The sequence below is a fragment of the Pinus tabuliformis genome, chromosome 1_1, assembly GCF_031772625.1.
Source record: "Pinus tabuliformis cultivar Carrire ecotype Pingquan chromosome 1_1, CPIR1, whole genome shotgun sequence".
NCBI classification, from domain to species: Eukaryota; Viridiplantae; Streptophyta; class Pinopsida; order Pinales; family Pinaceae; genus Pinus; species Pinus tabuliformis.
Genome location: NC_142297.1, coordinates 348,586,237 through 348,658,325, shown reverse-complemented (window position 1 = coordinate 348,658,325; position 72,089 = coordinate 348,586,237). Strand labels below are relative to the sequence as shown.

Below are 72,089 nucleotides of genomic sequence, written 5' to 3'. Positions count from 1 at the left end.
ATGGGAGCAAAGCAGAGGAAAGTCTGCTTTAAAGCAGAAAAACAGATTTAAAGTGGATTTAAAGCGGATAAGATGGATACGAGTTACTATTTTTAACAACCATGCACGCTTTTTGGAGAGCTTTCGTTGGAGAAAATCAAGAGAGGATAGGATCGATCCTTCCTAAGACTTGTTATATAAATGTAATGCAATAGGGGTGTAATGGATATCTTATTTGTGAGAAAAATTATGATTGGGCAAGATGTAAACGAGCATGAGCGTGTTTCTAAGGCTGAAAGGCCTTAATTTTGTAACCGCTTTGTGTAATATATAAACCTGGGTTTAGTGTATGTTGCGTATGTTTATGGGCGTTTATTATAATTGAGTAAATTATGTGTTTCGAGCTTGATCTATCATCGATCACCACCAAGAACCGATGGCGATCTAACTAACGTGTATATGTGATATATGATTGTTTGTTGAAGACAGCATGCAGGGCGAAGGAAGATCAAGTGATTGGAATCGATCGAGATAAAGAAGGCGTTCCATACAACGCTAGAAACGAAAGAGAGCGCTTTGGTTTGGCATCATCAAGATGCAGACCCAGATTTTGGTTCTTGTCAGGAAAAGGAACTTTTAGATCACCTTGAGAGCGTGCTTGCAAATGAGCCTGTGGTTGTCAAAAGTGGTCATCATATTGTAGAAGTCAAGCCTCAGGGCATAAGCAAAGGTTTAGTAGTAGAGCGCCTTCTATCAACAATGGTGCAGAGAGGGAAACGACCAGACTTTGTCTTGTGCATTGGAGATGACAGGTCAGATGAGGACATGTTTGAGGGTATCACAAATGATATGTCAGGATCTACACTTTCTCCCATAGCAGAAGTATTTGCATGCACAGTTGGTCAGAACACCAGTAAAGCAAAATACTATCTTGATGATACTGTGGATGTCGTAAGAATGCTCCAGGGTCTAGCCACATCTTCTGATCAGGCAGCATGGAATTTATTTGCATGCGACTGCCGACGTATATAGAGGCCCGTATTATATTTTAAAAATCCATCTATTGCCATGTATTATATTACTATGTGGCCGCGAGGTTTTAGACTTATATCGCATGCTTTTAAGGGATGATCGATATTTAATGAAGACCCACGTTAATAAATTAAAAGGCTTAAAGCAAAAGATGTTTCTGCAGCAAAGACTTTGTGGTCCATAACCCACAGGACAAGATCGATTTATTTCGGAATTGGGATTTTGATTAACCCCAAATCCTCTGGGGATTTTGGGCTGAGTTTTTTTTAATGCCCATGGTGGGTTATGGCCCACAAGGCCTTATCGGAAGCGGTTTAACTTTTAAAACGTGGATCTTCATTAAATATTGAATCATCCCTTATCATAGAAAGCAGTATTTGAATGCTTTCAAACCAATTTCATAACGCCACAGTCCACCGGTGCCTCCTCTGCCAATATCCGACCAAGCTCATACCGTGACTCATACACAGACCTTCCAAAGACAACAGAACAGGGAAGTGAGAAATAAATGTCTTCAAAACACAAGCCTTCCTCTGTTTTTGCGGCATCAAGCACATAATGCTCACACAATCTTTGTCCACGACAACGATCTCACCATGTCTCACCTCATGTTCGTAGCTCGCCTCAATAAGGTCCACCGCGCACGTCTCAGAGGAAAATACCACGGCCCCATTCTTGCACCTCCCATGACCAGGGGTCGAAACCCGTGCGGGTCGCGCACGACCACCAGCTTATCCTCTATTATGAAAATCAGAGAAAAAGCACCCTCCAGTTGCTCCATGGCCTCAACAAGCCGTGAAATAAAAGAATCTGCCTTTGACTGTGCAATAAGATGAAGCACGACTTCAGTATCAGAGCTAGTATTAAAGATTGAGCCCTAGTCCTCAAGCCTGCTTCTGAGCTCCTTATAATTAACAAGATTCCCATTGTGTGCAATGCCAACAGACCTGAACCTGTAGCCCGCCATGAAGGGTTGAACATTTCTCGCCATAGAAATTAACTCATAGATTTAAACTACAAAATCCATAGCTTAACACACAGGAAATCAACAGAATGTATTATTTTGATTATATACAAAAATCGCTTATATCTAAGGCATTGCAGCCTTAGAACAAGCTCTCTCTCGGTTACATCTTGCCCACTCACAAATTCCTCACCAATTACAAATCTATCACACCCCTATCACATTTATATAAGAAATATTGGATCGGATCACTGGAAGGATTCGATCAAATCCACTCCTTGATTTTCTCAACAAAAGCCCTTAAAGCTCTCGGTACATGCATGCATACCCACATGGTAGATTACATTAGTAAGTCTTCAAGACTTATCAATTCTCTCTTTAATTTTTCTTTAACTGCTTTAAAATAGATTTTCCCCTATTTTTCTCCCTTTATTCGGCTTTTCTAGTCCACGTCCTCCTTTTCCGCTTTGGATTCCTTCCTTTCTCTAAGGGTGCTGGATGCTCCTACATCAGACTCCCAAGGCACAAAAATTTATGACCTCCTGGTCATATGCTTCTTCCTGTCCTTAGAAATTCTACCCACTGTTTCAATCCTTCAGTGGAATTGCCTTCACGGTATTCTGTGAGCTGCAACCAAACCTCTGCAGTAACATTCTTCATTTGCTACACGATACCTCACGAAGCCCTCCGCACTCTGTATTTTGGCATCCTTCAGGTTCTCTCTTCTGGAACCATATGAGCACTCCATGCTCTAGGTTTGCTACGATCTTCTCACCTTCGGCTGTCGATCTCTGTGCAATAGTAATACCACAAACTCTCCAGCTTAACCAACTGTACCTCCTTCCGCAGATTCTTCTTTTTCTCTCTCTGGAATCCTTCTCCTCGCAGGAAACTTTCCTTGCTCTGATACCACTTGATGAAAATGAGATCTTGGGGTAAGCCAAAATCCCTTTTCATATATAAATCTCGATCTTGGGACCTGTGGTTTTCTGTCCCAATCCACCACCCATATTGGAAATCAATGCGAGCTTCTCAGTACCACTCCCCATAGTAGCCTGAGATGTCATCTGTTGCTGTTGAGCATAAAGCAGAGCTACTGCTGTGGGTTCTGGCGTCAAGCGAAGAACATGCAACCCAGCCATAGCACAAGCCCTTTCAACACGAGTTTGCTGAACCCGGCTAAAGGAAACAGGCATTGTTAATACAATACATGGCAATATATGGATTTTAAAATATAATATGGGCGCCTCTATATACGTCGGCAGACCCGCCGATCCACCCAACTCCATCGCTTCCACTGCGGCTGAATTGACCAATGATTGTTGACCATGGGAATTCAACGGAACCTGGTTATGTGCCATCGGAGGCAACGAGAAGCTTATTGATGCCGGCTGCGAAGATTGACCCTGGCTTTGGGCAGTAGAACCATAACGCCTAAATTGCTGCCCAAGAAGCGAAAATTTGGATTCGTCATTCTCTCCCTCAGATTTTGTAGAAGTCGATGGTGGCTCCATAACCTGACCTGCCATCATGTTCCTCTAAACACCAGACAAAACACGCCCTCTTCTTAACAGAAAAATAGATTCGGACTAAACAGTAAAACAATATATAGATCGCCATCGATTCCTGGTGGTGATCGATGACCGATCAAGCTCGCAACACATAATCTACTCAATTATAAAACACACACATACGTATACAATTCACATTCGAACATAATTCTATAAATTATATAAAATAGTTACAAAATTAAGGCATTTCAGCCTTAAAAACGAGCTGAAACGCCTTAGCCTGTAACCATTTTGTGTAATATATAAACCTGGGTTTAGTGTATGTTGTGTATGTTTATGGGAGTTTATTATAATTGAGTAAATCTTGATGAAAAGAGATCTTGGGGTAAGCCCAAAATCCCTTTTCATATATAAATCTCGATCTCGGGCCTGTGGGTTATGACCCACAAAGCTGAATGGAAGCGTTTTCATCTTTAAGCCTTTTAATTTATTAACGTGGGTCTTCATTAAATATCAATCATCCCTTAAAAGCATGCGATATATGTCTAGAACCTTGCGGCCACATAGTAATACAATACATGGCAATAGATGGATTTTTAAAATATAATACGGGCATCTATATACATCAGCAGTCGCATGCAAATAAATTCCATGCTGCCTGATCAGAATCTTGAAAGCGGAAATCTCGTTTTGGAGCAAAGTATGCATCATGGAGTTGAAGTTCGAGTCATTCGTGGCATCAAGGATGGCACGAGCCCATCCGGTAAGATATATTTTTATGATGGTCTTTACAAGGTACAACACTCATGGTTACATAAAGGGATGGCTAAAATGTAAATGAAGATCGACATTAATAAATTAAAAGGCTTAAAGCTGAAAATGCTTCCGTTCGGCTTTGTGGGCCATAACCCATAGGCCCGGGATCGAGATTTATATATGAAAAGGGATTTTGGGCTTACCCCAAGATCTCATTTTCATCAAGTGGTATTAGAGCAGAAGAAGATTCTGCGGAAGGAGGTACAGTTGGTTAAGCTAGAGAGTTTGTGGTCTTACTATCGCACAGAGATCGACAGCTGAAGGTGAGAAGATCGCAGCAAACCTAGATTAAGCTGTGCTCATATGGTTCCAAAAGACAGAACCTGAAGTGTTGTTGAGAAAAGTATCCAATACGGAATGACCCTATCCCACTCTAAGGGTGATAGTACCTCAGCAACAATCAAAGCAAAGATATTCAAGATTACTTCTTTATGAGATGTAAGAGAAAGGAGAAAGAGATCCACTAACCGTTGTCTTCCGCTAATGATTGATCCAATCTTCCCTCTTTGCTGCTTGCTCCCAGCTCCTTGCTCTTTCACTGGCCCAGCTACACAAAGATCCTGCAAAAGCACAAGAAAGGGAAACTACAAGAAGCATACATCCATAATTGATTCAAGGATTAGAATAAATCAAATATAAAAGCATCAATACGCCACAGAGACACATGCATATAGAAGAACCTCAAATGCTTTATTAATGGAAGAAGTAAAGTTCTGAGAGTGTTACAACCATAAGAGGCCCAATCCAGCAACACCTCCCAGCAGAAAGAAATCTCCTCTTCACCTCCTTCAAAGCAATCACCCAATAGTTCTATACTCAAACCAACAGCACTTCCTTACATTCACCAGATTCCAGCCTCCTTAGACCTCATGAGAGAGCTCTATATATAGGAGTCTTGGAGAAAGGATGAGTCAGCTTGAGGCTGGCATGAAGCTGACTAGTGTCCTCTCCCACTTCAGTTATTCTTCAGTTCTTGAGTCCACTTGGAGTTTCTTTCTTCCACTTGGAGATCTAGATCCTCTTACTCATCACAAGGTGAATTCCCTGATCCAAGTGTCATTTTGGAAGCTTCCTGGGCATTTGACACCTTGCAGAATGACTGTGCCACTTGGCCAATCTCGCCCAGCGCAGGTAGCCTTCCTTAGAGTTGACATTCAGCGCAGGTACAGAGTGGAGCAGTTGACATTCAGCGCAGATGCTCAGTGGAGCAGTTGACATGATCCAGAATTAGCTTGTTTTTGAGTGTTTTCAGGTGGAGAACTGATTTTCAGTGCTGTGGTTTGCTGACCTTGTTCCTCTAGGGGCAGGAACAACATGTTTAGGGACTTTGGATCCCTTAGATTATCGACATTTCATGCTTCATGCTGTAAGGCACAAAAATGTCTATAACATGAAGGATGCCAAAAGACTAAGCTTCGGAGGAAGCTTGGTGAGGTATCACGTAATAGAGGAGACTATTACTGCAGAGGTTGGTTGCAGCTCACAAAGATCATAAAAGCAGTTCAACTGAAGATATGCAGTGGGTAGAATTGCTAAGGACAAGGAGAAGCATATGACCAGGAGGTCATAAAGTTTTTGTGCCTCGGGAGTCTGATGCAGGAGCATCCAGCACCCTTAGAGAAAGGGAGGAATCCAAATCGGAGAAGGAGGACGTGGACCAGCAAAGCTGAATAAAGGGAGAAAAACAGGGGAAAATCTGTTTTAAAGCAGTTAAAGAAAAATTAAAGAGAGAATTGATAAGTCTCGAAGACTTACTAATGTAATCTACCATGTGCATATGCATGCATGTACCAAGAGCTTTAAGGGCTTTTTTTGAGAAAATCAAGGAGTGGATTTGATCGGATCCTTCCAGTGATCCGATCCAATATTTCTTATATAAATGTGATAGGAGTGTGATAGATTTGTAATTGGTGAGGCATTTGTGAGTGGGAAAGATGTAACCGAGAGCGAGCTTGTTCTAAGGCTGCAATGCCTTAGATGTAAGCGATTTTTTCGTATAATCAAAATAATACATTCCGTTGATTTCCTGCGTGTTAAGCTATGGATTTTGTAGTTTAAATCTATGAGTTAATTTCTGTGGCGAGAAATGTTTAGCCCTTCATGGCGGGCTACAAGTTCGGGTCTGTTGGCGTTGCACACAATGGGATTCTTGTTAATTATAAGGAGCTCAGAAGCAGGCTTGAGGACCAGGGCTCAATCTTTAATACTAGCTCTGATACTGAAGTCGTGCTTCATCCTATTTCACAGTCGAAGGCAGATTCTTTTATTTTGCGGCTTGTTGAGGCCATGGAGCAACTGGAGGGTGATTTTTCTCTGGTTTTCATAACAGAGGATAAGCTGGTGGTCGTGCGCGACCCGCACGGGTTTCGACCCCTGGTCATGGGGAGGCGCAAGAATGGGGCCGTGGTATTTGCCTCTGAGATGTGCGCGGTGGACCTTATTGAGGCAAGCTACGAACGCGAGGTGAGACATGGTGAGATCGTTGTCGTGGATAAAGATGGTGTGAGCAGTATGTGCTTGATGCCGCAAAAGCAGAGGAAGGCTTGTGTTTTTGAACACATTTATTTCTCGCTTCCCAGTTCTGTTGTCTTTGGAAGGTCTGTGTATGAGTCACGGTATGAGTTTGGCCGGATATTGGCAGAGGAGGCACCGGTGGATTGTGGCATTGTGAAATTGGCGTAAGTCAGAATTTGGATCGCTTTAAACAGTTATTGATATCATATCCGTGCACATTGGAGTATAGAGGTTGCATTGGGCCAGATTGGTGGAATTGGGCGACAGTTAAGAGGCATTCAATCCAAATGATTGAGACCACCAATTGATATTATATCAGGACAGGATCGATTTATTTGGGAATTGGGATTTTTGTTAACCCCAAAATCTCACCCCATCATTTTGGTTTCAGAGCAGGGAATGTTTCTTACAAAAACCTATTTTGGCTTGTGAACCTGTAAAAGGGAACCGAGAGCGAGCTTGTTCTAAGGCTGCAATGCATTAGATGTAAGTGATTTTTGTATATAATCAAAATAATACATCCTGTTGATTTCCTGTGTGTTAAGCTATGGATTTTGTAGTTTAAATCTATGAGTTAATTTCTGTGGCGAGAAATGTTCAGCCCTTCATGGAGGGCTACAGGTTCGGGTCTATTGGCATTTCACACAATGGGAATCTTGTTAATTATAAGGAGCTCAGAAGCAGGCTTGAGGATAAGGGCTCAATCTTTAATACTAGCTCTGATACTAAAGTCGTGCTTCATCTTATTGCACAGTCGAAGGCAGATTCTTATATTTTGCGGCTCGTTGAGGCCATGGAGCAACTGGAGGGTGCTTTTTCCCTAGTTTTCATAACAGAGGATAAGCTGGTGGCCATGCGTGACCCTCACGGGTTTCGACCCCTGGTCGGGGGAGGTGCAAGAATGGGGCTGTGTTCTTTGCCTCTAAGACGTGCGCGGTGGACCTTATTGAGGCGAGCTACAAACGCGAGGTGAGACATGGTGAGATCATTGTCATGGACAAAGATGGCGTGAGAAGTATGTGCTTGATGCCACAAAAATAGAGGAGGGCTTGTGTTTTGAAGACATTTATTTCTCGCTTCCCTGTTCTGTTGTCTTTGGAAGGTCTGTGTATGAGTCACGGTATGACTTTGGTCGAATATTGGCAGAGGAGGCACCGATGGACTGTGGCATTATGAAATTGGTTTGAAAGCGTTCAAAGAATTTTTTCTATTATAAGGGATGATTCAATATTTAATGAAGATCCACGTTTTAAAAGTTAAACCACTTCTGATAAGGCCTTGTGGGCCATAACCCATAGGCCCAGGCTCGATATTTTTACATGAAAAGGGATTTTGGGCTTACACCAAGATCTCATTTTCATCAAGTGGTATCAGAGTAGAAGAAGATTCTGTGGAAGGAGGTACAATTGGTTAAGTTGGAGAGTTTGTGGTCTTACTGTCGCACAAATATCGACAGGTGAAGGTGAGAAGATCGCAGCAAACCTAGAGTAAGGTGTGCTCATATGGTTCTAGAAGAGAGAACCTGAACGATGCCAAAAGACTAAGCTCAGGAGGAAGCTTGGTGAGGTATCATGTAGCAGGAGGAGACTGTTACTGCAGAGGTTTGATTGCAGCTCACAGAAGACCATGAAGGTAGTTCCACTTAGGATATGGAGTGGGTAGAATTGCTAAGGACAAGGAGAAGCATATGACCAGGAGGTCATAAAATTTTGTGCCTCGGGAGTATGATGTAGGAGCATGCAGCACCAAAGCAAGCAAACGTGGGCCACAGGAGCCAAGCAGAGGAAAGTCTACTTTAAAGTAGAAAAACAGATTTAAAGTGGATTTAAAGCGGATAAGATGGATACAAGTTACTATTGTTAACAACCATGCACGCTTTTTGGAGAGCTTTCGTTGGAGAAAATTAGGAGAGGATAGGATCGATCCTTCCTAAGACTTCTTATATAAATGTAATGCTATAGGGCTGTAATAGATATCTTATTTGTGAGGTAAATTGTGAGTGGGCAAGATGTAGCCGAGCGTGAGCTCGTTTTTAAGGCTGAAATGCCTTAATTTTTTAACTATTTTATATAATTTATAGAAATCTGTTCAAGTGTGAATTGTATACGTATGTGTGTGTTTTATAATTGAGTAGATTATGTGTTGCGAGCTTGATCGGTCATCGATCACCAACAGGAATCGATGGCGATCTATATATTGTTTTACTGTTTAGTCCGAATCTATTTTTCTGTTAAGAAGAGGGCGTGTTTTGTTTGGTGTTTAGAGGAGCATGATGGCAGGTCAGGTTATGGAGCCACCATCGACTTCTACAAAATCTTAGGGAGAGAATGACAAATTCAAATTTTCGCTTCTTGGGCAGCAATTTAGGCGTTATGGTTCTACTTTCCAAAGCCAGGGTCAATCTTTGTAGCTTGCATCAATAAGGTTCTCGTTGCCTTCGATGGCACATAACCACGTTCCATTGAATTCCCGTGGTCAACAATCTTTGGTCAATTCCAGCCGTAGTGGAAGCCATGGAGTTGGGTGGATCGGCAGGTCTGCCGACATATATAGAGGCGCCCATATTATATTTTAAAATCCATATATTGCCATGTATTGTATTAACAATGCCTGTGGGTATTAAGCCCAAAATCCACTTAAAACATTATAAAACCCCCTTTTTAACCCGTGGTCACATATATATTAATATACGGGAAAACCATAGAATTCCCGCTCCAATTAACACATGCGAATCTCAAATTTTATATGCCCGCCTTTGTAATTATCGGCGGGTCCGGTTATCGGCGGTCGCAATAAACTCTTATCCCCCAATCTCCGATGCGGTGCGGACCCGACACACCTTATGCTCCCTTTTATATGGATTTCGGGTCCGATATATATCGGCGGTTCGCTGTTGGCGAGTTATAACGTAATGGGTCTGCGGACCCGACGACCCATTAAGAAACTCTGTATAATATTTCGGCTCCAGCTGTCGGGCGCACAATTAACAGTCCCAAAGGCCCTTGCAGACCCGATATGGCTTTATATTCTGCTTTATAAGATTTCGGCTCCGGAAGTCGGAGCTTCGTAATGCTTGAAGGCCCTCTCGGACCCGACGCCCTTTATACTGGCTTCTATAATATTTCGGCTCCGGTAATTCGGAGCTTTCACATGACAGTTCTAAAGGCCCTTCTCCGATGCGATATTTGGTTTCGGACCCGATATGGGTCTGGACCAATCTTAATAAGATTTCACATCCGCCCAATGTTCCCGCTTAAGGAAAATATAGAATATCCTCTGTGTAAGCATAATTAATCACGACTTTGTAAAATGACTTCGGAACACTTACGCGCACTGATATGAAGAAGTCGAGCTTCAGTCAAGCATCACTGTGGTACTTCCCTCCTTTAATGGATTCAAGGCTCCCATTCGATTCTTCTGAATCGCTGCAACTTGTCTCAAAAGCTCTCTGTGATTCCTCTTAAGGAATTCCCTCCTCTGTGTCCTGCAGAATTCCTACGAACTCACAATAATTCATACATCATGAAATATTCTTCAACATCATTAACACAAGCAGGAATCAACTCAGAATCTTTATATATATTAATATAAAAGTAGATTTACACTCGAGACTCCTCGGTCTCGTTTACACACACATGCACAGGCACGCAGGCCTAATATTCAATGCCTCCCTCTCTCACAGGCCTGACTTCTCACAAGCCAAATTCTCAATAATGGTGGCTTCCAAATTCTGTTATTTCAGCTATTGTAGCTGCCTTCATAGATGTTGCTAACATTAATGTTGCTTCAACATCCTTCATAGATGTTGCTAACATTGATGTTGCTTCCGCTGCCACCATAGATGTTGCTGCCTCCCAAACTTCCTGTCTCTCTGCAACATTCTTTGGCTCATCACCTGCAAATTCTACCTCAGGTTCAAATTTCTCTCTATTATTCTATATCTGTCTCACGCTCTCAAATCTCCGTCTTATATACATAAAAATGTTAGATCGGAAGGATCGATAAGATCCGATCCTTATTTTCCTCCAACGAAAGCTCTCCAAAAAGCATGCATGGCTATTAACAATAGTAACTCGTATCCATCTTATCCACTTTAAATCCACTTTAAATATGTTTTTTTTCTTTAAAGCAGACTTTCCTCTGCTTTTCTCCCATGGCCCACGTTTGCTTTCTTTGGTGTTGAATACTTCTACATCAGATGCGTCTAAGGAAAACCTTTCCCTTACTGAAGACTACATCATAGCCTCTATCTTCCAACATCACGATCGACACCAAGTTTCTCTTTAATCCTGGTACATACTTGACATTAGTCAAGGTAGGGTGAGCTCCATGCTCCCTCTAAAAAATAACCATGCCTACACTTGTGACACTATACGTTTCATCATTACTGATCATTATGAGTATCTGGAGATCTTTCTCCTCCAACATACTAAACAAACGCTTATCGTCGCTCATGTGGAAAGAAGCTACTCTATCAAGAAACCAACCACTTCCCACTATAGATGAAACCATGCATGTGAAGAGTGTGAAATACAACTCGAACTGTGAAGCAAGTGCCCCACATTTAGATCCTTCCCTGGATCCCTTCTTGCATTTCCTCTGTGGACAATTTGTAGCATAATGGCCCACCTCATGAAAACAAAAGCATCACACTTTCAATTTTTCAACCTTCTTTCCACCATTGGAAGAACTGGATTCAAAAAGAGAAACCTTCTCCTTCCCCTTCTTCGTCTTACTCGCTAAGGCACAGTTCCCTTCATCTTGCGTGGATGAAGAACCATCTCTGGTGCGCCATATGATATCCTCCTGAATCAAATCTGAGCATAGTCATTTCCAATCTGGTAGTTTCTCCCTTCCATTAACCAAGTCCCGGTAGCTATGCCAGCTCTTAGGAAGGCCAAGGAGTGCTAGACTCACCACATCATCATCAACTATCACGACCCCTACACTTGCAAGCTCATCCCTACATGTGATAAGCTTGGTCAGATACATAAAGATCATCTCATCTTTCTCACATTTGATCTTTCAAAGTTTTTCCTTCAATGCCAGCTTTCTCTGATCACTGCTATTCTAATAGAGATATTTCAATGTTTTCCACATTGCAAACAGAGTATCCTTGCCATGGAGGCTTGAGACAATGTGATCTCGAACTTCCTCCAAGAGAATTCTCCTAGCTCTAGCCACACATTTCTTCCGTTCCGCCAGTTGAGTAGGATCAGTAGGCCTAGGGAATTCTTGATCAATGAAGTCCTCAAGGCCATTATCTTCCAATACTGCCTCCATGTGATCCTTCCAAGCTATATAGTTTGAGATATCATCAAGAGCATACTGAAGCCTCCAACCATAGAATGCCATTGGTGAAATAGATGTGACAAGAACTTCAGATCTATATCCCGAATAATAAACTTTGAATTCCTTCTTGTATATTGTTCTTCCTTGATAACCTGTGCTCTGATACCATGTATAATTTTCTCTACAAAGTAGCTAGCTCACTGATATCATGTAGAAATTTCACCTACAGATCAAACTGATATATGCAATGTACTAAAGCATAATACTAGATCTACATCTACAATAAACTTTGTGGAACCTATTCAACCGTGAGAAACATCAAGCATGAACACATATAAATGATAAGAAGGAATCAATCGCACATAACACAGAATATATCACTGGGGAAAGCACCAACATAAAACCCCAACACTGTATTATCAATCAAGTGGAAATCCTCAACAACATACAAAAAGAATCAGAACTATACTACTCTCTCCATAATCTGACAATGAAGTTATGGAAATCCTAGCCCCTATATATAAAGGCTACACCTTAGGTCCAAGACCCTATTTCCTTGTGTAGTTTTGATTTGAGTTCAATTACAAAAGAACATGTAATTGGCCTAATCATACATGTTGTCACCATAGGTCCAACTATGTAGTCATAGAAGGAAGAAGATTCCTTCCCCATGCAAGGAATACTTACTAGAAATATCCTAGCATCTAATAGTACATTGTCGCTCATTTGATCTCAACTGGGTCTCTATCTGAACTTCCATGCATCTATTATCCATGAGGGAATACTCAGTTATCTAGTTGTCACATGCATGCAAGCATTAACAAACTGAATATAGAAAATTTAACAACTTGTTAAATAATCTAACTAGACTTGACTAAGTTAAACTAAGTAAAATGATCCTCTCAATATAGAACTCATCCTCAATTCCTCAATTAGTGGAGCAAATCAAGGACACATTCCCCAATTAGTGGGGAAATAATTGCATGTTCTCACAAAGACTTTAGTTTGCTTTTCCATAACTAATTAACTCATGGAGAATTAATTAATTAATATTCCAAACTGTTGGTAAGATCAAAATTGAATTTACTTCCTATAGATAGACCAGGGACTGCCATAAATAGGAAGGGACCCAAAAATGTTATTTTTAGAAGCTATTTTTAGCAGTTTCACGTCTCACCCAAGGTGGCCAATGACCTCACTAGCCGAACTACTCTTTTTAGTAAGTTCTATTTTTATATTTCTTGTTCCACATTTTTCAACAAGATGAAGCTAGAATCCATAGTTTTAGTGACAAAATTCTGCTTAGCCTTTGCATTGAACTTGATTACGAATCCATCTATTCGGCTTGTGCAACTCACACCTTATCTTTGATCATTTCTTCCAATTGATCATTATATTATGAGACATCTTATGATCCATTATTTCATATATTCTCTATAGATGAGAGCATCATGGAGATCATGATTCTAGACAATGTGTTGTGGGACAACCATCACCATCATACCTCCTTACCAGATTCCATTGTGGATAAACTCAGTGATGTGTATCTACACAATATTGTCTAGTCCTTTACGAATTATGTTCCTATTCATGAAGTCGATTACGTAAATAATCTCTTGAATATAGAAGATAAAATACCTCTAAATATCTCTATTAAATTGGGTATTGCTAAAAATCTAGACATTGTGCGTCTTTCTCTCCATCTGAGATTGACAGCTATAAAGCTGAATTTCAGGAGTTTCGTGATGTCTTTTCCTGGACCTATGAGGAAATGGAAAGTATCAACCCAGATATAGTGGTGTATGAGATTAAAATGTATGTTGATTCTAAATGAGTCTTGCAGCACCTCCATCTGATCCATCCAAAGAAGGATGTCATGACAAAGAGTGAAGTTGAAAAAATCATTCACGCTGGCTTCATATACCTCATTCCTCTGACTGATTGGGTGTCATGTATTGTCCCTTTCGTGAAGAAAGAGGGGAAACTATGTGTATGCATTGATTATTGAGATGTAAATCGTGCTTATCCAAAGGAAAATTAACCAAACCATTTCATCAACCATATTGTTGATGACAATGTCAGCTGTGAAATATATTCATTCATGGATAGTTTCTTTGGATATAATAAAATCAAAATTTCCCAGTGGATCAACCTAAAACTACATTTATCTATCCCTAGGGCACATTTTCCTACGGAAACTCCCATTTGGTCTAAATAATGTTGGGGCCTGTTTCAACAGGAAATGGATTATGCTTTTCATGATATCTAACACATCGTGCAATCTTATTTGGAAGATCTCCCAGCTCATTCTAAGTATTGGGTTGATCACCCATTACTTCTTAGGGCCATTTTCTTACGGTGTAGACACTATAATATTCTACTAAATCCACATAAATGTGTGTTCTATGTCAGTTCTAGTTGACTTCTTGGTTTTGTTATTTAAAAAAATGGAACTTTTGTTGGTCCTCTAAAAGTACAGTCAATCATTTTCTTTCCTTCACCTTCTTTACTTTTTGAGGTTTAATGACTTCAAGGGAAAGCTAACTTCCTGCGAAGGTTCATCCCTAGTTACACTAAGTTGACCAAAGGATTCACTCACCGACTTAAAAAAGGGGTTTCCTTCCATTGCGACAACACTAATCACAAAGAGCTTGATGCCTTGAAAGATGTACTGGCTCGAACATTTGTCTTATATCCCCCTGATTACCAACTCAATTATTTCCGATATCTCACTACAGCAATTTCTACTATAGAAATGGTATTGGTCCAAGAAGATGATGTAGGTGTTAGGGTCCTATGATTCATAGGATCAAATGATGTTTGAATGTTTTCTTTCAATATATCCAATTGTAAATAATATTGTATATTGCAAATGATTTCCAATATATATATATATATATATATATATATATAAAATAAAAAAGGAAAAGAGAGTATATATAAAAGAATGGAATAGAAAAAGAGGATGAAAAGAAGCCCATAAAAAAAAAAGAAGTGAAAGTGATGCAAATTCAAATGCCACTACTAGATAAATTCTTTGATTTTCTAGAATAAATTTATTGTTGTGTGCAACTTGCTTAAAATGCCACAACCCTGAGTCACTGTTTGGGTCATATAGTGTAATCATGATCAAACAAGTTTTGATTTTTGTTAATTATATTAGAGAATAAATTTATCTAAACTGTGTAATATTGACTAATGATAGTTTGGTACATTAGGTGAATAAATTGATCCAATAGTTTAATTTGGATCTATGTATTGCTAGGTTTAGGTTATAGATAGTTTAGATGATTTTCCCTTTTAAATAAAATAAAACAAGGGTTTGCCCCTCTAAATGCACCCTTGGTTACTCAAAATTACCCAAGTCTAAAGGAAAATGGAGATCAAAGAGGTGGACATAAAAAAAATTAATATTTTGGGTTGTCTTAGGCTTAGTGCCAAATATAAGTTTATCCAAAGTCAGGAGGTCATATTGTAAAGTCAGAAAAGACAAATGTTGTTTTGTCATATTTGGTTAAACCTCACACCCCATCCAGCCATGGATTGTCATAGGAAACTAAATCTACATTTCCCAAGGAATTTCACCCCCCTCCCCCGCACCCACCTTGTCTATCTTTATCATGAAAGGGGGGTTCCAAAAAGGTGGTTTCCCCATCTGGCCCCATGCCTCCGGGTTAGTCCCTCATTCTTTTGCACACCCACTCCCTCACCATACCACATACTGCTCACACCACCTCCTCAAAAAACCACCTCACCACCCCCCCCCAAAAAAAAATCACCTCACCACCATTCCTTCCTGCTAGCATTCCCTGTGCCTATTCTATCACTCCCGCCTTGACACGTATCCCCTGACTGTTAAGCATTTATTACCCACCTTAAATTACCATTAATGTCTTTATTGTACCTTCTCTTGCAATGAACACATTTTCAACTATAAAAACACCAAAATTTCCTGCATTTTTTCCCTTCATTATCTCTGAACTCTACAGGTATTAAACTTCAAAATTTTCTCATTTTTATGACTCGATACGAGCAGAATATTGCCACTGGCCAAATCATCATCATCATTACAAGCAATCTTTGGTTTTTAGGTTTTCTGGCCAATTCCCTATATTCTCCTACCTTTATGTTCCTCACATTTCTAGATATGGCTCTCAAAAGTGAGACTGCCACCAGTGCTGAGAATCCCATGGTCCCTCCCCCCATTGACCTAGATCACCTTCCCCTGGTATTTGAGATTATAATATCTTAGAACCAAGTGCGAATTCAATTTTTTTGAGTTGCACAGTTGGCTCAAAGATCTTCATCTTAACGAAAGGGATGAAATATGCCTGTGGGAACCAAATCTACCACTCTATTTCTTTCCCCAAGAACACTATTTTCAAAAACTCCTGCTCAAATGCAGACCTAACTACATATCAAATCAAAGAGCCATTATAGTCCCCATAGGTGATATTTTGTTTGCAATAACCCCTCTGTCCATTCAACAGATGATGCACATTCCTCAAAATAGTGCCTTCTTTCAGTACAAACCCTAAATTTATTATACCAAAAGCTAGATTTTTCCTTAAGGGATAGAGTTTTTGAGATTTTCCTACCTTAAGATACACAGTTTCCCAAGAAAAAATTTCCCTATCCCTCTTCAATGTTTCCAGAAAGAGCCAAACAAACCATATCAATTCTCTCATATTTATTAGGTTACTATTATGATAAATGGGTAGATGAACCCATCTTAGGTTTTTTGTCAGTATTTTCCACTGAAGATTATCCATTAGTTGTGTTTCATTTCAACCAATTTCTTGCTAATATGATCCATGAAAAGTACCTTAAACTCTAGACTGAAGGATGTTCGTATATGATTTTATTATAAAGCATCTATTTTTATTTTTTCAAGAACACAAATTCCCATTCGCAATGCATAAGCTAAATGAGAAGGGGGAGCCACAATCTGTTATATTTTGGACCTCCATTCTAAGAAGAAATTCATAGGAATATTCTTTCAAAGACTTCAAAGATCATTTTGTGCATCCAACTACTTGCTTGCTGACCAGACAGACAGAACCCAGGGTCAGTCAAGAAATCCAGGAAACCTTACACCTCAATGGGCAATCAAAGACATGTGACTGGTACTTGTACCATAGTTACATTGAAATTAGAGTATATGGGTGGGAATTTACACCTTATAAGCTACACAAAAACCTTCCTATGAGGATTTTTACCTTGGAGTATATTAGGCAAATGTTTAATTTTGATGAAATCCATTTCATTGCAGCCAAGAAAAAGTCGCTATTCAAGAGAAAACACAAGTGGGGAATTTTATTTGTAACATCAGGACGTCAGGGTAGGAAGCATATGAAATTATAAAACAAATTAAATTTCCCCTAAACTTTGCTTGGTCATATGACCCATTTCAAACAATTTCAAAGCTTAGGATGGAGCATAAGACTACACCATATATGCATACTTAGAGACCAAAAATTGAAAGATATATGAAAGAGGATCAATGGGAAGGGAGCACTTTACAAGAGACAGAGGAGAAACCTTTGTAGAGGACCACTTCACATACTCTTGTTCCTTAGGAAACGATAGAGAAAATAACAAGAGAAGAGGACTCACATTTAGTCACAGAGGTCTTAGCCAAGGAGTGCAATATTTACATGAAAAAAGTTAGAAAGAATCCTACAACATTGTTTGCAGAAAAAGAAGAAGAACAAGGACCAACTATAATAGTTATGAAAGGTTTACAACTTCAGTCACATTCAGAGGATATTTTTGCTGGCTCCCCTACTTCATCATTTTCACAGGGAAATCTAGAAAACACTCCAACAATAGAAATTGTCTAGAATGAGAAAGAATTAAATATTTTTGAAATTTCCAAAGAGATCAAGCAAATAAATGAAGCCCTTAAGCAAAAAACCTACACACAGTTTTGGAAGAAAACTTCCACCACTCAGCATAGGCTCATGTCAGAATTTGACATAGAAAAGAGAAGAATTTATATGGAATTCTTCCAAGCACAGGTCCCCCATCCACAATTAGTGGCAGAATACAAGAAAATAACATTTGAGTTTGAGGCAAAAGATGTCCATCCTTTGGACCAGATGGACATGCATATGCAAACTGGAGAGATGGTTTACTCCAAATTCACATGTACAACAATAACTTCTTCCAAATTGTAGGTATCTTTAAGTAACATTGAATCACAACTAAATCTTGAGAATATTTCTTATTTGACTAAGGATAATAGAATAAAATCCTTAGAAGATCTAGTTATTAGAGTAGTGTATTATCCAAGCAATAGAAAGGCAGTGTAATAAATTATCAAAAAGAAAAATGTTGACATTGCTTCTCTGAGAAACCAATTAAAATGGCCAACCACTGAAGATAGTGAAACTAAAGAGATTTGAGAATTGGAAAGTTAGAAAGAAAATATTCTCATGCTCATCATGCAGTAGAATGCTTAGATAATTGAAATGGAAGCAGAAATAGACAAACTCAACAAGGTGAAAGAGCAGAATTCTTAGCTCACTTTGGTACCTCTTTATGCAATGCCTATTGCACCAATACTTCGAACATACATTTCTATGTTAGCTATAGTAGCAAGAGAGGCCAACTCTATAACAACCCCTACTTCAAATACATATTATTGATCAAATTGGCTCAATCAATGGAAAATATGTCAATACAAGAAGAAATCAGAAAGATGTGAGAGGATGTAAAATCATACAGGAATATAACACTAGATATGAGAATTATCTCGTAACATAGTTGCATATATCCCATAGACATACCCAAAGAATGCAACAGATAGAGAAGTAAACTACCAAGGGTAATACCCTAGCCTAGGTTAAGGAGAATATCTGGAAAAGGATAAATGAAGCCATGATGGAAATCTGGCCATCTATGCAAATCATATTTGAGCAAAAGGAATTATTTGAGAAATATAATGAAGTTATTAAACAAATCAAAGAGAATCTTTGTGATAAACCAAGTGACGCTACAACGCTCATTAAGTTCCTCAATTCCAAAAACAAGTACGAGCTAGAAGAACTGGAGATAGAAGATATGGCTAAGAAAATACTAGAGGTAAAAAACGTGCTAACTAAAAGAAACTTAAACATGCAACTGGAAGAAAAATGACAAGTTTTGGACATAGGTGTACAGAGGTTCTTTAGCAAATTGGAAGTGCTCTACAAAAAGAGACTTTCCAGTTTACTAGTGATTAAAGACAAGCTCATCACATGGCCAGATTATAGGCAGAAATTGATGACCATTACTAAAGATGGTACTAAGTTTGCAGGAGTGAAAGGCAGCATAATAGGGAAAACACTTTTAAAATAATTCACATATGATTTAGACATCCATTATGAAATAAAGCACATCTTTATTTCCAAGCCAACATTTTCGAAATTTATTGAAGTGGAAAAGGTGTAAAGAAAGTTACTCAAGATGTCTATCCCTAGTGAACAACGTTGGGATAAATTTTGTGAGTTACTGGAGTGAGAATATGATTCTATTTTTCCAACACAGGCCCAACATCACATCAGAAATTTGATGGCCAGATATCCAGAAATTCCACAAATCTAGGGCCACCAATCTAAGAAGTTTTAATTTTCCTATATTTTGTAACAAATAGATAGAATTGGTTTTAGAAATTCCTAAAATACATCTTGATCAGGTTTGACAGGATATTCTTTAATAAATTTTTATAAATTCTTCATCATTTGAAGTAAGAGAGGTTTATTTTTTCATTCCAGAAAGATACTGTACTTTTTCATTTAATGGGATGAATAGTAATAAAAGGGAAATTCTTCACAGGATTCATGTGCTGGACTATTTGGTGAAGTGCTTCTCTCACTATCTATGTGTTTATTTCTTTGTTCCATACTTATGTGTTCTTAAATCTGAATTATTTTACAAAATGTTGATGAACATAATTTTTTTGAAAGATACAGTCTGTTTCTAGTTGTGGATAATTCAAATGTTTTATTTTGATATTAAGTTAAGGAATTCTTAACTACTATTTTTCTTAATTGAACCTGTTTTTTTTCTTCTATTACATTTCATTTAAAGCTAAAATATCCACTTAGTTCAACTACCTTGCCATGTTAAACTCCTTTAAAAATATCAGGCAAATCCATGTTATTTTTGTAGACTCCATAACCTAATGGAAGTATCAGGGATTTAATCAGCCAAAGCAACTTTAAAAAATCAAACTCTAAACTCCCATAACTAGCCTAAAATTAGAAATACAACAAAGAGAAATATGAGAAAGAGATCCCTCTCTGAAGCTGGCAGGGCTAGATCCTAGCTTCCAAAAGCTATTTTGTAGTTACCTCTGTGGCTTCTTTCACAACCTAAAATTACAGAGTGCTAACATTTTGGCGACCATACTGGGGAAGAACAATCCATAATTTCATTTTTTACAAAATTAACTTCCCTCGCTCATAAAACTTGATTTGAAGAAAACATAATGATCCAAATTTTAGAAATCAAGGATTAGAGGTTGTAAACTATGTAAATAATCGAGTGGTGTCTCTTACATTTAATATTTGGCTCCAAAAATAATTTACACCAAATTTCATCCTAATCCAAAACCTCCCAAAAGTTTAGATGATCCTAAAAAGTTAGTAAGGAAAATAAATTTAGTTGAAAGTCAAGGAAGTGATAGCCCCCTTTCTAGGTAAAATTCTCTTATAGAAAAGTTTGTTAACATACAAGATATCTAGTTTGACTTACAATTTGAACATAGTGTATTTAGGACCAAATCTGAAAGTTTTGTTTATCAAATTGTAATTTATAAATTTGTACTCCAACCCTATAAATCTATAGGTACATCTGTTGAACTAGATTTTGATCAGAAAACCCTCCAAAAAGTTAATAAGTTACAAGATCGTACTTGATGAAGTTGTACATCAAGCCTATATTCAACAATCTGTTGAACTTTTGGCTCTCGCTATTGCAACATCTTCTCTTTCTTCCCAATATGTTCATCCTACATCAATTAGTCCCACCCCGTTTGTAATCTCCACCACTTGTCCAATAGTATCACAGACATCAACCCAACCTATCCTAAGAACTCTTATATCTATACCTCCCATAAGACACCTATGATTCAACCCATCATGGTTGCTCGTTGTGCTCCCTTGGTCTTACCTAGGCAGTCGCATCCTATGTCCCAAGATTATCAAACCCAATTTCCTGATTTTGTTGCCACTCGTGCTTTCACTGCAAAACAACATATAGATAAAATAAGTGATTTATTTGATCTTTAGGATATGCATGAAAATGATGTAAAGATGAGAATTTTTGTTGAGAGTTTGGGTGGAGAGGTAAGAAAATAGTAAAAAAAAATCACAACAACTGGTATAGTTGATATTGATTTCTTTCATCAAACTTTCTTAAATAGGTGGGAACCAAAACTAGTCCTCTTCAAATTCTAAATGAATATAAAAACCTAAAGATAGGACCTAGTGATATTGTCAAACAATATTGTGACAGGTTTAATAAAGTTTATAATGCAATTTGACCTGCTATTATACTTCCCCGGGTCTTGGCCCTTATACATTTCCTTGAAGGATTTGATGTGGTTATGGCCTATTAGCTAAGAGAAAGATACCCTACTACCTTAGAGTAAATGAAAATTAATTCCCTTAAATTCGAAGCTAATTTATTAGCCAAAAAAGAAAAACTAGAAGATGAAAGAATGGTTTATCTCCAAGAGGAACCTTCCTCTTCTTCTCCATCTTATTATAAAATAGATAGTCTACATAGAACCATGGAGAATATGATGGACAGGATAAGTATAGCTAATAGGGATCCTCCTCAAGAAAACCAACCTGCTCCCCAAATTAGAAATCGTAATTTTAGGAAACCAACCCCCCCAGATCAAACAAAGCCACCAAAAAGGTACAGATCAGCAAGTTAGACCTCCATTTCAAGAGAATTATATAGACAAGGAGGAAGAAATTGATGAAGATGTGAATTATACACAAATCGAATTAACTAGAGTAAATGACAATGATTCTACATTTCTTACTCAAGAGGAACAAGACCTTTTCCTACTATCACATGATGAAATAGATCTTGAGGATTCAGAAGAGTATAAAAAACGTTTGAAAATGAAATTATGGAAGTCATAAGCAATATAATATAAGGAGTAGTAAAACACCTCATATTCCCAATAAAAAAGTAGTTGATACATCTAAAAAGAATAACCTTAACATCCTTGCTAAAAAGAGTGTTGAAGCTCCAACCCAAAAAATATCTAATATTGTATTCAAACCAACTCAAACTGATAATCCCTCCACTAGTTACCAAAACGATATTTTCAAAAAGGTCTTGGTTGAAAAAAAGGATGCCATCAATTTAAACAAAACTCAAACATCATTCAGTATAAAACATGAATTGGCAAAGATTAAAATATCCATTCCTATAACAAAAGTTATGAACAAAATTGCATACAGATCACAAGTAAGGAAAGCCTTAAGTACAGGAGAAGATATAAATATAGTCAGTCTATCTGATGATCCACCAGAAACATTATTTGGGCTTAAACATTCATGATAAAATTTTACATAACCCAATGCTGGACTTAGGGGCCTCTCACAATCTCATGGCTAAGGTTATCATGGAAAAATTGGGACTAGATATCACTAGACGATATAAGGATCTGTATTTGTTTGATTCAAATAAAGTAAAATTCCTTGGGCTTATTAAGGATTTGTGTGTCAACTTAGTGCAAATACCATCCAAGAGATTGGTAATGGACATAGTTGTTGCTGTCCTACCCTTTAAATATGGCATGTTATTGTCTCACTCATGGAGAGCTAGACTCTGAGGAACCCTCCAAATTGATATGACCTATGCTACAATTCTAGCGTTTGCTCAAAACAAGAGACTATACAGGGGAAAACCAATGAAATTTATGGTTAGTAGTCAGGATAAAGCCCATAATTATCCCTTATATTCACTCCATTCAGATCTTCATTATTTTATTTTTTGTAATGATGAAAATATACATGAACAAATTCCAAATGCAAAAACTAAGTTGTGTCAAATTGCAAAATGCAAAACAGATATTAGAGAAAGCGATAACCACGATGAACCTTTATGGAATTTAGGTTTTGATGGGATTGTTAGTAAAGGAGGATAAGGGTTAGGCATATGGGTTTCATGTTCACAAACTCATCATTTAGAAGGACATTCATATAAACTAAATTTTCAATGTACTAACAACATAGCTGAGTATGAAGCCTTGATTTTTGGGTTGCAAATTTTAAAGAGGCTAGGTTCCAAAAGAATTTCAATTCATGGAGATTCCAAATTAATAATAAAACAGGTTAAAGGGGAATACTATGCCAAACACCCAAGGTTAAGGGGCTATAGGATTTTTGTTTTGGATTTTTTGGAATCTTTCATTGAGTATAGTCTGTCTGTGGTCACTAGAGATCAAAATATCCTAGCTAATGGTCTTGCTACTTCATTTAGTACTTGTAAAATGCCATATCGTCCTAGTCACATGAATATACAGTTGAAGTAGAAAACATACCTACTATACTAGACACTACTAGATATTAGCATGTTTTGTGAAAGAATGTAGAGGTCGAAAGTTTTTTAAAATAAAAATATGAGTTTGAGTGTGATAATATAGACAAAGAAGTTGACTTAGAAGATAGTGTACATAAACATGTGACTAAGATATGAAAGAAACATATCAAGAAAAAGAAGAATCAGAAATTTTACAGTTGAAAGATAATGTTTTTCCTAGAGGATAAGCCCACTTAGAGGATTTATTTTAATTTAATGACGTAGCCAAAAATCCTAAAATTGAACTTATTGGAGGTGAAGTTGAAGAATGTAACATTGGAACTCAACAAGAACCCAAGATTATCAAGTAGTGGACTTTAAATTTGAAGATTAAATGGGTGGATTTATAGTTATATATCTTGATGATATCACTTTTCCTTTAAAACAGATGAGGAACATTTACTTCACCTAAGGAGGGTATTAAAAAATGTAGGAGATTTGGCATTTCCGTGAACCCAAAAAAACGTTGTTTGGTTTAAAAGAAGGAAAAATACTTGGAAATATCGTTTCAAAGGAGGGAATAAAATAATATCCTAACATAATTGAAGCTATATTAAAAAAAAAACCCCTTAGAAATGTAAAGGAAGTTCAATGCTTCATTGGGAAAATCAATTTTTTGAGGAGATTTATTCATAATCTAGTAGAGCTTCTAAGAAATATAACAAACATATTGAGAAAATATATAGAATTAAAGTGGAAGATTGAAGCTAAACAATCATTTGATAAATTAAAACAAGCTTTAACCTAGGCTCTTGTGCTGATTATCATTGATTTTACAAAATCTTTTCTCATTTTCTCATTTTCCTCTTAGCATACTATTGCTACAATTTTCTTACACAAAAATAATGAAGGACATGGAAATCCTATTGCTTTCTTTAGTAAAGCCTTGAGATATGTTGCATTAACATACAATATCATGGAAAAAAAGCTTTTTCTTCGGTAAAAGCTATAAATTTTTTTAGAGTTCATATCCTCCACTCACATATAATTGCATTCATTCCAAATCACGTTGTAAAAGACATACTAACTCAATATGATCCTGATGGGAAAAGAGATAAATGGATTTCCATTATCTTCGAATATGAAATTGAAATAAAACCTACCAAACTCATTAAAGGTCAGGGGTTAGCTAAATTGATGGTTGAATCTAATTACATGCTTTGGATATAAATTATCGAGCTATACTCAATGAATTAGAAGAGCAGGTGACTCAACAAGTAGCAGAAGCTTTTGCTACATCTCCCCGGTATGAAGACCTTATTTTTGTCCTACATCATTTGCAATCTCCTCCCGGTCTGACCAAAATGAAAGCTAGATTTCTTAAACTCAAAGCCTTGAAATTTTTAATTTTAGAAAATAATTTGTACTGGAAAGATACTGGTGGAGTTTTACTAATTTACTTGTTGAATGATGAGGCAGATAAAGTGATGTAGGAATTTCATGAAGGAGATTGTGGTGGACACCTATACTGGAAGTCCACTGCCAACAATTCCTAAGAGCATGTGTTTATTTGCCAAACTTATTTTCTAATGTCAAAAATAAATTCACCTCATGTCATAAATTCCATATATTTGAAGGTAAACGAAAAATATTGCCTTTACCCTTAAAGCGCATATCAACTGAAACTCCTTTTCAACAATGGGGTGTGGATTTCATAGGAGAAATTCACTCTTCAACTTTGATTGAACATAAGTGGATTCTTATAGCCACGAATTATTTTACCAAATGGATTGAATCTATACCTACTAGGCAAGCCTCTGATGCAGTAATCGTTAAATTCCTAGAGAATAATATTCTTTCAAGATTTGGATGTCCTAGGAAACTCATTACAGATAATGCTACAACATTCAAATCTAAGAGGATGGTGGAATTTTACATCAAATATCAAATAACTTTGGCACACCCTACAACCTATTACCCTCATGGAAATGGACTAGAAATGTCTCCCAAAAAAACCGAGTTAATATTATCAAAAAATTGTTGTAGGATAACAAGAAATCATGGCACAATAAGCTAGTAAATGCATTATGGGTAGACATATTTACTATAAGAAATGAATTGGAATGTTTCCATACCAATTATTTTATGGGATGCATGTTGTTTTTATAACTTCATTAGGGCTTCCTGTTTTGAAAATGATGCAAGAATTGCAGGTTGAACCAAATGACCTACCAAGAAGAATAAATCAAACAATTCAATTGTAGCAATCAAGAGAAGAAGTTCACAATAGGACTCAATTGGTAAAGAAAGTATTACGAACATATATGACAGAAGAAATAAGGCTGAGGATTTTCATATAGGAAACCATGTTTTAAATGGGATTTAAGAAGAGAAGAAAAGGGAAAGTTTACCCGGAATTCAACAATTTATGGATGGGACCTTACATAATCCATGATTAGCAGGGCAATAATGAATTTTTTCTAAAGGATATGGATGGAATAGAGCTACTTGGTGGACCAGTCAATGGAAGGATGATGAAACATTATGTTCTTCTGGAGTAGAAGCACTTCTCATCATATTCATTGTAGATACCATTTTCTTTGTACTATTATGTTTGAGGTAGCTCATGTCAGAATGTTGAATCTCGTGGAGAAAGCTGTGAGCTTTTAATCATGATTGCCACCATAACTAAAACAAAAAAATTAGATGCAGTAAAACACTAAAGAAGAGGATTCAAGTCTACTATTCTACCATGCTTGATACCTCACAAGGAGAGTGCCATCCCTATCTGGAGCCACTGTTAGAGTCCTACGATTCATAGGATCAAATGATGATTGAATTTTTTCTTTCATTATATCCAATTGTAAATAGAATTGTATATTGCAAATTATTTCCAAAAAGATATATAAATACAAAATAAAAAATGAAAAGATGGTATATATAAAAAGATGGAATAGGAAAAAAAAGGATGAAAAGAACCCCATAAAAAAAATAACTGAATGTGATGAAAATTCAAATGGGACTACTAGATAAATGTTTTGATTTTCTAGAAGAAATTGATTGTTGTGTGCATCTTGTTTAAAATTCCACAACCTTGAGTCATTGTTTGTGTCATACAATGTAATCATGATCAAACAAGTTTCAATTTCTGTTAATTAGATTAGAGAATAAAATTAGCTAAACTATGTAATCTTGGCTAGTGATAGTTACGTAGATTAGATGAATAAATTTTTCCAATAGTGTAATCTAGATCAATGAATTTATAGGGTTAGGTTATAGTTAGATGAGATGATTTTCCATTTTAAAGAAAATAAAACAAGGGTTGGCCCCTCTAAACACACCCTTGGTTAGTCAAAATTACCTATTTTAGTGCAAAATGGAGATCAAAGAGGTGGACACAAAACAAATTAATATTTCGAGTCATATTAAGATTGGCGTGAAACATAAGTTTATCCAAAGTTAGAGTTAATATTATAAATTTTTAGAAGACAAAATTCATTTTCTCATATTTGGTTAAACGCTGTTGTTGTTGGGAAAAGTATCCAATACGGAATGCCCCTATCCCACTCTAAGAGGTGATAGTGCCTTAGCAACAAACAGGTAAACTTATTCGAGTATTCTTCTTTATGGAATGCAAGCAAGGAAGAAGGATCTAACTAACTTGTATCTTCCGCTAGTTTGTCGATCCAAATCACTCCTCTCTTCGGTAACTCCCAGCTTCTTGCTCCTTCACCAGCCCAGCTTCACTGAATTCCTGCAAGATCACAAGAAAGAGAAACTACAAAAAGATACAGATATACATTCATAAAAAGCTCAAGATCAGATTAAGCTAAACATGTAAGCATAACAAAACATTATTGGTATACAACATGTAGGAGAAACTCAAATATTTTATTGATAAGATAATAAAGTCTGAGAGGAGATACAACCAAGTGAGTTCCGATCCAGCATCTACCTCCCAGCGATGGAATCCCTTCCTCTCCTCCAACAAAGCATAAATCACCCAATGTGCTAATGTCAATCTCAAACCAACAGAAATTCTCTGCAAAGTACAAAATTCCAGCCTCCTGAACCTCTGGGTGAGAGATCCATATATATATGTGAGCAGAGAGGATGAGTCAGCTCATGTTTTGACTTGTGGCTTCTCTCTGTCAGTTCTTGCTTCCACTTGGAGGTTGAGAACCTCTTACTCATCACTAGTCGAATCCATTGAGGCAAGTGTCATTGGAGAAGATTCTGGAAGCTTCCAGGGTCTTTCCACCTCGTTGAATGAACTTGCCATTTGTCATTTCCCACTCAGCGCACCCTGGTAGTGCTTCTACCCGCGTTGCAGTGCACCTAGCCAGTGTAATCTCTGCATTTCAGCGCAGAAAGCTAGTGGAGCCTCTGAATTGATCCTGAATTTACTGTTTCTGAGTGGTTTTTGGTGGAGAACTTCTGGGAGAAGCTGTCTTTGGTTGAACTTGTTCCTTTAGGGGTAGGAACAACTCATTTAGGGACTTTGGATCCCTTGGATTATGGAGATTTCATGCTCAATGCTGTAAGGCACAAAAATGTCTATAACTATTTCCCCCTAAAGTATGAGGCCATTTATCGGGTGAAATGCTTTATTAGGAGGATCCGAAGTTCTTCCAATGTTGGGAGGAGACCTGTAATAAGATACAATACAATAGATTATTTTTTTTCATACTGCTTTCATGATCTAGCTGAGGCGGGCATTCCCATGCTCAGCTTTATAAATTCATTTTTCTGTACATAGAACAGACAATCGTCTGATGGTAGACTGATGATTTCGATGGAATCATCATCCTTTCGGTAGGATGATTATCTGCTGTAATGCTGTACATGTCAATGTATTTATTTTTCCTGAATATATCGCAGGCCGGATGGATGAAACTAGATTTGGGGTCTTCAATCTCGTCCGATCTTCACTCTAAGTACAAGTCGATCCATGTGAGAAATGTTCTAAAGTCGAACATGGAAAGACATCCTTTGATTACCGGTCAATGAGGTAAACCGTTAACAAGCGCGAGAGGAATCACCGATAATGATAATGACCCTCAAGGTACTGCAGTACAATTCGCGTGGTGTGAATAAAGGACTTGGCGTCCAACACCATGCAAAATCTTTCGGTCGAAGGTCATTGATGTATACCTGTCGCCGGAAGTGAGAAACTTGCCATTGAGGCATGCAAGCTTCAAAGTACTGAAGGGGTTGTTCCTAGACCAACTTCTTGGATAATGAGCTGATGTCGATAAGAAGCGATCTGTCAAAGGAGGGCCTTAATGTATCCCACATCAGTGACACGGAACGGAGCAAATGATTTTGATGGAGGTGAAAACGATCTGATGATATATGGTTCAGGGTGGCGGTCATGAAAGGATGAAGGATAATGTATGGTAGTGGATGGGACACAGTTGACTTCTCTGGATGACTTCTCTTGAACATATCGGCGACACTTGTGTGATGGATTGGTAGCATTTACCCCAAAGGTGGATGGTATGGCGAGACCATGGCGATGTGATCGGTGAATGAAACAACCCAACCCGACTCAGGCACGAAGTGGAAGTGTCATGTTCAAGAGCGACTTGCTACCAATAAAGTTGTTTGAGTTTCTTCCCAATTTTTCCCCAGTCATTGGTGACTAGTACCTCTTTATTTTTGTCAAGCTTGAGGAGGATAACATATGCTTGTTCTATAATTTTTCCTTTGGGCAAACCCATCGCTATGTTTTAACGAGCCTAGCGATAGTGAAACTCGTTCTCGTCTAAAGACAAGTTTGTCGCTATTTAATGCTTTTAACGAGCCTAACGACAAAGATAACTCGGTCCTTTTCATTTTTAGAGAGTCTGAAAAGGTACATAAAGTCAACTCCGAAAGTCCTTTTTCGTCATCTAATCCCTTAAGTCCGAAAAAGTATAAAACAATACAGAAGGGATGAGTTTTCGATAGTTTTAACGAGCCGAACAAAACAAGCGCTCGATCTTTTTGTGCAATAATCCCTCAAGTCCAAAAAGATTAAAATCTAGAGGAGGGATAGCACTTCTGGTCGCTTTAACGAGCTGGAAGGCCAAAACCCGGCAATCTTTTCATATTTACGAGTCAGGTAAAAAGAGCTTAAAGAAGACTCGTCTTTTGAGGAACGAGTGATAAAATGGGTTAGCAGTTGATTCCAGGTAAGAGTTGGAATTTTCCAATCACGGCAGTGTCACAAGGATGGCTAGTGAAATCACTCATCGTAGCTATTCCTCAAAATGGGTAAACAATCATATGGAGGTGAACGATCGGCCAATAGAAAAGTGGAGGTGACAGTGCAAACATGACCAAGGCTTTAATGGCTGATAATGTTACATTCACGGTGGTTATTTACCAGAAGATAGTTCATTTTTTAACGAGCTTCAACGCGGAAGAACACTGCTCAGTCTTATGTTTATTTTTTAACGAGCATGAACTATGTGCTAAAACTGCTCCATCTTATCTTTATTTTTTAACGAGCATGAACTATGTGCTAAAACTGTTCGATGATGATTTTGCATGCCCCCAGCATAATAACGCAAATCAAGGTGCATGCATATTGGTCACTATTTAAGCATAGTAATGCTTGAGGTACAACCCATTACGGGGTTGCGCCAGTGGAATTCCGTCATAATCCATTAACTTGTAGGCTCCTTTTTCTAACACTCGTTTAACAATATAGGGTCCCATCCATAAAGAATTAAATTTACCTGCTTGGTCGTAAAGCAAGACCAAGTCACCTTCTGAGAAGACACGGGGTTTGACATTTTTGTTGAACTGTGCCTTGACTCGTTTCTTACGGGCTTCGTTAGCCAACGCGGCATCACGACGGGTTTCATCCAATTGGATTAATTCCAAGAAACGGGCCTTTTCTTTTGAAGTTCCGGGGAGGAGATCAATTGCGAGTTTAAGAGACAAGATTTCACACTGGACTGGTAAGACTGCTTCCAGGCCATATACCAGTTGGAAAGGCGTGAACCCGGTCACATTCCTTACCGACGTTCGGTAGGCCCACAAGGCTGAGTACAGGATTAGGTGCCACCTTCTTTTGTGAACTCCGATCATCCTTTGCAACATATGCTTCAGGACTTTGTTGATCGCTTCAACTTGTCCGTTGGCTTGCGGATAATACGGGGTGGAGCTATCGTGAGATATCCCTAGCCTGGCAGCTAATTCAACCATCATGTGATTGTGAAAATGCAATCCATGATCCTTAACTATAGCCTGTGGTACGCCGAATATGGCGACTACATGATTGAAAAAGAAAAGAGTAGTTGTTTCACAAGTGTTATCTAATTTAGGCATCGCCTCGGCCCATTTGGTAAAATAGTCAACGACGACTATAATATACCCATGCCCCACGGTCGAGGTGGGGTTACATGTCCTGAAATCGATGCCCCATTTAGCGAAAGGCCCACTAGAAACTGTTGGCTTTAAAGGTGCGGGTGGTCTTCTGGTTTTTCTATCAAAAATTTGACAAGCATGGCAACTTCTGACTGCGGTTATGCAATCTTTGAACATGGTTGGCCAGAAGTATCCTGCTCGTAAGATTTTTTGTGTTGTAGCATATCCAGATTGATGCCCCCCACACGTGCCTGAATGACACTCATTCAGGGATTTTTCGACCTCCTCATGGGTGAGGCACCTTCTAAGAACTGTATCGACACCACGAAGGTAAAGCGTATCACCGACGATCATGTAGTCTTTTGCTTGGTATCGTATATGTTTCTGTTCTAAGTGAGAGGTGTCAGACCTTAACTTTTGGGTTTGGAGATAAATTATTATATCTCCATACCACTCATTTCTTGTAGATATCAGAAACAAATTCTCCTCCACGATTGATTATTCGAATGTTTCATCGTTGGATGACGATGGAAGATCGCACAATAATTCTGTGAAAACTAGAGCTTTCTTTGATTTGGATTTTACGAATTCCAGATCAAACTCTTGAAGGATTGCTATCCATTTTGAATATTTGCCCCCCAGCAACTGTCGCGACAATATATAAGTCATGGGGTTGCAATTAGACAAAATGGTAGTTTTCCGAAAGAGGACATAGTGTTGAAACCTTTGTATCGCTTGAACAGCCGCAAGCGCATGTTTTTCAACATAAGAATATTTACTTTCTGTATCATTTAAGTTTCTACTTAAATAATATATAGGGTGTTCGATTCCATCGACTTCTTGAACTAAAACCATTGCGATGGTCGTATCTGTTGCAGCTAGATACAGGTTAAAGTCTCTTTGATAATCGGGTGCATACATTAATGATGCTTTTATTAAGGAATCCTTTAAAGCATCAAACGAAGCTTGCGCAACCTGATCCCAGACGAAGGGTACCTCCTTTTTCAAAAGACGTGTATAACCTTTAGCAAGTTTGGCGTAATTTGGAATGAACCTCCTCAGAAAGTTTGCTTTCCCTTGGAGTTTCTGAATCTGAAGCAAATTTGAAGGTGGAGGCAAATTGATGATTGCCTGGACCTTGCAAGGGTCGAGACGAATCCCATCCTTTGAGACTACAAAGCCAAGTAAATGACCAGAACTGACGCAAAATACACATTTGTGCGGATTGAGTCGTATCTTGTAGTGTCGGCAACGTAGAAATATCGCTCTTAAATGCTGCGGACGATCAGTCCGCTTTCGCGAATGAGCCGGAAGGTCGTCAAGTTATGGTTGAACGATGTGTTTGATGTCATGGAAGGAATAATTCATTGCCCTCTGAAACCTCGCCCCTGCGTTCTAAGTGATGTGGCCTATCACTTAGTTATTTTGAGTTAATTTGAGTTAGATGGCATATAGTGAGTTGTGGACTAGTTGTTGGCTAAAATTAGCTATCTAGTGGAGTTAACACTAGTGTCTATTAGTTAACTAGTCTCTAGTTCTAGAATAGAGATAGTCTTGAGTTTAGTTTAATAGTTGACTTTTTGTTAACACAACTTACTCTTAGTTAACTAGTTGAAGCTAATTAAATAGCCCTAGTAGGTCATGCAATTTGAATTTCCGATAAATACTGAATGAAGGCACAAATTGTATTTATTATAGTACATGTTTTTCTGTGTGCAGAGCTTGAGAAGCAAGCAAAAAAATTATCTTGGGAATTATGCAAGGAAATAGGAAAAATTCCTAATTTTTAGGGGAAAATTATGCTAGGAAATAGGAGCTCCTAGCAAGCTTTAATTTCCTAAGTGTTGGGCAAGCCTTGAGATAGAGTTGATGAATATTGTAGGGAGCTTCAAGCTTGAAGTAAATTCTATGTAAAATATCATAGTTCTTAGTTGATTTAATACAAGAAAGAGGGGTTTTTCCCAGTTCGTTTCCCCAGATAAATTATTGTGTTCTATGTGTGATTGTGTTTCTATTCATTGTTTTCTTTATGCATAGTTTTGGTAGATAAATCTTATGTCTTTTGTAATCAGTGTTTTCTCATCAGAAGTTGCATGATTTCAATGATTTTCTACATGGTATCAGAGCTAAAAACAAGATATCCTTGATAAAATTGAAAGCACATTGGAGAGAAGATCAATTAGTGCAGGAATTATACAAGTGCAAGAATCGTGTCATACTATGGTTTGAGGATAAAGCATGCACTAGAAGAAACTTCCAATTTTTGCTAATGGAAGGATAGAATGGAGGTTCTGCTAGATGATAACGGGGTATTGGAATACATCAAGAATGATATTCTTAAACCTGATGCACAACAACTTTATCAATGGAAGAAGGACATTGCCAAAACTAGAAGAATGATCCTCGAAGGAGTTAGAGACCATATTTTTCCAAATTTGCATGGGAAGAAAAATCCATTTCATATGTGGAAGGCCCTAAATAATTTTTTTGAAAGAAGTACTGATGCCAAAAAAACATGCTTTAAAGAAGAAATTGAGGAACATTCAAATGGGAAAGGATGATCCCATTGTTACATATCTATGATACTTTTCTCAAGTAAGGGATGAACTTGGAGGTGTTGGAGAAATAGTTACACCCGTAGAGCTTGTAAGCCTTGCTATTCTTGAGGTTCAGAAATTTTGTCATAGTTTATAGGATGCAATGCATGACAAATATAAGCTCCCTAATTGGGAGAAACTATGGTCAGATCTTGTGTAGGATGAGATAAGGAAGAACAAAAGGGATTGAGTCTCATCTAGAACAAAAAGAGGGAAAATTTTAGGGGCTAATGGTCACAAGTGGGCTAATTTTCCATAGCTTTTCCAAAAAAAAGGATTCATTAATTTCCATTTTTTTTAAAAAGAAATTATAGTATAAAAATATTTTACCTTAAAAATTGTTGAAATTTTATATAGAGGCTGTATAAAATTATTATAAATCATAATATTATTATATTAATACCGTGAAACATTTTATATACGACATATCATGGAGTAGTGAGATTCACCAATGTTTCTAAATGCTAAGATAAATTTCCCTCCTTAGAATTTTCCCCCGAGAAAAGAGGAGGACAACTTTTTCCTAGCTGGAAAAGGGAAGAAAGCCAAGGGCAAGAAGGCCCGAGTAGAAAATGAGTCTAGTCAGAATGGAGGTAAGGAAAAGAATGCTATTAGCAAGACCAAGTGTTTTCATTATCACGAGTTTGAACATTATGCTACAAAATGTTGAAATGAGAAATCCAACAAGCATGTTGCAGCATCAACAAGAGGAGAACTAATCTCTTCTAAATTCAAATTGGATTTCTCTTTGATAGCTTAAATGGAAAGTTTAGTTTGAAACAGTGTGTGGCATATTGATTTAGGGGCTTCATTCCACGTGAGAGGGAACAAATATATCTTCAGAAGTTTGGAGGAGAAAGACATGCAATTCCATATCAAGCTTGGACATGATGGTAGATACTTAACGAAAGGAGTTGGTATAATGAGATTTAATAGGGAGATGAATTTACTTCTTTATCTAAAGAACATGATGTATGTCCCAGGATTGAAGAAAAGCCTTGTCTTAGTAGCAATCATTGAAGAAAAATGGCATGATATTGTATTTAACAAAGGGAAGGCATACCTCAAGGATACTGCTTCATGACAAGTAAAGTAATTAGGGGTCAACATTGAGAGCCTCTACAAATCGAAGGTTAATGGATGTGGAACCTTGAGAAACAAAGAAAAGAGTTCTGATAGTAGAGATGTGGTGGTTGAGTGAGAGCAAGATAGAGCTCTCAAGATGGAGCCTCAACCAATATCTCAGTTTCACTCTAAGTAAGTTTTTAGCTGGGTTGACCAATAGGACAATGATGAGGACCATAGCCCAGGGTGAGTGGAGGTAACCATTTAGTAAGAGACTTCCAATATAGGGAAAGTTCGAGCCAAGTGGGTAGAGGATTTGGTGAAGGGAACTCATAAGACAATTTAGTTCCCTTGCACCAAGAAGCACACACCCAGATGGACAGGGTACATGGCTCTTTCTAGTTTAAAGGGAGTAGCTACAACAAGAGAGAACTTGGTAGAGATGAAGATAGATCCAACTGCATGAGGTTCTTCCAAGGATTCCTTCCTCGGTAAGAGGGAGTGTTGAAAACGTAGCAAGGAATGACTCCTTTGACTTGTGCCTTAGTCAAATATGCTAATTCGAATTCAATATCATAGATTCTTGAGATATTTTTCAGTTAACAGGTGTGATGTGGCCTATCATCGAGTTATTGTCAGTTAAATGAGGTTAGATGGCATACTGTGTGTTGTGGAATAGTTAATGGCTAAAATTATCTATCTAGTGGAGTTAACTCTAGTGTCTATTAGTTAACTGATCTCTAGTTCTAGAATAGTGACAGTCTTGAGTTTAGTTGAACACTTGACTTTTTGTTAACTGAGCTTACTTTTACTAAACTAGTTGTTGTTACTAAAATTAGTCGTAGTAGTTGATGCGATTCAAATTTCCTATTGATATTGAATGGAGGCACACATTATATTTATTATGGTACACAAGTGTTTGTGGGTAGAGTTTGAGAAGAAAGTAGTTGTCAATTGTGCAAGGGAATAAGAGAAATTCGTATTTTTTAGGGGCAAAATTGTGCTAGAAAATAGGAGCTCCTAATAGGAGTTACTTTCCTAATTGTTGGGAAAGCCTTGAGAGAGAGTTGATGAGTATTGCAGGGAATATTGCAGGGAGCTTTAGCCTTGAATTAGATTCTATGTTATAGATCAAATTGCTCAATTGATTTAATACAAGGAAGTGGGGTTTTTCCCAGTTGGGTTCCCTAGATAAATTATTGTGTTTTATTTGTGATTGTGTTTCTATTCATTGCTCTTTTTCCACATAATTTTGGTAGAGAAATCTTGTTTCTTTTGTGATGAGTTTTCTCTCATTAGCAGTTGCAAGGTTTCAAGGATTCCTTACACCTTATCATAATAAAATATATCTAAGTTATCAATCTCAAATACAATAGCTTCTCGTGAGAAAATTAGTGCGCTTCTCCTGAGAAACTTAATAATATCTCACTTGTTTGACTGAAAAACATTAAAAAATCTTATAAAAAATGTTTAATTTAGTAACAAATCATCAAAATTTTGTATATCAATTCATATTTAATTAATAAATACTTTTTTATATTACCATCAAAATATTATAAAACAATATGATTATCACACTAACATGCCAAATAATATATAACAATAACAACAACTACATTCACATAAAATTCTATTGAAAACATTTCTCATCATTAAAATTGTTACGTAATTTTTAACCAGTAGCATAGGTTGAGAGGGATCAAATCTCTCAAAATACAAACATATTTTTAAGTACAAAACTAGCAAAAAAGTTTGCAACTCCAAATATTTGATAAGTCTAGACTCTTGATAAATTTGAAATTAACATAAATCTATCATAGTTATTTACCACACTACTTACATCATTTATAAATTTCACATATTTATAAAAATATTTAGATTTATAATTTTATTAAAATCCTCATGTATTACAATTTTGTTATATATATATATGAGAGATATGTAACTATTAAAATTCTGTACGTTTATTAACCATTTTTCTAACTATGTTTCTTATTTAAATTTTGTAATCCAATATGATTAGATTAAAGTTGTGTACGTTTATTAACCATTTTTCTAACACTTTTTCCTATTTAAATTTTGTAATGTAATATGATTATTTTATATGTATTGTGAATATTAATATTTTATATAACTATTAATTAAGTTTAAATATAAAATTAAAATATCATGATAAATAAAAAATTATTTTATTATTAAAAATAAAATTGTCAAATTGTATTGAGTCTAATTATTATTTTTATTAGATTTTATATTTTTTTAATTAAATCTAAATTATTATTATCTTTTTTATTTAATTATTTATTATACAATAGCTTTTTACATAATAACATATTATAATACTAAATAAACAATAACGCCTTAATACATACAATATTCTATAAATTAATTTCTAATAATGTTAAAAACTAGTTCAATTGATTAGGTTCTCATCCTTAAAAGCCTTCCACTAATGAGAAGTCATAAGGTCAACACTTTTTATCTTCTAAAAGAATATTATTTTTTACCTAATAACCATATTATTGATAATAACTACTTTATTTTATATATAAAGAGATATTTTCAGAATTGTTTTCTATTATTTTTGAAAATGGTATAACATTTGGTAACTTATTTTTTGATTAATAATAACCATAATTATTATTAATTGTTATTTATAAAGAAAATTGTAAGGTTAGATGAGATTTCATTCAACTGCCATGGCCACTTGAGCTATGTAGACAATTGTTATTTATAATTTAAATTAAATGATTTCCATCACTTAAAAATGTATATTATATAAAATAATTTTTTAGTATCATATATAAAATAAATAAACTTTCCCTTAGATTTTTAACTTAAAATACTTTCGAATTTCAATATAATGTATTGTAGATTTTTTGAAAATTAATACTTAAAAATAATTATTATTAATTTCTATTTATTTTAACAAGAAATTTTTAAAAATTTGTATATTTATTTTCTGATCTAAATAGTCTAAAATTTGCAGGGATTCATTAAAATTACAAATTTGATGAATAAATTCTTTACCATCTAAGTACCTCTTGGTTTTTTTAAGGTGTTAAATCTAAATATATAATTTAAAAAACCAATTTTATGTTGTTGCAATTCTAATGCCTCTAATGCCTTTACTGATATCGTGATCGATTCCTACTAAAATCTCACATGTCATCGTGTAAAACAAGATATCAACAACTAACTCTCGTCATTAGCGCTTTTGTACTTTGATTGGGTGCATATAGAGAAAATGGGAAAACAATTTGTAAAAAATAAAAAATGATTTTGATGACAGAGGGAATTTAAGATAGTTGAGAGATTATATGTAATATAAAATAGTTAACATGGAATTTGGTGATGTTAAGATTTTATTAGTTGTTTTGTGAAGAATCATAATATTCTTTTTGGGGTTAAAATCTATTTATTATGTATTATTTTGATATTTTTTTTGCAATTTTAATTATAGGTTTTGGAAAATGTTAAATATTTTTATTTTCGTGTAAATTTAAAATTAAATTTCTAATTTTATGGAAATGTTATATCTAATTTTCGATTGAGTGAACAACTTAGATGGGACATAATCCTCTAGTGGGGTTTTTTTATTTTTATTTTAGGTCTTTGTTAGTGCATAAAAAATTATTTAAAGTAAAATTAAGATTAATTTTGTGATCTGTCTTCCATAGATGAGTGCTCTCACAATGACATTGAGACGGCTTTGCACAATGATGCCATGTGGTTGTATGTCATTTACATAGGCACGGTGGAGGGGGATGAACATATCTCAATAAAGTTAATACAATGCATGGAGTCCAAATAAACATTCACCTAGCAAACTGAAAGAATATACTTTCACCTAGCAAATTCAAAACCATAATTGTAGTAGCAAGTTTCATTATGTGGATATTTACTTGTTGAGAACTTTCCTTGTGTGGAGGAAGCTTATCTATGTTTTAATTTGAAGAAGTTAAATGTGCGAACTTTTGATGAAAGATTTTATTAAAATACTATAAACCTAAATATGAAATATAAATTAAATTAATTTAAGTTTATGACCAAATAAAATTTATTTATTAACTTTTATCAATTGCTAAAAGGAATAAATATTATTATCAAAGAAAAATCAATGTTATTTATGAATGCATGCAGTGGAAGTGTCATTCTTCAGACAACGAAAGCTCTTGGGATTGAAACATTGACTATGACCATATCAAATTCATTTACAAAAGGAACTTATCATGCAATAAATTATTTTGTTGAAGTTGAAAGAAGGATAGCATAATACACTAAACAATGGGTTTGTTTTTTTTTAAACTCCATATTTCATTTTGCAATAGTCAATGCTAAAGTAGTCTTTATAATTAATTTAGTTATACACATGTACATTTTATTTTCTTAAAATAAAGAAAATTTTAAAGAACTCTTATAGACTCTATATACATATTCTCTCTACACATATATAAAATGCTAATGCTATCAATGTTTTAAATATTTATTGAATAATTAAATATTTATCTTCTCAAAAAGCAGGTGGAAGATACACATTATTTTTGTGGTCATAAGATTGTTGTGCAAACCAAGAACCATAAATGTAGGAGGTTGTTTCATTATGTGCACTTCCTCAACACAATGAAAATTTTCATTAAAAACTATAAACCTAAAACTCATAAATATAAATTCAATTAATCTAACTTTATGGCCAAATAAAATTTATTTAATAATAAATTTTATCCTCCATAGGCTTTTTACTAAAATACTATAAACCTGAAAAATCATAAATATAAATTAAATAAATTTAACTTGGTCACCAAATCAAATTTATTTAATAACAGATTTTATCAATTGCTAAAAACAATAAACACATTATTATGAAAGAAAATTCAATGTCATTTATGAATGCATGGAGAAAACTCAAAGTTGCAGGAATCAATTCTTCATTGTGTAGAGCTTACAATGAAATCTTTCATTAAAAGACTACAAATATACAAATCATAAATATAAATTCAATTAATTTATCTTTATGACCAATTCAAATTTAATGCAAGTTTTTGTTGAAAATCTATCAACCTAAAAATTATAAATATAAATTAAATTAATTTATCTTTGTGACCAAACAAAATTTATTTAATAATAAATCTTGTTAACTAATAAAAACAATAAAAAAAAAATTGAAAAAAAATTTAGTATCATTTATGAATACATGCATAGAAGTTAGAGTTGTAGGAATGAATATTTCATTGTGTAGAGTTTACAATGAAAATTTTCATAGTACAGGTGAAACTTTCTCCCCACACTGAAAGCTCTGCACATTGAAACATATAAAATTCATTTAATAATATTTTTTTTATCAATTTCTAAAAGAAACAAAGACTTATGGCATAATAAATTATTTTTGTGAAGTTGAAAGAAAGATCTCATAATACATTAAACTATTGGTTTAATTTTCAATAAAAGATTATAAACCTAAAATATTAAATATAAATTAAATTAATTTAACTTGATGATCCTATCAAATTTATTTAATCATAAACTTTACAATGAAATTTTTCATGGTACAGATGAAACTTTCTCGAGACACTAAACATTGAAACATATAAAATTCATTTAATAATTTTTTTTTTTCAATTTAAAGCAACAAAGACTTATGATACAATAAATTATTTCGCTAAAGTTGAAAGCAAGGTATCATAATACATTAAACTATTGATTTTATTTCATTAAAAAAGTATAAACCTAAAATAATAAATATAAATTAAATTAATCTTACTTTATGATCCGAACAAATTTATTTTAATTATAAATTTTATCAATTCCTAAAAACAATTAATGTTATTATGAAAGAAAATTCAATGTGACCAAATCAAATTTATGTAATAACAAATTTTCTCAAATTTTAAAAGTAGAAGGGATTTATAATACAATAAATTATTTTGTTGAATTGAAATTAAATCCCATAATATATTAAAGAGTGAGTATTAATTTTCAAAACATTGTGAAACACTCTATATTTCATTTTGCAATAGTTAATACTAAATTATTTTTTGTAATTAATTTAGTTATACAGGTATACCTTTTTATCTTAAAGCAAATAATATTCCTTATACATAGTTTACAATGAAAGTTTTCATTGTGTTGAGGAAGTTTATCCCTGTTTTAAATTGAAGAAGTTCACTGTGTAGAGTTTTAGTTGTCTAAGGAAGTTTCTTCTACCTAATGGAAACTTTTATTAAACAACTATAAACCTAAAACTCATAACTAGCATTTGCACCTAGTGTTGCAAAGGAAACGCCGTAAGGCATAGTGTGTGGAAGAATATTGAAACGTGAATAGGCTTTTGCGGGCTTTTTTGGAAGCAAGGGTCGATGAATTCGAGCTTTTATTTGAGGGAGCGATGCCGAAAACCGTTGAAATGGAATGCAAGCAGCCATAAATATGCATTGAACCTGTTTAGAGACCTTTGTTTGTTGTTGGAAAAACTGTGGAGTTAAAGGTGAAGATAAATGAATGAGTCCATGTGAACAACAACCGGGCAACCATATTGATTTGGAAAGGGCTATTTAAGAAATCATTATTCAAATGGGAAATTAAATTAATATGCGAACAACAACCGAGCAACCATATTGATTTGGAAAGGGCTATTTAAGAAACCATTACTGAAATTGAAAATTAAATTAATATGAAGATATTTTGAAAACATGTATTATAATCATTAAAGTCAATTGATTTTGTAAACAAAATATGTTAAAACCCATTGACAATGAAATGGTTGTGAGGAAATAAACTATCAAAATGGCATTGATGTTGAAACATCCCTTTTTTAAGTTTGAAACGGGAAACACAAAGAGTTGGGAGGACATGAACTATCAAAATGGTATTTGATGTTGAAACATCCTTTTTTAAGTGTGAAATGGAAAATACAAATATTGTATTGTAACATCCTTTTTAAAGTTTGAAATGGAAAATACAAAGTGTGTTGTAACATCCTTTTTAAAGATTGAAATGGAAAACACAAATAGTTGTGAGGAAACAAACAATGAAAACGATATTCGATCTTGAAACATATTTTTTCAAGTTTGAAATGGAAAATACAAAGAGTGAATTGTAACAAAAGAGGTTCGAGAAGGAATATAATAGTCTAAAGAACATTGTGCTTGTCATTCCATATTTGAAGTTGTATGAAAACATGGCGGAGGCAGCGAAGGCCTGAAGAAGCAGCAATGGACCTGCAAAATTTATATTTTGTTAGAATTAGTAATATGTAAACTGTTGTAGGGAAAAGTATCCGACTCGGATGACCCTAACCCACTCTAAGGGTGACAGTTCCTTAGCAACAACCGTAAAACAAACTACTGAAGGTTTACTTATTTATGAAAGCAAAAGAGAATGGAGGAAGCACTAACTGTTGCCTTGCGCTTAATGTCGAATCCAAACTCTCCTCTTTGGCCGCTTGCTCCTAGCTCTTTGTTCTTCTGCTCGCCCAGCTGCAATGAGATCCTGCAAAACAACAAAGAAGGAAACTACAAGAGGCATGCAATCATAACTGGTTCATGGATTAGTGTAAACCAAACATGCAATCATCACAATACATAATTGAAACAAGAGCACATAGAAGAACCTCAATAGCTTTTATTAATGAAGAAATAAACGTTCTGAGAGTATTACAACCATTGCAGGCTCCAACCCAGCAACACCTCCCAGCAGAAAGAATTGCTCTTCTTCACCTCTCTCAAACAATCACCCAATAACTCAAGAATGAAACCAACAGCATATCATTACTTTGCACAAAATTCCAGCCTCCCTGAGCTCATAGGAGAGAGCTCAATATATACATGAATTGAGAAAGGATGAGTCAGCTTGCAACTGATGTGTAGCTGCCTTGTGTCCTCTCTCTCTTCAGTTAATCTTTAGATGATCTTCAGTTCTTGAGTCCACTTGGTGAACCTTGCTTCCACTTGGAGAAACAAAGCCTCTGACTCATCACAAGGCGAAATACCTGATCCAAGTGTCATTTTTGGAAGATTCCAAATCAATGACTCACTGTGCCACATGTCCAAACTCGCCCAACGCAGGTGGGCTTTGTTCTACCTGCTTTGCAACGCAGGTACACCATGGAGCAGTTGTGTTTCAGCGCAGAAGCCTAGTGGAGCACCTGCTTTGATTTCAGGATTGCTTGTTTTTGAGTGTTTTCAGGTGGAGAACTGATCTGAGAGCTGTTGGTTTGCTGACCTTGTTCCTCTAGGGGTAGGAACATCATGTTTAGGGAACTTTGGATCCCTTGGATTATTGACAATTCATGCTTGTTGCTGTAAGGCACAAAATTGTCTATAACAGATGCCCCCTAAAGTATGAGGTCGTTTATCGGGTGAAATGCTTTATTGAGAGGATCCGAAGTTCATTCAATCTGCTGAGAAGTGTCCTGTAATAAGATACAATACAATACATTATTTTTCATACATTTTTCATGATCTAGCTGAGGCGGGCATTCCCATGCTCAACTTTATAAATACATTTTGGTACATAGAACAGACGATCGTCTGATTGTAGACTGATAATTCCCTGCCGAATTTATCATCCTTTGAGAAGGATGATCATCTGCTGTAATGATGTACATATCAAATGCCTTTATGTCCTGAATATATATCGCAGCCCGGATGGATGAATAGATCTGGGGTCTTCAATCTCTTCCGATCTTCACTCGATGTACAAGTTGATCCATGTGAGAATTTCTTGAAGTCGAACATGGAAAGACATCGCTTGATTACCGGTCAATGATGTAAACCATTAACAAGCGCGAGAGGAATCACCGATAAGGATGATGACCCTCGAGGTACGGCAGTACAACCTACATGGTGGGAATAAAGGACTTGGCGTCGACCACCATGCAAAATCTTCTGGTCGAAGGTCATTGATGTATACCTGTCGCCGGAAGTGAGAAACTTGCCATTGAGGCATGCAAGCTTCAAAGTACTGAGGGGGGTGTTCCTAGATCAACTCCTTGGATAATGAGCTGATGTCGACAAGGAGCGATCCGTCAAAGGAGGGCCTTAATGAATCCCACATCAGTGACACGGAACGGAGCTAGTGATTGTGATGAGGTGAAAACAAACTGTGATGTATGATTCAGGGTGGCGGTCATGAAGTGGATGAAGGATAATGTATGGCAGTGGGTGGAACACGGTTGACTCTTTACAGAACCACATCTCTTGAACATATAACGACACTGATGTGATGGATTGGTAGCATTACCCCAATTGTGGATGGTGTGGCGAGGACCATGGTTCTGCGACCGGTGAATGAAACAACCCAACCCGATGCGGTACGGAGGACAAAGTGTCATGTTCAAGAGCGACTTGCTACCATTAATGCTGTGAGGTTCTCCCAATTTTTCCCCAGTCATTGCTGACCAGTACCTCTTTATTTTTGTCAAGCTTGAGGAGGATAACATATGCTTGTTCTATAACCTGCCCTTCGGGCAAGCCCATCGCTATGTTTTAACGAGCCTAGCGATAGGGAAACTCGTTCTCGTCTAAAGACAAGTTTGTCGCTATTTAATCATTTTAACGAGTCTAACGACAAAGAAAACTCGGTTCTTTACATTTTTAGAGAGTCTGAAAAGGTACGAAAAGTTAACTCCAAAATTCCTTTTTCGTCTTCTAATCCCTTAAGTCCGAAAAAGTATAAAACAATACAGAAGGGATGAATTTTCGATTTCTTTAACGAGCCGAACAAAACAAGCGCTCGATCTTTTTGTGCAATAATGCCTCAGGTCCAAAAAGATTAAAATCTAGAGGAGGGATAGCTTTTCGGTCACTTTAACGAGCTGGAAGGCCAAAACTCGGCAAACTTTTCATATTTTACGAGTCAGTGAAAAGAGCTCAAAGAAGACTCGTCTTTTGAGGAACGAGTGATGAACAGGGATAGCAGCAGATTCCAGGTACAGGTTGGAATTCTCCAATCACGGCAGTGTCACAAGGATGGCTAAGTGAAATCACTCTTCGCAGCTGTTCCTCAAAATGGGTAAACAAACATATGGAAGCGAACGATTGGCCAAATGAACGGATGGAGGTGATGGCATATAAACACGACCAAGGGCTTCTAATATGGCTTTCAAAGGTTACATTTCTCGAGGTTGTTTACCGGTTCATTTTTTCTGGATGAGCTTGAACTGCTAGGGAAAGATTGCTCACAAATTATGTTTATTTTTTAACGAGCATGAACTCTACACAAAAACTGCTCGATTCTTGCATTTATTTTTTAACGAGCATGAACATTGCTAAAACTGCTCGATGATATGTTTGCATGCCCCCAGCATAATAACGCAAATCGAGGTGCATGCCCCCCAAGCTTCATTGCATTCAACTTTGTTGGTTGGAATGAAGATTTACCATTGAGATCTGGAAAGGGGATCGTTTCATTTTTTAATGAGGTTGACATAGTAAAAGAACTATCCTCATTGCCCGGTGTATTTACAGTACTCGATAGAAAATCGAAAACTGAAGGATGATAAAGGTTATTTTGAGTATCTTCCCCACAATCCGGGAGAAGGGAACGATGGTGGGAATCATTCCATGGTGCCCCATCAATTACCATTGATTGGACTATTCCTTTGTCGGTTCCATGCACTCGCGACCAAGGACTTAAAGGGGTGCGATATTCTCTAGACCTATCTATCCAAACGCTTGATGAGCGTTGATTTGGGGTTGCCCCCCAGGCCAAGAAAATTGATTGCTACAATATTTCCATTGGGCTTGGGGATAAAACCTTTGCATGATCCATGCTGATATCGTTTTCTGACATCTTTTGTGCGGAAGATATCATATTGCAGGTTCCTACTGTCGCCACTTCTCCCACAATGAACGTTGGCGGAAGGGTGAAAGTTCCCATTAATGTAGGATCTTTTAGTAGGCCTACTCCGATATTTTGAAACGAATGGTCGCTTCCATGGATCAGGGGAACGCTTCCTGTAACTTGTGAACCATTAGGGAGGAAGTTTTGTTGATCGACGACCGTAATCCCTCCTTCAAAGGGGAATGCGATCTTCCTAAAATAAGTCGACACAACAGCTTCCATGGCATAAATCCATGGTCTTCCCAGTAGGATGCTATAGTCAAGATTGCCATCGATGACTTCAACATCTATTTCTACTGTTTTGCCCCCTAGTTCAACTTTCAGGTTACTAAGGATACCGTAAGGGGTATATATCCTCCCGTCGAATGCTTTTAATGTTGTCGATGATCGCGACAAGGTTGGAGATCCTAAAGTTTTCCAGCAACTCATCGACATAATACATGTCGATGCTCCCTCATCGATAATCGTTCTATGAACTGTTTTGTTGAGGGCTTTCACTTGGACGAGGAAAGCTAATTGAGCCGGCAACGGAGGATCATACCCTTTGTGATCAAAGGATACCAGATTGGAATCTTTAGGATCCACCCCACCAATTGCTGATAACAATGCCTGCCTTTGGGATGGGCAATGCTATAATACCTCAAGAGTCGACATAGCAGATGGCGATTGCGCCAAATCTTCTACTATGTTGTAATGTTGTGACGCTCTGGCACGAGGATTGAATGTCGACTTGTGTACTACTCCCTTTGGCGGTTTTATTGTTAATTCATGTGTGATGGGGGGTACAACTTCTGCCGAAGTTGTCGTCGAACTGCTAGGTTGATCTGTCCCTTTATCGCTCAACACCTGTGGATTCCCATAATCTTTGCTCCTTGTCGAAATCAAAGCATCATTTTGCTGTTTCGAAATCGACAACATAAGTACTTGGGACGGGGAAGCGTTTCCACTATCAACCAGATTTTGACCTGGGTTAGGAAATTGATCACTTGACACAGTTGAAGTATGAGGACTTTTAAAGAACCTCTTTAGCTCAGCTTTGAATGGGATATCCTTAGTGTAGTGATCTTTGTCATCGCATATTTGACACGGAAACCGTTTCCTATTCCCAGGAGGGTTTGAAGAATTTTTCTTAGGGGATGACCCACCTTGTTTATTCTTCCTCCCTTTGTTTTGATTCTTCTTGCTTCCTGGTTGATTGGTTTCTTTGCCTCTATCTGTCGATACGGCATTTACTTCCGAAGCAAGAACTTCTTCATGCGCATTTTGATTCGAATCCTTACGGGCCTTCTTTTGATTGGTCCTTTTTGGATTCGTGTTTGCCGTGCCAATCACGCCATCGCCGGCATGAGAGTCACTGTTTGATTTAGGAGGAGGAGGGATTGAAAACTCTGGTCTAGGGGCGTCTGGTATTTTGTCATAGAGCGTGCCGGACTGAGTATATACTAAATCCAAGTATTGTGCACGAGCGATAACCTGCTCTTCTGTTACGACTCCTCCCTTTGCTACATCTTCCGTTATAGCCGGAAGTAATGACTTTATAAACCACTCAGCTAAAAGCTGATCAGGAACGTATGTTTTAACCATTCTTCGTCGACGTCGCCACTCATGTATATGATATGATATATGAGTTGCGGTTGTCTGTTTGAAGTTAGTCAATATCTCTGTTCCCGTTTCGTACCTTATTGGTAATTGAAAGTGGGTCAAGAATGTTGTGGCAAGGGAGCCAAAATTGTCGAACGGAGCTCTAGGCAATTCTATATACCATTTTGCCGCTGGACCTGTCAATGTCCTCTGAAAGAGGCGAAGCCTTATCGAATCGTCATTCAAAGTGTTCGACGAACACCATAGATGAAATGTCATCACATGATTCGACGGGTCTTCACTTGGATTTCCATTGAATTTAGGAATGTCGGATGGAAGTTTGTGCGGAATCACTGGCCACCAAGGGGCGTAAGCAATTGGATCGTTTGTTAACCGATGTAAATCAGGCAACTCTAAAGTTGCCACGAATGGTAACTGCTGGTTCAAGTTAGGTGAAGCGTAACCAGGATACGATGGAATCGCCTGAACAGTCGGTCTTTGCATACCAGCATAATGGAGTTGATGTTGGTATGATGAATACGGTTGATGGACTTGACCACTATAAAGTGGTTGATTTTGACCATTTTGAATATATGGTTGTCCAGTATTCGCAAATATTTGCTGTTCAGAACCTTGGTACACTTGTTGGAATTGCGGTTGTTGGTATTGCATTATCCACGGTTGCGACACCATGGGTTGTTGCGCTACACTAACCATTGGACCAAGATGTGGGGTAGTTGTACCCAACTGTACTTGTGTTGTCCCACCAGTAGGTGATTGTGGTTGGGTTGCAGGGTCAAGGGGCTGTTGCATGAGAACCTGAGCAATCTGAGGTTGACATACAACAGGCATTGTTTGAACTTGCGACACGGTCACAATAGCCGGTGTAGTTGGGATGTTTGTCACAGGTACACACTGTTGCATAGAATATACAACTCTCGGTGGCTGGGATAGCACAGGTACCCAACTACTCGTTGCAATTCTGCCATAACTTGAATAAGGTTGAGAGCTCCCGTATGGGTACTGCCCCCCATACGGTAGCAACCCAGAACTCAAGGCAACTGCCTGCCTTGGAGGACTGGATGGCCTAATTAGATTCCCAAAAGGGTCAATTTGATGAGCCTCACCATGAGAGTTACCAGACATTACTCCGGAACAAACAGGAACAGACCATACTGTCGAGATAGTCTCTTGATGGACTCCTTCTAGCGACTGCGAGCTAGTTGGGACAGATGGTATGCCGGCGAACATTGTTGGATTTGCAGCAGGTAATTCTGTCGTCGCCGTGTCATTCGACACAGTCCTAGATGTCGACGGTTGTTCAGTCATTTTTAGTCTATCCAATTGATCACCTAGTGATTCTACAGGAACTTCCACTAGTGATGGACAAACTTCTGTTGTAGCAAGAAATAGAGTGACCCCTACTCCAAATTGAATAGGAGTGGATACTTGCGGTTCCTCTATAATTTCCTCTATCGCAATCAGACCAGGTGGAAGAGGAAGAACGTCAGGTCCGTAAAAGATTTCCGGTGCCGAAGAAGGGGTTGTATCGACCGCGACGGATGTTTGAGGAACAAAACTCTCTCGACCGGTTACAGATGGAACTAGTTCAGTCATACAAGTATTTGCCCCCAGACTAGGATCAATATTACTGTCCCTCTATGGCGATTGAACTTCTTCTATTGAGGCAGGGTTTCCGGAAATGTTTGGAGTGACCAGAATCTCAGATGTTGTTGGAACGCTTGTTCTAACTTTTACAGGAGATTTTGAACTGGTTCGACGAGCTCGCTTTGTCCGGATTGTTTTCGATTCCGGAGACAAAGACGGTTGACTCGCAAGCCTCCAAGAACGACGGATATTCAATTGAATTTCTTCCACGATTGCGGATTACTCGATCAACTAAAATATAAAGGGGAAAATTTGTGTTTCCGATTTGAATGAATTTTATTAGACGCTTTTAAACATAACTTTGCTTTTTCATGTTTTAAGAGTCGAGAAAAAGCTAAAGATGACTCTAGTCTCCTTCGATGTATTAACGAGCCCGAAGTGACAAATGCTCGGTTGGACCTTTTCATTTATAGAGTTTGAAAAGGGCCAAAAGAAACTGCTCTGGAGATCTAGGCAGAGGGTGTGCCAAACCTTTCGCGAAACCACAGAATACGTTTTACGGTACGGGTGGTCGATCTTCGTGAATGCTGTGTTCACTGCATCGCGATCAGTAGGGCGGCCGACACGGCTTCCTATGGATAAAGGATAATTGCCTATAGGGGTCTCCCAATATATACTCGACGGTACGTGGGAGCACAAGTCCGTATTAGTGCCACCGACTCTCAGGAGGAATCACCCACCTTCGTAGAGATCGACAATCACTATGTTTAACGACGCCGGAACACGTCTCTACCTAGACCTCTAGATGTTTGTGTTATGTTTCAAATGCGCTGTTAGGTTCATTCAGTATATTTTAAGTTGATCTTTTTAAAGTTTTCCTTTAAAGGTTCACCACGAGATGTATATGACAAATTCCTAAATGCAGCCTAAGATGAGAAGCAAGCTTTTTCAAATCTTTTTGACTGATGAAAATCTTAACTACTGAGAGAGAAAGAAGGCAAATTCTTTTCACACAGTTCATACAGCACAAACTAATGCACTTTCTCCTAAATCATCATGCAAACTTTTCAAATGCAAAATGCACAATGCATGTATTTTCTTTTCCCTTTCTTAATGTGGATGGATACAAAAAGAAAGTGGTTATATAACTTTGATTTCGATTTAAAGCGAAAGTAAACAAGTTTTTCCAAAATCAAAAGACACCTTAAGATTCACTTGCTTAATCACTGGAAATACATGAAATCAAACCAAACTAACGAAAGTAAAATGACTAATCAGCTATGGACAACAAACAAGCTAACTCTTTAGACCAACAAAACGCCTAACACAGGTTCAGATCTAAGAGGCCAAAAGCATGACTAGTTTACTTTTCGTTATGGGAAATTGTAAATGAGAAAGAAATACAAAGAACAAGTACAATTTCGTTATATAACAGAGGCAGAAATTATGGCAAGTAATATTGGTTTCAAAACAGGCACAAGGCTGACACCTAGCAGCAAAACTAAGTGAAAACAGGCAAGAGAAAGGAGGAAACCCCAAATGCACTAAGCAAATTTGGGTCAACGCAGGCTCTGCACAGTCAAACTGGCTCTCAGCGCAAGTAGCTAGTTCGGGACCTGCGTTGCAAAGCAGGTAGCCTGTGTACTACCTGCTTTGGAAAACGAGAGTTGCGTTTTCACAGTTTCCGGGTCATAATTTTCTCAAAAATGCACGGTTTTTGCTCAAATCAGAAGCAATCAGTCAAGCACACTTAAAGGGATGATTTAGAAGGTGCAAAGCTATCACTAAGAGCTTACAAGGATCTTTGTAGATCAGCTCTTCAAATCATGAATCTGCTCAGAAAATGAGCAAGAGTAGCTGCCCCTCTACTTCGCTTTTGATATAGTCAAAAGCTTTTCGATTTGGTACTCTTTTGTTCAGGAAATGAATAGCAAAAATACTACAAACACAATCAAACGGATACAATCCCTAGTGGAGTCGCCAGTTTGTTGTAGGGAAAAGTATCCGACTCGGATGACCCTAACCCACTCTAAGGGTGACAGTTCCTTAGCAACAACCGTAAAACAAACTACTGAAGGTTTAATTCTTTATGAAAGCAAAAGAGAATGGAGGAAGCACTAACCGTTGCCTTGCGCTTAATGTCGAATACAAACTCTCCTCTTTGGCTGCTTGCTCCTAGCTCTTTGTTCTTCTGCTCGCCCAGCTGCAATGAGATCCTGCAAAACAACAAAGAAGGAAACTACAAGAGGCATGCAATCATAACTGGTTCATGGAATAGTGTAAACCAAACATGCAATCATCACAATACATAATTGAAACAAGAGCACATAGAAGAACCTCAATAGCTTTTATTAATGAAGAAATAAAGGTTCTGAGAGTATTACAACCATTGCAGGCTCCAACCCAGCAACACCTCCCAGCAGAAAGAATTGCTCTTCTTCACCTCTCTCAAACAATCACCCAATAACTCAAGAATGAAACCAACAACATATCATTACTTTGCACAAAATTCCAGCCTCCCTGAGCTCATAGGAGAGAGCTCAATATATAGATGAATTGAGAAAGGATGAGTCAATTTGCAACTGATGTGTAGCTGCCTTGTGTCCTCTCTCTCTTCAGTTAATCTTTAGATGATCTTCAATTCTTGAGTCCACTTGGTGAACCTTGCTTCCACTTGGAGAAACAAAGCCTCTGACTCATCACAACACGAAATACCTGATCCAAGTGTCATTTTTGGAAGATTCCAAAGCAATGACTCACTGTGCCACATGTCCAAACTCGCCCAACGCAGGTGGGCTTTGTTCTACCTACTTTGCAACGCAGGTACACCATGGAGCAGTTGTGTTTCAGCGCAAAAGCCTAGTGGAGCACCTGCTTTGATTTCAGGATTGCTTGTTTTTGAGTGTTTTTAGGTGGAGAACTGATCTGAGAGCTGTTGGTTTGTTGACCTTGTTCCTCTAGGGGTAGGAACATCATGTTTAGGGAACTTTGGATCCCTTGGATTATTGACAATTCATGCTTGTTTCTGTAAGGCACAAAATTGTCTATAACATAAACCAGTTGCAGAAATGTATTAGTAATACTCTGCAGGTGAGTTGTGTTAAAATGAATCTGGAATGAATGGTAATGAAGTTACCTTTGCTATGGGGATCCATATATTGTTAGTGGAAGATGCATGGTGAATAACGGCATATTGAACACAATTGGAGGTCAATGCAAAGCTGGAGATGCAGTTTTTTTGCTTGCCAATCTACATGTAGTTGTGTAGGTATGTTATTTCTGAGCCCATGTGGCCTGCTGCAAAAGAAAGAAAAGGTAAGAATGAGATGTATAGAAAATATAAAGACATTCTAATATTTTCTTATTTACTAATAATGATTAAAGTTTGTTGTTGTTGAAAGATATGAAAAGTATGTTAATAAAGAGAATGAGGTAAATAAATGGAGGAAACCTTTTGGTGATGTCAAAGTACGGGTTGGAGCAGATTATCTGGAGGCGGCATTGAACGGAGAATTTCCTCCGCGTGTTTTCTGCGAGCAATGTTTTTGTTGTCCTTCATTTTACTGTAACGATCGAAACTGAATGTGGGGTTAATCCGGAGATCTTGCGGAGAAGGCACTCTTGAAATCGCTGTGAATGTGAGACCTTGACGTTCTGTTTTTCCAATGTCAATTGTTGCTTTTGGAAGGGTCATACCTTGAGATTTATGTATGGTTAAATCCCAAGCCATCTTCAGTGGAATTTTTGCACGGCCATTTCTTTTTACTGCTGGAATAGGCAAGTGAGTGGGGTTTCTTTCATCCCAAGGAGGCCCAATGTACTTGGGGAAATCTACGACAACAAATGTTGGAATTTGTGGTGGTGCAGTTGATTCTTTGTAAAAGATGGTTACAATTTTTCCAAGGGAACCATTAACAAGACCGGCTGAAACCGAAAGGTTGGAAGTCAACATAACTTTTTCGCCATTGCATAGCAATAGAATTCGCTCAAGTTGCTCATCTTGAGAGGAAAGACTGGAATATGTGGTGTCATCTTCAGAAATGGATCGTGCGATAGGAGTGTTAAGAGATTTCATCATTTGCTTATTATGGACCGTTGTTTGAGCATTTGTTGGAAATAAATGCATGGAATCATGGAATGAACGTATTTCTTCTTCTGATAAAAAGGAATCTGTGCGCGACATGAGTATGTTGTAGTCATCGATTGTTGGATTTGCATCTCTAATGTTCTGGAGAATGTTCCTGAAAGTAACCTGTGCGATGTCGTCGCCTTGTTGACGAAATATTGTGTCCAATGTGATGACTGTGTTGAAGGTGCTCCACAGTGCGCTTCCGTGGCTCGTCCCTGCATACAGAGGTATGTCTTTGACGGGTGGTAGCTGACCGAGACCACCAACCAATATTATGGAACAACCACCAAAAGGAGTGTTTCTTTGGTGGGGAAATGCCTCGCGAACACGTTCATCAATATGGCTGAGAAGCTTTGGCCCAATGAAGCTCATTTCATCGATCAGTATGTATATTATATGCTTGAGTTCTTCCTGGAATTTTGCAAGAGCACTACCTTCTAACGGCATAAGATCCTTTATAGGAAGGTGCAAATCAGAATGGATTGTCGATGCTTGTATGTTGAAGGCAGCAACCCCTGTAGGGGCGAGGAGCATGATCGGTGAAGGTTCCAGGCTTGCAAGGCTTATGAGCATATCTTTGATGCAATTAATAAGGAGGGATTTTCCCGTACCAGCAGTGCCTTGTATTATCATTCTGAGAGCGGGTAAATAATCCTTCCTAGCAAAATGATTAAAAATAATATTCAGATCTTTTCTTTGCATTGGAGATAATGTAGTAAGGGTCGGCAGGGTATGTTGATGTGTTTGAAGAATGCGGTGGATGGAGTGGCTATTCTCAATGAATTGTATTGCATTATTTTGTAGATCCAATGGGATAGTGGTATGATTCCAGTTATGGGTGTCATCAAAGCCACGAAGACCAAGCATGTCAAGGTCATTTATGAGAAGCTCATTTGTAGGGTGTAATTGGGAAAGTAATTCCCATTCATTTATTTCCATGGCGTCTGCTGGATTGGCTTCATTCATAGTTGAGGTATCATTTGCGACAGATTCAATATCAGATAGTGTGTGGTGTTGATGCCAAGGATTGTAGAATGGGCGAAACGTTTGCCAATTTGTGATGAAATCTGCAGCAGAATCTCCTATATCTTGTACGATACGGCGAAAAGGTTTGTATAGCATAAGCTCAACCCTGCAAAAGTCAGCGTAGCAAGGTTCTGTTGTGGATGGTATGGAGGAGTAGCGTGGTATGACCCGAACAATTGCCTTTGTAGGCCTTTGTTTCCATTTGTTTGTTTTGCGACAAGGATCATATGACCAGGATCTTTCCAACTCTATTAGTGATGTGGACTCTAGGGTAGAAGGGCGTTGGATATATGTATCTATGAAGTGCGGGGATGTAGTGGAGGTGGCGTCCATTTGTGGAAGGCGCATAAGAATTTTTTGGTTTACATTTAAAGAAATGAATGGCCGACTACATAATGTTAACAGTAATTTTTGCAGCATATGGCAGGTTTCTTGGGCTCCAATGTCACGATCAACAAGGGTTTCAGCAAGAAATTTTTGAAATGCGGATGTTGCTGGGTTAGTAATGGGTGAATCAAGGACAATTCTACGTAGCATGTCGCGGAAGCTTTCAGATTTTTTTTCAGCTTTGGATGCATATTTGGCGATATATTTTTGTACAGCGTGTATGGAGAGTACTGGTTGGCAGTCAACATTTGCACGCCAAATAGATAGGATGGTAGGGTTATGGCTATTGAGTCGATCGTCGTTCCGAGCAGGGGTGTATGTTTTTTGGCCATTGGAATCAATGAATAAGGCCGATTTTGGATGTAATTCCCACGATGCTTTATAACGACATTGGAGTGAGGATCCATTTTTTCTTAGGCACGTGCTTTCTGAGCATTTTGTGTGACGTTCAACACAATTGACGAGTTGTTCATAGTCACTGAAAGGATTGGTTCTGAAGATTTGCGGTGTGGACAACAGGCAAGGGTCTTCGGGATTTGTCCAAGCATTTGGTTGGTTTGAATTCGAAGGAGCACGAGGGTTCCAAGCGGAAATATATTTGTCGAAGAACTGCCTTGCAATATCGACTGCTTCTGTGTCTTCCCAGTTGAGATTCCCCATATCAGGTGCATTTTCTATCCAAAGGAAACCATGGATGTGCGCAGATCCCCTATGTTGCCATTCATACCTAACAAGAATGCGTTTTTGTAAGATAATTTTGCAATAGGTGAGGAATGATGTTTAGAGTTCTTGGAGGAAAAAAAATGCGGTAGAATGCGTACCTGTACCAGTAATCTTTTGTATTCAGGTGTTTCTCCAAGATAATCTCACGAAATGCTGTGAATCTATGGTGCATATATAGCGATGTTAAATGTGGGTTAGAGATAATTTTATCATTTCTCCACTTTTGTTGTTTTCCAATATCAGTAGGAAGACATCCGGGCATGACTGCATGAAGATCAGGCCATTTTGTATCAGCTGCACTTAATGTGAAGAAGAATGTCGGGCAACCGAGTTGAGATATCATGTCCATTAGTTCATTTTTAGCTTTGTGCCAAAATGACCTTGTTCCACGTAAAGAGCTACCAAATCGCATGAATTGCTCCGCCAATTGCTCATCTGGAAATTGTTCTAGTCGAATGTTCAGATCTCGAATAGATATTGGAAAGTTATCTGTGATGCTTTTTTTCACAAAAATCGACGCTGTTGCTTGACTGCGATGCCGCATCATGAGATTATATATGTAATAACGAAAGCGTGGGTGGCTTCCAAATCTGTTATCGTAGTAACGTATGAGATGAAGTGCATATTCATGTAACTGCACTGCTTTCATTCTTGGCTGATTTGGCATTGCAGCGCCTGTCAGGAAAAGGGCGGGGAAATCCATAGAGAGTAGACCTTCTGTGTTGTATTCATTGACTGGCGATAAACCAATTGTTGGCCACTCAATTGTAGTATCAGATTGGTGGTTGCAAGCATGCAAATAATGGCGTATTTCTTGAATTTCTGTATTTCTATTGGGTATGATGGGTACGAACGATGATGTTTGGGCAGCGGATGGGTCTGCGAAATCTTCGGTGAGCTCATGGGGTGGTTCAAGTGGAAGGCGAACAGTGGTTTATGTAGTATTGGAATGGTGAAGGGAGGAGGAGACATCGGTGGGGATTGCTGGTAAGGATGCCAGTGCATTGGAATCAATACAAACATTCTTATAGTATGGGTCATTAGCCAATTTGTATTCCAATGAAGCGAGAACGCGATGTCTACTGACAATGAAATCATAAGCCTTATGGTCATTACTATGACGCGTGACAATTAGGATGTCCAAGTGCTCAACACGTCGTGGCAACATGTTTGCGATTTTTGTTATGTCTTGAGGAAAACAAATTGTGTGGCCACTGTATTTATACTGGCCACCACGTGCATGTGTTACCTGCAATATAGGGTTAACCCTAGCAATGAGCATTTCTTCTATTTGCGAAAGAGACGTAAGAGCAGCTGGTTGAGGGCCAGGGTCCATGTTGTTTGATAATGAGAAGCGATGACCCTTTGTTTCAGAGGCGCATCTAGAGCAGCAATCCATGTGGTTGGAATTGCGGATATGTATTCCAGGATATGATTCAAGACAAATGGAGCATGGGCATTTACGTGGAAGTTTATCAAGCTTTGAACGGAAATCTCGATGTGCTTGATCGGTATAAACGTTGCTGAAAGCATGTGCAAAGGAGGGGTTAGGGCAATGAGGCATGGATGTATTTGTTTGAGAGGTTTGCTGAGAAGATAAAGAGCCTGATAATTGCAAGGGAGGATTGTTTTCAGGGTGGGGCATTTCAGACGAGGAAGGTTGGTCACCCTTTTGTTTTTTGTGTTTTTGACATTCTATGATGTTTTTTTTTGCTTGGTAAAGCTCACGGTGCCATGCATTTATTCGTTCTTTATTTGTTGCATAGTATCTTCGAGCACGTTCATTATTAGAAGAAGAAGCCATTCGCAAAATTTATGGTACCTATAAGCAAGGGAGGGGAAAACAAGAATGTTATTTAGAGACAACAACCACGTTATTGTATGAAAGCGAAAGAAGGGTAAAAAATGCAAGCGAAAGCGAAAGAAGGGGAAAAAAATCTAAGTTCTGAATAGTGCCATGTGAATTTTTTTATTTGAGAAATGTTTTTGAAAGAACGTATTAGTATTTTTGCTGCATACATGTAGGTAGTTTCATGTGTAAAGTTGATAAAAGGAAAAAAAAAATGTGATTTTTTCTACTAACATAATGCTAGATACAATGGAGAACAAATATTTATTTCAATGGTATATAAGAAATTTTCATAAGAAGACATGCAACAATATATCTTGTAAAGTTGTATTTATAAAATTGGACAATAGGAATTGCCAAAAAGCAAGGAACACATTCTGCAATATTTATTTACAATGTCGAGATGCTCTGAATTTCTCGAAGGATGTTTTTGCATTCTGTCGTGAAATGCAGTTTTTCTTCTTTTATGATAACGCATTTCAATCGTGGGACTTCTTTAAAAGTTTCTGTCTTCACCGAAAGTGTGAAGATATGATCTGTCCATAGAGCTCTAGAGACAATTTCCTTGATTAGTTATGGATCTGAAGATAATAGATAGAAGTCTTTGGCATTATTTCCAAGAATTGTAGAGCCCGCGTCTTCGAAAGCAATAGTTGAAGCCAATTCACCAGTGTGATCTTGTATGTCGATTTTCAATAAGTATCTGTAATCACAGTCGCTTACTTCAGCGTTGCACTTTGGACAGAACCACACCCCTGTATTTTGTGGAATAAGTTTTTTCATGCATTTTTTCCCACCAACAATCGACGGGCAAGAAATGTAGTAAAAACTATCCAGACCAATTTTTGTTATTGTGCCCTTTAATTGGAAAAATGTTGGTTTCTCTAAGGAATCCATACTGTAAATGTCAGCAATTGTTATTTTTTTTTGTTGGGGGCAAAAAGGAGATCTTGTTGTCAAATATGTTGAAGCAGCAGTCGAGCCTTCTTTTTTAAACCACGACTTTAGCGTATGGGCCTCTTCAATGTCAAGATCTACAAGAACAATGGATCTCGTTGTAGTGCCGATATTTTTCCCATTAAATTCTCCAACACGTGCAGATTTGATTGCAATGATGGGGTTATTGCCTGTAGCACATAGGGAGGAGATTTCCTGTGAAAAGGCTTTAAAATTATCGCCCCAAAATATTGCATCTATGCTATACCCTGACATGTCTTGAAGCTGTACTGTTTGTTTATTGACTTCAGAGCCATCTCTTCTACGTATAGTGCATACACTGGAAATGTCTGTGACAACACCCAAAATATCAACAATGGAGTTGACGTTTGTTGTTCTGATATCATCAATTGATTTTATACTGAATTGCACTGCTGGATTATGTTTTTTTTCACTGGCAACATGTTCTATGGTAGATGTTGCATTCAAAAAAATTTCCCAGTCATTGTTCAAGTGGTTGTATTGCTTATTAGCCATTTTCACATTCCCTTTAGAAACAATGTAGACATTTCCATTTTGGATTTTGTCGAAGAAATAATCTGCGACATTGTTGAAACATGTAATATGTATTTCTCCACCCTCTGTATCGAACAGGTCAAAGCCAAACACTTTACCGGGTCCGTATTGATTCTGAAATTGTCGAAGAGCTGTTTTCCTTTGGACGTATCCTTTTATGCACTAGTTTGAGTGGTAAGGGTTTAACGATTTGATGGGAATTTGAACTGGTTGAACGGACGGGGCTGGAGTAGTTGGAAGAGGGCAGGGCCTTTTTGATGGAGGATGTGGATCCGATGAGGATGGAGAGTTTTCATCAGATGTGATGGGGATACTCATAGTTTTTGGATTGCCAATTAAGGGTGAAAATGAAGTAGATATTTCAAAGTCTAATAGCTTTATAGACCTACACGACAAATGAGAGTCAAAGGAATAACTGTTAGAAGTGGTTGTGTTATAAGTAAAAGAATGTTAAATTTGAAATAAGAAATTTATAACAAACTTACGTTGAAGGACCAATAGCTGAGGTAGTCCAACTTCTAACATTTATAATAGAACCCTTTTGTAGCAAGCCTGTTGCTACGAGATCATTGAAATCTTTTGGAAGCATGATGTGTTTCTTATGTGTTCCGTCTGAAATTGCAGTACGATATCGTGGAGTTGATTTTTGCATTGGTTGTATTGGCTCAAACTCAGCAATTTGCAGGTATGGTTGAATATGAGTTGATCCAGATAACATTGAGGAAATTGCATTTTCAGTGAGGTTTGATGTCATTTTCTGGTACAAAACAAAACACAAAAATGTTGAAAGAAGCATGTTTAGTTTTTTTCTAAATGAGTGGGCATCTAAGCTTATAAACATAATGAAGAAAGATATTTATTACAACATCTTTATACGTTAATTTTTTTTAAGCATACTTCCACGAAGCGCAGAGGAAGGAGAGGGAGAAACAAATGAAATAGAAGGTTTGGGGGTAACTCTAGTATCATCTGGTTGCTGATTTGATTGCCCAAAAATCATGGTGTTTTGAACAAAATAGGTCGAGAAAAGCCATACCAGCAGGCGAAGTGCAAGCCCTGGAAGGGACAATGTAGCCATATGAGGTACACCAACATCTCCCCTAGAGGAAAAGGGAGTAGGGGAAATCCTTAATTGGCGGACACCATTTTGTCAAACTGAGACCAACGAGGGAGCAATGATGTTATTCCGATTTGAATAAATTGTATGACACTTTGACACAACTGTTTTTTCAATTTTTAAGAGACGAGAAAAAGCTAAAGACGATTCTAGTCGCCTTCGATCTGGGCAACTCTAGTATCATCTGGTTGCTGAGTTGATTGATCGAGAATCAAGGTGTTTTGAACGGCAGAGGTCGAGAAAAAGTATATTGGCAGGGCAATTGCAAGCCGTGGAAGGGTCAATGTAGCCATATGAGGTGCACCAACATCTCCCCTAGAGGAAAAGGGAGCAGGATTCCTCCATGGGGAAATCCTTGAATGGTGGACTCCATTTTCTTACCCTAAGACCAACGAGGGAACAGTGAGGTTATTCCGATTTAAATAAATTTTATGACACTTTGACACAAGTTTCTTTTTCATTTTTTAAGAGTCGAGAAAAAGCTAAAGATGACTCTAGTCGCCTACGATTTTTAATGAGCCTGAAGTGACAAGTGCTCAGATGGTCCTTTTCTTTTAAGGAGTCTGAAAAGGAATGAAAGTGACTACTCTGTGAGGTTATTCCGATTTAAATAAATTTTATGACACTTTGACACAATTTGCTTTTTCATTTTTTAAGAGTCGAGAAAAAGCTAAAGATGACTCTAGTCGCCTTCGATTTTTAATGAGCCTGAAGTGACAAGTGCTCAGATGGTCCTTTTCTTTTAAGGAGTCTGAAAAGGAATGAAAGTGACTACTCTGTGAGGTTATTCCGATTTAAATAAATTTTATGACACTTTGACACAATTTGCTTTTTCATTTTTTAAGAGTCGAGAAAAAGCTAAAGATGACTCTAGTCGCCTTCGATTTTTAATGAGCCTGAAGTGACAAGTGCTCAGATGGTCCTTTTCTTTTAAGGAGTCTGAAAAGGAACGAAAGTGACTACTCTGGATATCTAGACAGGGGGATTACCAAACCAATCGCAAAACTGCAGAATACTTTTTATGGTACGACAGTCAATCTTCCCGAATGCTGTGTTCAGTGCATTGCGATCGATAGGGTGGCAGACACGGCTTCCTAAGGATAAAGGATATAGCCTACTGTGGTCTCCCAATATATACTCGACGGTACGTGGGAGCACAAGTCCGTACTGGCACTTGTCATTTCAAAGAGGAGGAATCACCCAACCTATGATGAAAGTGATAGTTACCAGGTTTTACGACGCCGGAACACGTCTCTAGCCTAGACTTCTAAATGGTGTGCGTTAGGTTCCAAAGCGTTTTTATGTTTATTGAAATGTATTTTACAGTTGATCTTTCTTAAGAAGTTTGCCTTTAAGGTTGATCGCGTGATGTAAAGATACAATTCCTAAATATGCAATCTAAGATGATAAACAATCGTTTACTTTATTTTTTTGCAATGAAAAGCCTAGCTACTAAGGAAAGAGAAGCGAAACTGTTTGAACATAGAGCAGAGAGCACACGCAAAGTCCTAAATCAATTACCACATGCATTCTAAATGTAAATGTACATGCATGTATTTGTTTTCCGCTTTCTTAATGTGTGGATGACAAAAAAAATGACAAGTGGAATATAATATCAACACACACTAAAAAACAAGACAGCCACGATGGCACCACTTTGCATTAGTTAAACACAAAGGAATAAAGTTTAAATTATCAAGAAAGCATATATATAACTGAATCATTTCAATCGGAAAATAATTTTGAATGAAATTTATAAGACTCTTTAGTTGCTCAGTGGCTAATTTACAATTGATGGAAGAGGATTTTGTATCATGGCCCATGGATGAAATAGAAATGGAGCAAAAACTCGGAAAGGAGATTAAGGTTGTTACCAGAGATGAAGCAATATAGAAAACGCCCAGAAATGTCCGTCAACGCTGAAAGTTGGATTGCCCAGTGACAAAACAGAGTAGGCCAAGGCAAAGTATTTGTATTTAACATTGTTGTGTGAGTAACCAAAACAAGTTGCACAGTGCTATGCAAATTAATAGTCTTTGCGAGAAGAAAACCCAACATAATCCACACAATCTAATCCTCGCAAGGAAGGTTTTGCAGGGATTTAAAGGCTTTCTTATGCTATAAAATCCTAGGCAAATGTGGGTGCCCCAGCAAATAAAAATGTTTACCATAATACCCACTTACTATTAAGCATTGTCTCCAAAGGAACTTGAACAATATGATAAAAGACTGATCTTTTACTTCTATAATATACATAATGTTAAATATATGAAAAACACTTTCTGCTTGCAAGTAAGACTCTATAGTTGCTGAGTGGCTAATGTACAATTGATGGAAGAGGATTTTCTATCATGGTCCATGGATGAAATATAAATGAAGCAAAAACTCGGAAAGGAGATTAAGGTTGTTACCGGAGTTGAAGCAATACAGAGAACGTCCAGAAATGTCCTTCAACGCTGAAAGTTGAACAGCAACTACAAATTAGTTTGCAACTGCTTCACACATAGTAAAAAATGGATATTGTCAGATAAAGGCAGGGAGAAATTCAATAACAAAACAGAGATTAAACTACGTGCAAGATGATCCGAGAACAAGTAGTTTAATATCATCTTTTAATATAATTTGATGGTTAAAAAAATATGTTGCATCATTCAAAAGTTATCAATTCAAATTTACAGATAGAATATGCATGACTTTGCACACTAAAAATAGAATATGCATAACTTTGCAAACTTAAATAGTGATTTCAGAAGTAAAATATATAAATACATTTTATGAGTCAAATTACTTCCAAAGTTAACAAGATTGGATCTCGTTACAAGAACTTCCAGCCACCTTGTTGTAAGACCTTCATATTTAAAAACATTTTACCCTACTTATACTCTGTAATTGAGAGTATAGCTAGAATATAAGGTTGTACTTCGTTACATGGGATATATATATATGCACATCAAAGCCTGATTGAATAACATGAGAGCATAGTTCAAAACACCAAGTTGAAGCCTAGATTTATATTTAATGTTGCACAAAATTTGGCATAAAGCATAGGATAAACCACTGACAAAGTTAACAAAGCCTGATTGAATAACCTGAGAGCATAGTTCAAAACACCAAGTTGAAGCCTAGATTTATATTTAATGTTGCACAAATTTGCAAATGACAGATATGGTGGAAATTCATATATCTGTATTGTTCAGAGTTTTAAGAAGCACATTTATCTAAGAATCCAGGAACCTGAGGCTCTGGGCTTATGCTATCTTCATCAAGATTGCCGTCCTGCCATTGTACACAGAGATGTTAAGCCTAGCAATATATTGCTTGATTCTGACATGACTGCAAGGGTTGCAGATTTTGGAGTTGCAAAGCTGATTCAAACTGGTTCGGAGGCCATGTCTTCTGTTATTGGCTCCTATGGCTACATTGCTCCAGGTAAAGTAGTTTCAAACTTCAGAACTATAAGTGGTCATTCGTTTTATGGTAACATTAATTTTCTTATCAAAAACCATATACATTCTAACATCTTAGGATATAGCTTGTTCTTGAATGATACTCTGTCCATCCATTTTATGTTACATGATTGTCTCTGATGTGAGCAATTTACTTACAAAGTGTCTAACATCTTAGGTTACTCCATCAATCCATTCTATGTCAACATGGTTGTCTTTGGTGTGAACAATATACTTGCAAAGTGTCTAACATCGTAGGTTATACTTTGTTCTTGAATGATACTCCATCAATCCATTTTATGTTAACATGATTGTCTCTGATGTGAATAATTTACTTACAAAGTGAGTTAGGATGGTCTAAGTGCATTTTTCTTTCAGTTTCATGATTGTTTACCCTAGAAAATCTAAGAATACAAAAGGAGAATCTTGTATTGGTTTTACATCCCTAAAGCATTAAGATTAGCTGAACACAAAAGTAAAAGGGAATCGGTTTTAGCTACTGTTTGGATTTGAAGAAGGAATTCAGAAATATGAGTATTCTCAGATCAGACAACCTTATGGAAAAGGTCTTATTATTTTTATGTATTTGTAAGTTAGTTTGTGTATCAGATTCTCAGTGATTGATGGGTATGGAGTTATGTTTTAGCCCAGCTTAGTTCAAAATCCTAAATTTGCTATAAGGTAGCATTCATTGTTTTCTACATAGCCAATCAAATTCTTACACAGATTTTCTCTTGTAATATATATCTGAAAGTTATATGTTAAACCTAGCACAGACTTGTACTGTTTCATTAATTGAGGATGGTAGCAATCTATTAAGTCCATGAGTCTGGAAGGTTCCCATAGATGTAATTGCCTTCACTGCTATATCTCTTGGATTGATCTATGTTGGATCTTGCAATGATGAAGTGGCTCAGTCAATTATTATTGCCTTGATGGAGAGAAGTGATTCTGAGCTAGGAGAGCCACTTACTCGATTTCTTTGTTTAGGCCTTGGCCTCTTATATCTTGGAAAGCAGGTGAGTGGATTGATTTTGAACAGAGTCCATTAACTGCCATTATATCCTCCAGACATATATTGGTCAATGATTTGTGCTTACTTTGGGAATATGCTGTAAGAAAAAGAAACATAAGATATGCTGATTTTTTTTAAAAAGAGTGAAGAAAGAGGTATATTTAAAGGAAAATTATGAAATATTTTACATGAGATCCCGTCCACACAAACTCCAGAGGAGCTGCTCAATTACCAGCTAATACAGTGATTAAAGGGAAGTGGTCCACAAAATAATTGAAAGGAGATAGGACATAGATGTTTCTGGGAGTGATGACTGATTAGAGATTGCTGATGTTCTCAACTCCTTGGCATTCCCAAAAAAGTGTTAGAAGCTCTATTTAATGCTATATTTGTACTAACATTGAAGGTTGTTACCGTGTTGTTTAGCTAAGAGGTCGTTTTTAGGAATCTTGTTTGTTGCCATCTGTATGATTTTCTAAAGCACTCAACTATACAAACGTATGCAGGGAATTTATAGTTTAGTAACTTCTAGAAAACATACCTTTTGATAGCATTTTGACAAGGAACAAGTAAAACATTCATTTATATAACATACTGTTGCGGATTCCTGGGTGCTATTTTTTCTGCTTTCTGGTATTTCAACTTTTCCAAGGTGGAAAGATCTAGCTAAGAGCATGTAGGTAATGGTTTAAGCTAAAGATTAAATGAGGGTCACGATGCCGTTTCCAATATGTTGAAGAAGATTTATTGCCAATGATGCTATAAGTATTAAAGAAGTGTTTTGCTTGATTTTTGTGAGATGTTATGGCACTAGGTAGTGATGTATGCCTTGCATAATATCTGTGCTAACAAGAATACAGGTTTTCCTCGCTTTTGCTCAAAGTCACGGGCTTTTGACTCTTCTCTTGAAATAAACAGGAAAAAGTTTATGCAACTTTGGAAGTAGCAAAGACATTCAATGAGAAAATATCAAGATATTGTCAAGTTACGCTGGAGTCCTGTGCATATGCAGGGACTGGAAATGTTCTCAAGGTAAGAAATGAATTGGCTGAAATGAGACCTGTTCTAGATGAAGCTATTAAAGCTAAAGAACAGATTACAAGAGATTTGAATGTTATAAGCTGGAGACATGTTCTACAATGGTTGAAAAAGAACAACTTGAGACAGAAGCTATGAGAACAAGGCAGCTGACTGATGAACTTAATGGTCAAATATCTCAACTTAGTGATGAAATGCATGAAATAAAGGCTGAAAAGGTTAAAGCGATGAATGATCTTGATGAATTCAAGGTCTTGGTCAAAAAATTAGAAAATGAGAGAGAAGAGCTATCTGAATATCTTCATGTAGTGAGAGCTGAGCTGGAGCAAATGAAAAAAGAAGTTGATTTCCACCAAAAACATGAAGAAGAAAGGAATCGATTCTCTGAGGAGAATGCCAAACTTTCTGCAGAGCTATATGATTGCAAGGAATATTTATCAAGGAGGCAAGATGAAAAATCAGAACGTGATAAGCAATTGAGAGATATGGTACTTGAGCTTCATAAAGCTACATCAGAAAATATGAATTTTGCAAGCAATGTGTGCAAGCATAGACATATGTTAACAGAGGTAGAGGGTGAATGCTTTCTACCTATCCCTGAGGCAAGATGCGACTCAGCTTTGTTGCAGAGTCAAACAGAACCATTACATGGAGAGTATACTGACCAAGAAACATCATTGGGTGTTCAGAAAACTGATTTTAAAAATTCAACAGTTCATAAGGCAGAAAACATTAAGGAAACCATTCAACCATCTAAATCTATTAATGAATCAGAAATTTCAAATATTGATTTGCAGCTTGCTACTGCTGTGAGTTTTACAGTAAAACAGCTTGCAAAATGTACAATCTTGCAGGTAATGTTTGAATTCCATAGTTTAGAGATTTCAGAAATGCAGAATTCATTTGAAAAACTAAGGAGTTTCTGTGATGCAGGGGGAGAGAGATTCAGCTATACAACAACTTGCTATTATCCATGATCAGCTTAGAAAGTTGGTCCAGCAGCAAGAGAGGATGACTGAGCATAGTGAAGAGCTAGTTGATCGTCTGCGGCATGCAGAGTCCAGTGAAGTTGGAGAAGAAAACATGCAATCTTCTGTGGCATTGGACATCCTGGTCGCTGACTGTAGCAAGTTCATGAAACATTTGCAGAAAGCATTGGATGAAAGATCACAGTTTGAACCCACTATAAGAGAACTTGAGTCTGTTTTGTTTTCAAAGGACCAAGATATTCAAGATATGAATGTTAAGTTAGTTGAGCTATCTCAGAAATGTGCCCAACTTGAAGAGATTAGTGGTAAGTGCACAGTACTGGATGAAAAATGCACTGAAATGGCTTTTCAAGCAGCCCAAAATGAAAATGAAAGAGATTCCTTACATTTGGAGGTAGATGCCCTTAGAAAATCTCTATGAAACAGTGATGTGCTATCATTCACAGAAAATAAACAGTGATATGAAAGCAAGATCCACAACAACCCCAAATCAGTGTCAAGTCAAGTCAGATAAGGTTTGCTTTGATAGCCATTTCATTGACTTCAAAAGGAAACAATCTGTCAAATCCCTATAATGGATGTGCCATTTCAAAACAAAAAGCAATGCTACCAAGGGATTGGAAAAATTTACTCAAGGAGGGCAAGAGATTTGCAAATGTTAAGATATCCCAATTATCGGAGCAGATAGAAAAGTAGGGTCGGTTCTAAAGAACGTATTTTTCTCTAGGTAAACAAATCACCTACAAGACTTTGGGAGAGAATGAAAATCCTCAGCCATGAACATATTGCACTTCTGTTGGATACGTCACTAATGCATAGATTCGATTCTTTGGTTGACCAGGATATTAACATCATAATTCCTACTCAAATTTTGCATGGCAGAATCCTTAAACACTGCATATTTTGCAAATGACAGATATGGTGGAAATTCATATATCTGTATTGTTCAGAGTTTTAAGAAGCACATGTATCTAAGAATCCAGGAACCTGAGTTAAGAGAAACGAGAAGTTTAGGGATCTGTTTTAAAGGTCATTATGCAAGCAAAGAAATCAAAAGCAGGTACCAGGGATATATGAATGACTTTTCAGCTTGTGAAAGTTGAAGAATACCAATTTAATCACTCGGAGGCTGGTCGGGAATTGGCAAAAATCTCATGCTTTCTCTCATTAGAATAGTACTGTTCTCGACATTCAAGCACACACTTTACAAATTTTGTAATTCAAACAGTGAAATAATTCAAACAGCGAAAGTATTTCAGCATCAGGAATTTCAGCACAGAAAAATCAATGCATGATACCGTTGACCGGATAGAGAGTTCGTACCTTGGAGGACTTGGATCATAACTGGATACTTGACAAACCCAGAAAGCATGTAAGCTTATAGAAGAGACAGCTATGTAGTATGAACAGTAGGAAAACGTAAACGAGGAGGGTTTAATAGCTGTGGATCGAACCTTAAATAGCTACTAATCCACTGAATCATGGAGGCCAAATAACTGTCGACAAAGAATCTCTGCGAAGAGTCTCATCGCCACCAGGCAGGCTATGCGAAGGCAGCAGAAGAGTCTTATCGCAGAGTCTCTTTGCCAGCATGCGAAGGCAGCAGAAGAGTCTTATGGCAGAGTCTCTTTGCCAGCAGGCAGTCTATGCGAAGGCAGCAGAAGAGTCTCATGGCCAGCAGGCGAGGTCTGGCTTTTCATGGCCCATTATCATGGGAAAATATCATTTTTTTTATAAATAAAACAGATTAAATGAACGGTCGAAAACACTCCAATCATCTAACACACAAAATCAATGGCTCACGATCGCACACCTCACATTTTAGGGAGATCTTTCTCAGAGGGAATGCCTTACGGCGTAAATATAAATAAAATTAATTTAACTTTATAACCAAATCAAACTTATTAATAATAAATTTCTAAATTTCTAAAAATAATTAATATTGACATGAAGACAAATTTAATGTCGTTTATGAACTCATGTAGTGAAGAAGTTGCAGGGATTAATGTTTCATTATGCAAAGCTTTCAATGAGTAGAGCTTATAATAAAATATTTCATTGTGCAGAGGAAGATTCCTTGGCATAATGAAAGCTCCTCAGAATGAAACATTGACTATGACTAGATCAAATTTGTTTAAAGATACATTTTATCAATTTCTAAAACAAGACTTATGATACAATAAATTATTTCATTGGAGTGGAAAGAAAAATGTCATAATACATTAAACAACTAGTTTTATTTTTTAAAGTGTTGTGAAAAATTTCATATTTCATTTTTCAATAGTTAATACTAAATTAGTATTTGTAATTAATTCACTTCTACATATGGACATTTTCCTTTCTTCAAGAAAAAAAGAATTTAAACAACTCATACTAGACTATGTATATACATATTCCCTCTTAGCTTATATAAAATGCTACTAAAGTTTTAAATATTTAATTAATAATTAAACATTTAACTTGTGGAGAATACACATTTTTTTTGTGATGATAAGCTTGTGGACTGAGAACCATATTGTAGGAGCATGTTTCATTCTGACTAACTTACATTGAAAACTTTCATTAAAAAACTATAAGCCTAAAAATCATAAATCTAAATTTAATTAATTTAACTTTATGTTCAAATCAACTTTATTTAATAATAAATTTTATCCTTTGCACAATTAAATCTTTCATTAGAAAACTATAAAACAAAAATCATGAATACAAATTAAATTAATTTAATTTAATGACAAAATCAAATTGGTTTAACAATAAATTTTATAAATTCTTAGGAAAAATTAATAATATTATGAAAGTTATCCATGAGGTCTTGGATAAAAGGTGATTCGGTGCGTTGTTAAGGGACTCCTAGATGTTAATTCATAGATTAAATTCTCCACTCTATTAGGGGTTCGTAGACATGACCATGATGAAGCCTCACAATTGTAGCACTTACGAAAAAAATTATTATGAAATTAAATTCAGTGTCATTTATGAATGCATGCAAGGAAACAAGAGTTGAAGAGAAGCCAAATTTACATTGTGTGGATCTTCATTGTGTGGAGCTGTCGTTGCGAAGAGCTTACAATGAAAACTTTCAATGTGCAAAGGAAGGTTCCTCCTTGCAATGGAATCTCCCCACAATGAAACATTTACTATGACCAAGTGAAATTTATTTAATAATAACTTTCACCCTTTTCTAAAAATAACACTGAGTTATGACACAATAAATTATTTTGTTGAAGTTGAAAGTAGGATCTCATAATACAATAAACTATGTGTATTAATTTTCAAAGCATTGTGAAAAAACCATAGATTTTATTTTGTAATAGTGAATGTTAAATTAATCTTCATAATTAATTTGGTTGTACATGTGTACATTTTATTTACTTAGAAAAAATAAGATTCCTTGTCTAGAGCATATAATGAAAGCTTTGATTGTGCAGAGGGATTTTATCTCTATCTTAATTTGAAGAGGTTTGTTGTGCAGAGCTTTTGTTTTGTGGAGCTTGAAATGAAGAGGGATCTTTTATCATGTAGAGGAAGCTTCCTACACACAATTAAATCTTTCATTTAAAAGCTATAAATATAAAATTTATAAATATAAATTAAATTAATTTAACTTTATGACCAAATCAAATTTATTTGATAATAAATTTTATCAATTGCTAAAAACAATTAATATTATTATGAAAGAAAATTTAGTGTCATTTATGAATGCATGTAGAGAAGCCAAATCCGTAGGGATCAATGTTTCATTATCTGGAGCTTCCTTGTGTGGAGGTGTGGAGCTTTCATTGTTCGAAGGTTACAATGAAAATATTCATTCTGAAGATGAAGCTTCCTCCACATAGTGAAATCTCTCCACAATGAAACATTGACAATGACCAAATCAAATTTCTTTATTAATATATTTTATCAATTTATAAAAGCAACCACTACATATGATACAATGAATTATTCTACTAAAGTTAAAAGTAGAATTTCACAATATGTTAAACTATGGGTTTTATTTTTAAACTTGTGAAAATCTCCATATTTCATTTTGCAACAACCAATGCTAAATTAGTTATTTCAATTAATGTAGTTTTTTTCAAATGTTGTTCATGGTCACTAAGTGGTTGTTACATTCACAGGTAACAGTTCAGGCAGATCCACCCAAAGGGATCTACCCATGGGCTTATCTAGTCAAGCCTAACCCAAAGGGGGTCAAGAAGATTTGACCCCATGACCTCCCAATTGGCAAGGGTCTTAGCAACAAGAACTCAACCAATTGAGCTATCCCTTCAAGTTAATTAATGTAGTTATACATATGGATATTTTATTTTCATAAAGAAAATAAGAATTTAAATAACTCGTGCTAGGTTGTGTATATACATATTCCCTTTGCACATATAAAATTTTATCAAAGTTTTAAATATTTATCTAAGAATTAAATATTTGACATGTCAAAGAGCACGTGGAGAATAGAAATGTTTTTGTGATCATAATCTTGTGGTGAAAACTGAGAACCATAATTGTAGGAGCAAGTTCGATTTTGCAAAGCTTACAATGAAGACATTCATTATGCGGAGGATGCTTCCTCTACACAATGAAAGCTTTCATTAAAGAACTATAAACCTAAAAATCATTAATATAAAATCAATTAATTTAACTTTACAACCAAATCAAATTTATTTAATAATAAATTTTATCAATTTCTAAAAATAACTAATATGATTTTGAAATCAAATTCAATCTCATTTATGAATCCATGCACAATAGACCAAGTTGTAGGTGTTAATGCTCAATTGTGTAGAGTGTTCATTGTGGGGAGCTTACAACGAAATCTTTCATTATGCATAGTATCATGATGCTACAATGGTCGCACCACCATGGTTGTGCAAAACCGACAAGGTTGATCATAGTGTTACAAACAATTAACGATTACTTTACTTCCAGACTACTCCTACACCCCTCATTAATTAGTTACAACTTCTCCTTTATTACATATTAAGTGTTCTGTGTGGAAAACATAAACTTAAACATAAACCATGGACTAAAGAGATATCAACAGAAACCAACAATATGTGCCAAAAATATATGAAGTAAATGACCATATTTTTACTATGCTAAATATTTAAACATCAATGAGATGCTAGACCAACAAGGTCACAACACTTTGTTTTATAACGAAAAAATATAAGTTGTTTATAGCCAAACATGGGCACTCAATAATTTTCCCACCACAAAAATAACCCAACAGAAATTGTAGACTTTCCCTCATTGGGTGGGCACATGCGCATTCACACCCTTTGCTCGCTATCTCTTTATTGATCGATACATAAGAATTTCCTTCAAATATCATAGACTCGCACTTTCGTGTGATATCACAAACTCACATTATCCTGCGATATTGTAGACTCGTAGTTTTTCTCTTATGCATCTGCTAGCTTACGATCTCCCTTGGCTCCATGACTTTACTTTTATTTATATGCATCACACTCCAAATGTTGGGGGAATCTTTGCCATGAGTTCATGCCCTCCCAATGCTTTAGTTGATGTGGCATGGTTGGTCACACCCCCCTTACCTGTTGTGTATGCCAAGACTTGTCCTGTCGTGGTGCCCGAGCGCCCCACCTTGGTGTGGGCATGCCCATTAGCACACACCTTGTTGACCACTATGATATGTGTGTATCTGTATCCAATGTAACTCACCCTCTATCATAGTGAATCCTTCACTGATTTGTGTGTGTGCCCTCCTCCGTGGTACACCCTCTTTTGTATTGCACTCACACCCCCATGCCTATCACCCTTGTGCGACTTGGGCATGTGTGGTCTTAACTCATCAAGAGGTCTCATGGGTTATTGATTGGGCACTCAACCTTCCTTGGGGCAATGATGACAACTCGAGGTCCTCACATCCTCCCCTAGCTTGAGTCATTGCAATCCTCGATAATCTTGTTATCTGAGCTAAGTCTACATCAATCTCAACAATATCCTTCTTCCAACTCGATAGCGAATCCTTCATTTTCCAACCATTTTTCTTTGACATATTCTTCCATTGCAAAGAATGTTCCCTCTTCATGTCACTCCTAACTGTAGTAGTTTTGAGGTCCAAAATCTTCTCCAAAACTAAGTCTAGGGTGTCTATGATCAAGGTTGGGCCTCTTAGTTGTGCTACTCTCGCACGATCATCTACATCAAG

At 37.0% G+C, this 72,089-nt stretch overlaps 1 long non-coding RNA gene and 2 pseudogenes across 1 annotated transcript; 1 reads left to right on the top strand and 2 right to left on the bottom strand.

Annotated features, from left to right (window-relative positions):
* Positions 1 to 1,398: 1,398 nt before the first annotated feature.
* Positions 1,399 to 2,002, bottom strand: LOC149213012 (amidophosphoribosyltransferase 2, chloroplastic pseudogene; annotated as a pseudogene).
* Positions 2,003 to 6,402: 4,400 nt separating this feature from the next.
* Positions 6,403 to 6,984, top strand: LOC149213011 (amidophosphoribosyltransferase 2, chloroplastic pseudogene; annotated as a pseudogene).
* Positions 6,985 to 41,594: 34,610 nt separating this feature from the next.
* On the bottom strand, positions 41,595 to 67,711 carry LOC149213010 (uncharacterized). The gene is made up of 4 exons (XR_016250291.1): positions 67,244 to 67,711; positions 61,844 to 61,924; positions 51,826 to 51,986; positions 41,595 to 41,875 (listed from the first exon to the last, which is right to left on the bottom strand). It is a non-coding gene; the product is annotated as an uncharacterized LOC149213010 (long non-coding RNA).
* Positions 67,712 to 72,089: the final 4,378 nt, after the last annotated feature.